This window comes from Vicia villosa, linkage group LG1, assembly GCF_029867415.1.
Source record: "Vicia villosa cultivar HV-30 ecotype Madison, WI linkage group LG1, Vvil1.0, whole genome shotgun sequence".
NCBI classification, from domain to species: Eukaryota; Viridiplantae; Streptophyta; class Magnoliopsida; order Fabales; family Fabaceae; genus Vicia; species Vicia villosa.
This window is the reverse complement of record NC_081180.1, coordinates 159,913,391-159,985,479: the sequence shown is the minus strand read 5'-3', so window position 1 is coordinate 159,985,479 and position 72,089 is coordinate 159,913,391. Positions and strand designations below refer to the sequence as shown.

Below are 72,089 nucleotides of genomic sequence, written 5' to 3'. Positions count from 1 at the left end.
GTTGTAACTAGAGTGATCGTGTGGATCAGTAGACTCTAGAAAAGTCTTAGAGGGTATCTAAGCAGTTGTTCCTGGAGTGATCAGTGTGTGATCAGTAGACTCTGGAAGACTTAGTTGCTGACTAAGTGGAAAACCATTGTAATCCGTGCGATTAGTGGATTAAATCCTCAGTTAAGGTAAATCATCTCTGCGGGGGTGGACTGGAGTAGTTTAGTTAACAACGAACCAGGATAAAAATAACTGTGCAATTTATTTTTATCTGTCAAGTTTTTAAAGCTACACTTATTCAAACCCCCCCTTTCTAAGTGTTTTTCTATCCTTCAATTGGTATCAGAGCGCCGGTTCTAAGGTGCAAGCACTTAACCGTGTTTAGAAAAGATTCAGGAAGAGAAAAACGCTTCAGTAAAAGATGGTTGATGAAAGTGAAAAGTCTACACCTACACCTGCATCTACATCTGGCTCTGCTGAGCAATACAACGGTAACAATGGTTATACTAGACCGCCGGTATTTGATGGTGAAAACTTTGAATACTGGAAAGATAAACTGGAAAGTTACTTTCTTGGTCTAGATGGTGATCTATGGGATCTTCTGATGGATGGTTACAAACATCCAGTAAATGCCAGTGGCGTAAAGCTGACAAGGCAAGAAATGAATGATGATCAGAAGAAGCTTTTCAGGAATCATCATAAATGCAGAACTGTTTTGCTGAATGCTATCTCTCATGCTGAGTATGAGAAGATATCTAACAGGGAAACGGCCTATGACATATATGAGTCCTTGAAAATGACTCATGAAGGAAATGCTCAAGTCAAGGAGACTAAAGCTCTAGCTTTAATCCAGAAGTATGAAGCCTTCAAGATGGAGGATGATGAAGACATTGAAAAGATGTTTTCAAGATTTCAAACTCTTACTGCTGGATTGAGAGTTCTTGACAAGGGATACACCAAGGCTGATCACGTAAAGAAGATCATCAGAAGCTTACCCAGAAGATGGGGTCCTATGGTGACTGCATTCAAGATTGCAAAGAATCTGAATGAAGTTTCTCTGGAAGAGCTTATCAGTGCCTTGAGAAGTCATGAAATAGAGCTGGACGCAAATGAGCCTCAAAAGAAAGGTAAGTCTATTGCATTAAAATCAAATATCAAGAAATGCACTAACGCTTTTCAGGCTAGAGAAGAAGATCCTGAAGAATCAGAATCTGAAGAAGAAGATGAACTGTCTTTGATCTCCAGAAGGCTAAATCAACTCTGGAAGACCAAGCAAAGGAAGTTCAGAGGCTTCAGAAGTTCAAAGAAATTTGAACGTGGAGAATCTTCTGATGACAGAAGATTTGACAAGAAGAAGGTCATGTGCTATGAATGCAATGAGCCTGGACACTACAAGAATGAATGTCCAAATCTTCAGAAGGAAAATCCCAAGAAGAAGTTTCATAAGAAGAAAGGTCTTATGGCATCCTGGGATGAGTCAGAAGATGATTCAGACTCTGAAGATGAGCAGGCCAACTGTGCGCTGATGGCGACAGAAGATGATGGATCAGAATCTACATCAGAATCAAATTCTGAAGAGGTATTTTCTGAACTTACTAGAGATGAGTTAGTTTCCGGTCTAACTGAACTTCTGGAACTCAAGTCTCAGATTAGTCTCAAATACAAAAAGCTGAAAAAGCTATTTGAATTTGAAACAAAGAAGCTTGAGTTGGAGAATTCTGAATTAAAAGAAAAACTTTTAAAATTATCCAATAATGTTGGATCTCCTTCTGATTCAGAAAAATCCACTCCTAGTCTAAACCATATTCTGAAAGAATATGATTTAAGTTTCAGGAAGTTCTTATCTAGAAGTATTGGCAGAAGTCAGCTAGCTTCTATGATATATGCTGTGTCTGGAAACAAAAGAGTTGGCATTGGTTTTGAGGGTGAAACCCCATACAAACTTGAACCTGTTGATGAAATGAAAATCACATACAAGCCTTTGTATGATCAGTTCAAGTATGGCCACTCCCATGATATTAGGCACACTTCACATGCTCAAAGTTTTCACATAACACACACCAAAAAGCATGTGACACAACCTAGGAAATATCATGAAACTCTCATTAAAAATTATCATGCTGTTCCTCCTATTGCTTACAATGTTAAACCCAAGTTCAATCAGAACTTGAGGAGAACTAACAAGAAAGGACCCAAGAAAATGTGGGTACCTAAGGATAAGATTATTCCTATTGCAGATATCCTTGACTGCAAAAAGGACAAAGCACAACATGTCATGGTACCTGGACTCTGGATGCTCACGACACATGACAGGAAGAAGGTCTATGTTCCAAGACCTGGTGCTTAAGTCTGGAGGAGTAGTCAAGTTTGGAGGAGACCAGAAGGGCAAGATAATTGGCTCTGGAACTATAAAGTCTGGTAACTCTCCTTTCATCTCTAATGTACTTCTTGTAGAAGGATTAACACATAACCTCTTATCTATCAGTCAATTAAGTGACAATGGTTATGATATAATCTTTAATCAAGAGTCTTGCAAGGCTGTAAATCAGAAGGATGGCTCAATTAGGGGTGGCAAACGGGCATGCCCGCGCCCGTTTAGCCCGCCCCGCAAAAGCCCGCAAATAAACGGGGCGGGGCGGGGCGGGCATAGTTGAAGATGCGGGCCTAAAACCTAACCCCGCCCCGCAAAAAAGTGAGGGCGGGGCGGGCAAAGCCCGCGGGCATTGCACCTTTTAAGCCTAAAAACATAAAAATTTATGAAAATGCACATGCCCGCAAAAGCCCGCGTTGAAAACGGGGCGGGGCGGGGCGGTCACATTAGAGGGTGAGGGCCTAAAACCTTGGCCCGCCCCGCACTAAAGTGCGGGTAAAACGGGCATGCCCAACGGGCCGGGCCCGTTTTGCCACCCCTAGGCTCAATCCTATTTACAGGCAAGAGGAAGAACAACATTTATAAGACAGATCTGCAAGATCTTATGAGTCAGAAGGTGACTTGTCTTATGTCTGTTTCTGAAGAGCAGTGGGTCTGGCACAGAAGATTAGGTCATGCTAGTTTGAGAAAAATTTCTCAGATTAACAAACTGAATCTGGTCAGGGGACTCCCTAATCTGAAATTCAAATCAGATGCTCTTTGTGAAGCATGTCAGAAGGGCAAGTTCTCCAAACCTGCATTCAAGTCCAAGAATGTTGTTTCTACCTCAAGGCCATTAGAACTCTTGCACATTGATCTGTTTGGCCCAGTCAAAACAGCATCTGTCAGAGGGAAGAAATATGGATTAGTCATCGTAGATGATTATAGCCGCTGGACATGGGTAAAATTCTTGAAACACAAGGATGAGACTCATTCAGTGTTCTTTGATTTCTGCATTCAGATTCAATCTGAAAAAGAGTGTAAAATCATAAAGGTCAGAAGTGATCATGGTGGTGAATTTGAGAACAAATCCTTTGAAGAATTCTTCAAAGAAAATGGTATTGCCCATGATTTCTCTTGTCCTAGAACTCCACAGCAAAATGGGGTTGTAGAGCGAAAGAATAGGACTCTGCAAGAAATGGCCAGAACCATGATCAATGAAACCAATATGGCTAAGCATTTCTGGGCAGAAGCAATAAACACTGCATGCTATATTCAGAATAGAATCTCTATCAGACCTATTCTAAATAAGACTCCCTATGAATTGTGGAAGAATAGAAAGCCCAACATTTCATATTTCCATCCTTTTGGATGTGTATGCTTTATTCTGAACACTAAAGATCATCTTGGTAAGTTTGATTCCAAAGCACAAAAATGTTTCCTTCTTGGATATTCTGAACGCTCAAAAGGCTACAGAGTATACAATACTGAAACATTGATTGTAGAAGAATCAATCAATATCAGGTTTGATGATAAGCTTGGTTCTGAAAAACCAAAGCAGTTTGATAATTTTGCAGATTGTGATATTGATATATCAGAAGTTGTTGAGCCAAGAAGCAACGCATCAGAAGCAGAGCTTCTCAGAAGCAAAGAATCGGAAGATCAAGTATCAGCTTCTCTGGAGAATCTAAGCATACCTGAAGAACCATCTGTCAGAAGATCATCCAGACTCATCTCTGGTCATTCAGAAGATGTCATTCTTGGAAAGAAGGATGATCCAATCCGAACAAGAGCATTCCTTAAGAACAATGCAGATTGTCAATTAGGTCTTGTATCCTTGATCGAGCCAACTTCTGTTGATCATGCTCTAGAAGATCCAGACTGGATAATTGCTATGCAAGAAGAACTGAATCAGTTTACAAGGAATGATGTTTGGGATCTTGTTCCTAGACCAGATGGATTCAATATAATCGGCACAAAATGGGTCTTCAGAAACAAGCTCAGTGAAAAAGGTGAAGTGGTAAGAAACAAAGCCAGACTGGTGGCTCAGGGTTATAGTCAGCAAGAAGGGATTGACTATACAGAAACCTTTGCACCAGTGGCCAGGTTAGAATCTATTCGTCTATTAATTTCATTTGCTACTCAACATAACATCACTCTCTATCAAATGGATGTTAAGAGTGCCTTCTTAAATGGTTATATAGATGAAGAAGTTTATGTCCATCAACCTCCTGGTTTTGAAGACTCTATGTCTCCTAATCATGTTTTTAAACTAAAGAAATCATTGTATGGATTGAAACAGGCTCCCAGAGCTTGGTATGAACGCTTAAGTTCTTTCCTTCTGGATAATGGTTTCACTAGAGGAAAAGTGGACACTACTCTCTTTTGTAAAACCTTTAAAAGGGATATTTTAATTTGTCAAATATATGTAGATGATATTATTTTTGGAACATCTAATGCTACACTTGGAAAGGAGTTTGCTGAGTCTATGCAGGCTGAGTTTGAAATGAGCATGATGGGAGAACTCAAGTATTTCCTTGGAATACAAATAAATCAAACATCAGAAGGAACGTATGTTCACCAAACCAAGTATGTGAAGGAACTTCTGAAGAAGTTTAATCTTCTAGACTGCAAAGAAGCAAAACTCCTATGCATCCAACATGCATCCTAGGTAAGGATGAGGTAAGTAAGAAGGTAGATCAGAAGTTATACAGAGGTATGATCGGATCTCTTCTATATCTGACTGCTTCTAGACCTGACATTCTGTTCAGTGTTTGTTTGTGTGCTAGATTCCAATCAGATCCTAGAGAATCTCATTTAACTGCTGTTAAGAGAATTCTAAGGTATCTGAAAGGTACTACTAATGTTGGCTTAGTTTACAGAAAATCTAAAGAATACAACTTAGTAGGATTCTGCGATGCTGACTATGCTGGAGACAGAATTGAAAGAAAAAGTACTTCAGGAAGTTGCCAATTTCTTGGAAGTCATTTGATCTCTTGGTATAGCAAGAAGCAAGCAACTATTGCTTTATCAACAACAGAAGCAGAATATGTCGCTGCTGCTGGTTGTAGTACACAGATGCTCTGGATGAAGAGTCAGCTAGAAGATTATCAGATATTTGAGAGTAACATTCCTATATTATGTGATAATACTTCTGCTATATGTTTATCTAAGAATCCTATTCTTCATTCAAAAGCTAAACATATTGAGATTAAACATCATTTCATAAGGGACTATGTTCAGAAGGGTGTTATATCTTTAAACTTTGTTGATACAGACCATCAATGGGCTGATATCTTTACAAAACCCCTGGCTGAAGATAGGTTTAAGTTCATTCTGAAAAACATCAGTATGGATTTATGCCCAGAATGAGAAGATGAGAAGTTCTTATGTATGAGTATCTTCTGAAATGAAAATGATTTTTTAATCAGAAGTTCTGATTGAAATCTTTTAGAAATTATGATTCGGTTATTACTAACGTTTCATTGTCTAAGTTGATTCAGAACCTCTTTTAAAGCAAAACAGCTGTAACGTTTTATCTCGGGATGGTAAACCTGTCGTTACTGTTCATGGATAAGCGCGCGTGCAGTTGAAGGGACGCCGACCATAGGTAACTGTGCTAGTCACGTCTTTTGTCATTATTATCTCTCCTCAGGTCACGTAACATTAAATGCTTTTCATCATTTACTCTCTTTCAGTTTTTCTTTATATTCTTCAAACATTTTTCCTTCCCTCTCATATCTTCTCTATTCACTCTATCTTTTTGCATTCATATCAAACCCTACCCGTTCATTATCTGCAAATCCATCATGAACTCCTCATCGAGCCCAGGAAACCATGGTAAAGATCAAAACAACAAGAGGAAAGCTGTTGAAACATCTCCCTCCAAACCCAAAAAGATAAAGATCACCTATGACCCTCTCAAGGTGAATCCATTCGAGGCTATGCTTTCTGGAAACTATTCTAGACGTGTGTTTCATCCCCCTGGTGAAAGCCCTCCATCATCTCCATCTTCTTCCTCATCCTGTTTCCTTCTAGACTCAACTTCTTCTTCATCTAACCTTTCCTCTCCCTTAACCCATTCTGAAGAAATCTCTTCATCTTCACCTGCTGAGAATGTTGTCTCTGATAAAGATCGTGGAAGATCTGCGTCAGAACCAAGTCTCCCTGACCCCTCGCCTGGAAGTCCAAGAAGCAGTCAATGAGGCGTTTCAATCCTTCATGGCATGCTGGCACAGACTTTGTCTTAGCTAGGGTCTTAGGATTTAGTCTTAGCAGTTTTCGTTTCCTTGTTGCATCTGCTTGTTAAACATCTTCTTGTAATATCTTTTGATTATCAATAAAAAGTTTTCTTTGTTTTACATTCCAATGATTTTATTTGTCGTTTTATTCATCTGAATCTTTTAAAATATTCTTTTTGATGTTATGACAAAAAGGGGGAGAAGATAAATGATAAATGATTTGATTAATCTATCAGTTGCTGGGTAAAGCTCCCACACATTCACTAACAAGAACTGCAAGTTCTATATGGTTTAAGTGTTTTGCAGGTATAAAGAAGTGAAGGAAATCTTCAAAGCAAACACAAGAAGCAAAACCATGGAAACTGAAGCAAGCCGAGTGCTGTCAAGCTTCAGAAATCAGAAGCAAGAAAGAAGAATGAATCAGAAGCACTGATAATAGAATTTGATCCATATTTGTCCATTTGCTTTGACAAAATTCTATTTGCTCTAATACATTATTTGCTCTGATACATTATTTTAGCCTATATGGCTCTGATACATATAATGTGTTCGAATATACATTTTATGTTCTGACTCGTTCATGCTGACTTTTGTCGTTTAGTTTTTTGTTCTGTAACATTTCAGGATGTAGAGATGCTCAGATGATGCTCTGGTACATTCAACAATGTTCTGATACAAATCTAGCATGAAGTGATGTTGGTAGAAATTCAAAGCTCTGAAGCTATCCGAGGGAAGCAGAAATCAGAAGCTGCGAATGTTCTAAAGATCCAGAAAACTCAAGTTCTGAAGCTGTCCTAAATGGAAGCAGAAATCAGAAGCTGTGAATGTTCAGAAGATCAAAGAAATTCAAGTTCTGAAGCTGTCCTAGATGGAAGCAGAAGTCAGAAGCTGTGAATGTTCAGAAGATCAAAGAAATTCAAGTTCTGAAGCTGTCCTAGATGGAAGCAGGAATCAGAAGCTATGAGTGTTCTGTGGATCTAAGGAAATTCTAGTTCTGAAGCTGTCCAATGGAAGCAGAAGTCAGAAGCTATGAATTCTCTAAAGACAAGAAGCTTATATGATCGTCTCTACCGAAATAATCAGGGAAGTCTTTTATTAAAGTTCTTCGAGTATTTATTTCAGGGGGAGATTATTTATCTCAGGGGGAGATTGTTAATCTCAGGGGGAGACATATTCATATGCTTATGCTATAGCTGTGTAATTTGTCTTTTGCCATCTATTCTTTCTGATCGCAAATTCATATCATTTATATATGTTTTTGTCATCATCAAAAAGGGGGAGATTGTTAGAACAAGATTTGTTCTGATCAATTATCTTAGTTTTGATGATAACAATAATATGAATTTTGCTTAAGATAATATGGTACTCTAATCCAATGCAATTTCCTTTTCAGGAAATATATAAAGAGTACGCATAATTCAGCGCTCAGAAGCTTTGTCTCAAAGGGTTCAGCATGCAACATCAGAACATGGTCTGGCAAGACATCAAAAGATGGTCGAAGCAGAATCAGAACATGGGTCTATGGAAGCATCAGAAGAACAAGAGAACAAAAGCACTGAAGTTCTGATGGTATCACGCTCAGAAGCACTTCAAGGTCAGAAGATCAGAAGATGCTTTGCACCAAGCTGTTTGACTCTGATGATATTCGAACGTTGTATTCACAAACATCAGATCAGAAGGAAGTACAAGTGGCAGGCTACGCTGACTGACAAAAGGAACGTTAAAAGCTACTAAAGGCTACGTCAGTAGACACAGCGTGAACAAGGCTCGAGGTAGTTGACAAAAGCGTATAACATTAAATGCGATGCTGTACGGAACACGCAAAGCATTAAATGCATTCAACGGTCATCTTCTCCAACGCCTATAAATATGAAGTTCTGATGAGAAGCAAGGTTAACGATCCTGAACAAAACAACTTGCTAAAACGCTGTTCAAATTCAAAGCTCAGAATCTTCATCTTCATCAAAGCTCACTACATTGCTGTTGTAATATATTAGTGAGATTAAGCTTAAACGATTAAGAGAAATATCACAGTTTGTGATTATCGCTTTTAAGAAGCATTTGTAATACTCTTAGAATTGATTACATTAAGTTGTAAGGAACTAGAGTGATCGTGTGGATCAGAATACTCTAGAAAGTCTTAGGAGTGAACTAAGCAGTTGTAACTAGAGTGATCGTGTGGATCAGTAGACTCTAGAAAAGTCTTAGAGGGTATCTAAGCAGTTGTTCCTGGAGTGATCAGTGTGTGATCAGTAGACTCTGGAAGACTTAGTTGCTGACTAAGTGGAAAACCATTGTAATCCGTGCGATTAGTGGATTAAATCCTCAGTTGAGGTAAATCATCTCTGCGGGGGTGGACTGGAGTAGTTTAGTTAACAACGAACCAGGATAAAAATAACTGTGCAATTTATTTTTATCTGTCAAGTTTTTAAAGCTACACTTATTCAAACCCCCCCTTTCTAAGTGTTTTTCTATCCTTCACATATTCCTTTCTAAGAACCTGTTCTAGGTAGTCTTCTGTAAGACACCTCTTAACTTTTTCAGTTAGTCTTTCTTAAAACAAGTTCGAATTTCTCTTATGCTTCCAAGAACCTTGTCAAAATTTGTTCAAAGTACAGAGCCTTCTCTAAGACGGTCTCCTATCCTTTCTAGGTTAATCTTCTTCAAGATGTCTTTTCCTAAGTTTTGTTTAAAACGCCACATTCCATAAAACAGTCTTTATCCTTTATAGGAATCTTTTGATCCTCTTCACAAACATGTCGCCTTGAGTTTTGTTTAAAACACAGTCTTGTTTAAGACAATTTCCCATTCTTTCCAAGGACCTCTTCAGGCAATCTTATAGAAAACATCATCTCATTCTGAGTACTCAGCAAATCACTGTCCGTCGGATGCGACCGAAACGCATGACTCACTCTGAAAAAATCTGCTTCACATTCAAATCAATACTTAGCATCAAGGATCCTATTTACTAGGGGCATATCTTTCAAGAATTCAAATACCGGGGCAGTACATATCAGGTTCGTGGTATGACATGGTAAAATTCGAGTTCCCTCTAAAGATCTCTCCTTCAGATTAAGGGGCACGTCTCTCAAAATTTCTGATATTGGGGAAATCACGCTAGAAGCATTGTTGCACAATTGGTCTTCCCACGCCTGTATTATCTACGACCTGCAATGTGGGATCGTCATTCGTACCTAATTCTCATTTATTTTGAGAATCTCATTACATGACACATGCATCATGACATTGCATAAAACTAACGCTGCCTTTTCAGGTCACTTCATAATCAAGAGGATGTTATCATCCAATTACAGTGCAAATACGATCGTATCAACGGTTCAATCTTAACAAATACAATTCTAATACCTCATTCCAAGTCTTTCTTCAAAGACAATCCAGAAGCAATCAAAGAATTTCTTACCTTTCCAGGTAGTCTTGTCCAAAACGATTATCAACCTTCTCAAGCAGTCTTTTCTAAGACCCTCCTTGACCTTCCTAGGTAGTCCTGTTTAAGACATATCCTATCCTTTCTAGGTAGTCTTGTTTAAAACTTTCCATATCCTTTATAGGAACCTTTCTAGGTAGTTTTGTTTAAAACGTATCGTGCCCTTTATAGGAACCTTTCTAGGTAGTTTTGTTTAAAACATATCGTGACCTTTATAGGAACCTTTCTAGGTAGTTTTGTTTAAAACGTATCGTGTCCTGTCTAGGAGCCTTTCTAGGTAAGTCTTGTTTACGGTATCCCGTATCCTGTCTAAGAGCCTTTCCAGGTGAGTCTTGTGTAAGACGTATCACATCCTTTCCAAAAACTTTTCTAGGTTAGTCTTGTTTAGGACATATCATACCTTTCTGGGTAATCTTCTTCAAACATATATCCAATCCCTCCTTATCCTCTCCAGGAACCTGTCTAGGTAGTCCTGTTTAAGACATTTCATATCCTTGGTAGGAACCTGTCTAGGTAGTCCTGTTTAAGAAGTTTTGTATCCTTTATAGGAACCTGTCTAGGTAGTCCTGTTTAAGACATTTCATATCCTTTGTAGGAACCTGTGTAGGTAGTCCTGTTTAAGACGTTTCATGTCCTTTCTAGGAACCTTTCTAGGCAATCTCGTTAAGACATATCATGCCCTTTTAGGAGCCTTTATAGATAGTCTTCTCTAAATATGCACCATAGCCTTTCTAGGTAATCTTTTTAAGACATTCCATATCCTTCCTAAAAACCTCTCCAGGTTTCATATCTTTTTAGAAGCCTTTCTAGGTGAGTCTTATTTAAGACATATCATGCCTTTCTAGGTAGCCTTCTTAAAATGTTTATCCAATCTTTTCTAAGACATGCCTAGTTCTTTTAAAGAACTCCTTAGTTAGTCTTCTCCAAGACATTCTTCCTAAGCATTGTTCAAAGCCTATTCAGGAACCTCTTCAGGTAGTCTTATGTAAGACGTTACCTCACATCTCCTCAGATACAATCAAATGATCCATGTCTGAAAAGCATATGCTTTAGACAAGTATCTTGTCAAGCAAATGGATGGCATCTTTAAGCCCATCTCAAAAACTATTCCCTACACCGGCAATCGCAAGTTTCTGGGTATTCTAGTGTTCAATCCTCTTCCACCATCAGATCGCGATAGGCGAACAAGCCAATCTACCTCTTCAGGTTTAAGAAGATTGAACAGAGGCAGCTGTCATACCCCAAAATTTGCCTTCCATATTCCATTCACAATAATTCAAAGTTCAAGAGACTCATCCAGTCATTCTCCTGAGCAAGAGTCTCCTAAAGCTAGGGTTTGGTATTCTCCTGAAGGAATTAGCAAAAAAAGGTCTCTAATGAAGTTCTCCATGACCCATTATGATCTAAGATATCTCTATGCCAAAAGTCAAGGCCCAAATCCAAAGTTTACTTGTTCAACAACTCAGATGATCCACAGCCAACCGGTTTGACCTAAAAGTCAACCATAATCAAAGCATGTTCCAAACCTCTGATCATTGATCAAACATCAAGTATATAAGTGTATATCCATCATTTTATCAAAATTTGATCATGATTTATCAGTAGAAACTCAGAGATGAACAAATACAAAAAGGTTCAAATTAGGGTTTCTCTAGGAGAAAGTCAACTCAACTTTGATTGACCATAACTTTCACATGGAACATCAAAAATTCCCCACTCAAAGCCTAATTGGAAGGAAATTGGAATCTCTACAACTCTGTCTCTCACAAGCCAAGGCTAGAAATGCTTCATTTGAGAGGTATAATGCAAAAGATTACAGGTCCTTTTCAAGCATCCTTCAAAAGCAGTTTTTTGTCAAAGAGGATATGATCAAGATAAAAGCTCCAAATGAAAATTATGTTCCGAAGTGGCTTATAGAGGACCTCTTGAGGTTTCTAAAAAGTCCTAGAACTCCCTCATAGCTTAAAAATTGAGTGAGATATACTTGGTCAAAGTTGGGTAATTTTAGAGGACAAAATGTGAAATAAAGGAGGTTCAAATTGGATTATTTTGCAAATGGGCCTATATTTTATGACTTAAACTTGGTCCACAAGTCATTTGGGTTATCCAAAGTGATTTGCCACGAATTTTATATTTTATTTGATTTTTATATGATTTTATTCATTTAAATAATGATTTAAAATTGTATAAATCAAAGGAAATCAAATATTTGGAAAAAGGTCACATAATAGCCAATTCCAATCAGCATTTATATCAGATTATCATATAATTTTCGTGATAATTTGATTGAGAAAGATTAGCACAAAATAAGGACAAAAATAGCAAGTTCATATTCAAAAATAAAATCAAATTTCCAAATTTTAGCAAGATCTGATTCAAGTAACATTTGAGCTATTACTTTGACCTAATACACTCCCCTATAAGTACTAAACACGAGGCATAGGATTCGGGGAGGAATTTCTGGGCAGAGCAAGGGCATTCAAGAAGACAAAATTCTTCAAGAAAGTCAAGTTCAATTTCAAGGATTGGAAGCGTCTCAGAAAGCTTTGAGCATTGCTATACGTTCCTTGGAGCATCTGGAATCTATTGGGATCATCACACGACTTTAATACCCCCAGATTAATCTCCGATTGGCCAAGGTATGTAACTTTAAAAACCGGATCGATTGGACTGTTGCACGCATCCTCATATAGTTTTGATGATATATTATGATTGTGTTTGATGCTGCGAACGTGTGGGCATAATTAATTGGATTTCTGGGCGTGTTAAGGGTGATCCACCATTGTTGGCCGTTAGGGTTTTAAGAACTTGCAATTAGGGCTTTTTGTTAGAGTGAAAATTAGATCAAATTGAAGGCGTGGTTGGATTCGTATGGTCTAGACGAAGCTTTTAGATGTGTCGCGAAATATTTATGTGGAGGCATGTGCTAATCGTTATTTTCCAAGGGTATTTGCCATGGAGAAAGTCGTAGCAAATCTGTAGCTAAAAGTTGCAGGATTTTGTGTTTTCTTGGGGAAGACAATGAGGTGTCCCCTCACCATTGGGCCGTTTAAATGCGCGCGCCTTTTTTCTGGATTAGCTGGCAATGTTCATGTATGATATTCTTTCCCCATTTCATGAACGACTAACTGAGTTAGTTGAAGTGGTAAAGCGTGCGTGGTGTTCACTCAAGGGTCCAGGGTTCGATCCCTGGCCCTTTGTATATGTTTTTTTCCTGAAATTCCTTAAATGATCCCATGCGCCGCCAGTCATGTGATCTACTATACACCCCTCAGATCTGAACCAAAGAACCATCAGCCATATAGATCTAACGCACCCAAACCTAATTTGCATAAGATAGATCCTCAAGTATGCCACATTGAATCACAACCCTAATAAACTAAATTAATTTTAATTAATTTATATGATTTATTTAAATCCTTTTTAAATAGTTATTTATATAATAATAATTATTTTTCATAAATAAATTAGTATATGATATAAATATTAAAAATCACAATTTGTTGTTCGTTCCGATTAAATCGATTAATCGCTATGGTCAACAATAATTTTAATTAAAATGATACTTAATTAAAATGCAATTAATTTCTATTTATTTAAATGGTTTCAACTATCCTATTAGTTGCGATGATTAACTTATTCATTTTCCATACCTCAATTCGTTATTCTTTTTAATCGAATCAATCGATTATGAGGGGTAATGGTACAAATTAATTCATAAAAATTATTAAAAAAATACTATAATTCATTATTAGTGATAATTGAATCAATCAATTAGAATTGGTAATGATACAACTATTAATCTGTTGACTATGGTAATTGAATCAATCGATTATCGCGGTTAATAATACAAATTAAAATCAGGGTTGTACGCCTAAATCCTAAAACACTTCCCAAATCTAAAACATTCAAAACATTTCAAATCAAATTCAAAACTACGATAGGCCACTCAAAAAGCCTTAAAACCATCTCACATCAAATTCTAAGGCGTACAACCCTGTGCCCGAACTACGTTGACTCTGATTCTCCCTAAGGAGATACGTAGGCACTTGGATAACCAAGGCGAGTCCCCTTCCCTAAAACCTCCATTCAGTTCAAATCTCAATTTTTCCCCTATTCACTTCCTTAGCTATTAACCTTAACTTTTAGCCATAAAACTTGACCCTTAGATTCAAAGCCAATAGGAAAGGGTTGAGGGTGCCTAACACCTTCCCTCGACCTGATTATAATAACTTACCCCGAATCTCTTAACTGCGTAGAGTTTCCTATTCGCCCTTCAGAATAGGTGGCGACTCTAAATCATCATTTTTAGGGCAGGTTGCTACAACAGGCGGCAGAGGAGGGCCCAAGGTGAGAGGGTTAGGCATACCCAGTAGTGGTCGGGTTTATTTTTTTTTGTTTACGGATTGTATCTTTCGTACACTATTATTATTTGGATTTGGATCGGATCGGTTTGTATATATCACTATTCTTATCATATTAGTATATTAGTATTTTCTGTTTATATATCGCTTATTTTATTTGCCGTCTTTCTTTAATTAAAAATACGAGGCTGTTTCCAAAATCATAAAAAAAAACACAGTTTCTGCATAATTCGGAAGTTCATTTCCGAAACCCCCCAAAATCTGAAAAAAGGTGTTTTCGGAAGTTCATCTCCGAAAACACCCCCCATTTGGTGTTTTCGGAGATGAACTTCCGAAGTCTAAGAAATTTTTTTAAAAAAAAATACTTCGGAAGTTCATTTCCGAAGCAGGGGTAAACTAGGGTTTTCGCTGGGGATGACCCCCATAGGGAGGTGGGTAAAGAAAAATTCGAAGTAAAGAGAAAAAAATGTAAAAAAATAGAAGCATCTATAATTATGAAAGAGGATTTACAATAATAATAATTATTAAAAGAAATAATAAAGATTGAATCTACTGATGATAAAAAATTAGTGAATTACACAAATGTTATAAATAACATAGGGTTTAATATGATCAAAAAAAAAACATAGGGTTTAATATACTTCAACCCCCTGCCAATATAGCGAGTTTTGGTTTACGCCCTCTGAATTTTTTTTTATTAAATGCCCCTTATAAAATCCAAAACTTGGATTTACCAAACCCTTTTACCACATTGGCTGACTGGGCTTTGACTTGCTGGATGATGTGGCAAAAGAGTTGAATAGTTGTCCAAAACAAACTTGGATCATGACCAACCCTTTCACTTTCCTCTTCAAACCCAACTCCAAACCTGCCATTGAAGCTCTCCTAGAACTCGAATCAAAAGCCACCATCATCTTCTCATCTCACCCAAATCTCCATGTAAATGTTCGTCGGCTTCATATTCTTTGTCATCAATCTCTATTGCAGGTTCTCCACAATTTATATACAATGAGTGATCTGCAGAGAAATATTAACAAAAAAAAAATTCTTATGCGATTGATCACATGTTAGAAAAGAAGCTATCACAATTTCATCACATGTTAGAAAAGAAGCTATCACAATTTCATTTATGAATCATTGTAGTTAATGAAAATGCGATTGATCTAACATATCTTAACACTCACACTGAGATTTTCCTGAACAAGGTAGGTTCGCCTTCAAACAAGACAGTCTAAAAAATAAGAAGTTAAATTCAGAAGATTATTCCAAAGATGATACATAATTGAAACTAGAACATAAGTATGATAGCACAAACTTACGAAGTGTTTGCTGAAGAAGAGACGCTCGAGGCTAAGTTTCTGTTCATCAACAGTACTATGCTGCTTAGTATAGACATACACGAAATAATTGTAAAATTCTTGAGAAAAAATATGAAACTTACACGTCCAAGGGATGGCAAGTAGTCGCAGAAGACTCGGAAAAATTGTTGAAAGATAAATCGCTGAAACATAAAGCATGTATGTTTTAATTACTTTATAACTCAACGAGTGCTCTCGAAACTAATTGTGCTTTGTAAAAGATATCAAGAAAATGTGCTGACAAGTTCTGTTTGTTGGTCAATATCCATCCGGGAGTTGTGCTGACAAGTTCTGTTTAAGTCACCGTCTCACCGAAAGCAAATAACAATTGAGAAAAGAAAAGAAAAACATTTTTCTTCACTTACATGAAATTGATAGCTTCGAAGTTCTCAAATGAATCTGGAATTGGACCGGTCAATCTATTGGAGCTCAAATCTCTGAAAGAAAAAGATGAGGTTTATTATGATAAAGAAATTATAGAATATAGTCTTGAAAGTACACCATTGATCCAACTTACAGAGTTTTTAGATTTTCCATTTCACCAATAGAGTCTAAAATAGGACCAGTGATTAAGCAATTTCTCAATTCCCTGAGTTACAGAAGAAAAAAAAAACGGTTACTAAAATCCTAAAAGAGTTATGAAGTTCTTCATATAAAACATGGAAGGAATGGTTTCCACTCACAGTCTCATCATGCGTGTCAAATTTTTCAGATCAGGAAATGTCATGGTTGTGTTCCCCTTCAAATCAGATATTCTCTTGTTATATAAACACATGGATGTATAAAAAATGCTTGGCTTCATGCTTGTTCTGGTTTGTTAATGGTTGAACAATGGGGAAAGAAGAAGAAAATGTTTTTCAACCAGAAAAATATAAATATAAAGAGTTTCATGTTTTTTTAATTAATTAAATAGTTATTTTATTGCCACCTAAGTCAATGGGTTTATATGACATTGCCCAGTCAGCAAGTGTGGTAAGAAGGAGTGATAAATCCATGTTTTGAGTTTTATAAGGGGCGTTTGGTAAAAAAAATCTTCAAGGGGGCCAAACCGAATCTCGCTATATTGGCGGGGGGTGAAGTATATTAAACCCAATAACATATAATAAACATAATAAGAACCAAAGATCTTTGTTAGTTGTGTTGAAAATATTAATTGAATATTAAAAGAAAAAAATAAAAAAAGGGAATAATGATGAATGAGTCTACACAAAGAAAATCACACATATGTTGACAATAATAGATGGTAAACTGATAATAGATTGTAAATGTTAGCAGTGTTGAAAATGTGAATCAAAGTTATATATATATATATATATATATATATATATATATATATATATATATATATATATATATATATATATATATATATATATATATATATATATATATATATATATATATATATATATATATATATATATATATATATATATATATATATATATTTGGGGTGATCGCATCCAAACCAATCCAAAAGGAAAATCGCAAACCGAACCAATCCAAATCAAAAACCGCGTTTGGTTTGGATAGTTTTGGATGATTTTTTGCCTGAACAGCACGGTTCGGTTCGGTTTGCGGTTTTCATTTCACAAAACCGAACCAAACCAAACCGAACCGCATATTTAACTAAATTTTTGAATTTTTATAATTTTATTATATTTCCAATCCAATTACAATATTGTACACTCACGTCACTTGACTCACTATTCCTTCATTCTTCCTTCCTATTCAACATTTCAATTTCATCCTCTGATTTCTCTCTCACTCATTCTAGAAAAACATTTAGTGTATATGTAGTACTCATAATATTTAGTCCTAAAGTTGTAATATTGTATTAATATTTAAAACTGAAGTTATCTGATACTTGTATATGTAGTATGTAGTTTATTAGTATGAAAAATTGTATATAGTATGTAGTATGAAAAATTGAAGTTATATTAGTAATTTAGTATGTAGTATATGTAAAATACATGGTATGACACTGTAAAATACATGATACTGATACTTATATGGTAGTAATTTTGGTGTAAAATACATGTATGGAAGAATGGATTATTTTGGTGTAATTAGTATGAAAAACTTCTTTTTTATGGTACTGTAATATATGTATGGAAGAATGATTTTTTTTATTTCAATACATTTTTATTTTATGGTGTAAACCGCAGTCCACCGAACCGATCCTAACCGCATTAGTTTGGTTTGGTTTGAATAATTTTTTAAAAATAACCGAACCAAACCGAACCGCATGCATTTTTATCTTGCGGTTAGGATGACTTTTATGCTCAAAACCGAACCAAACCGCAGCGAGCACCCCTAATATATATTGTTTAGAAGGATAAAGATATTGGTTGAACGTGTTGCTAACTTTTACTGCTTGGTGGTGAGTGGTATGAATTAGTTTATTTCAATTTTGTGTGGTTAACTCCAACTTCTAGGTGGTTATTGCTTGGTGGTGAATGGTATGAATAAGTTTATTTCAATGTTTATGAATATTATGTGAAACTAAATTGGTATTTTTTTTTTGAAAAAATTGATAATTGTAGTGAGGGATGTGGTTTGGTGGTCTAATTTTTTAAAATTAATTATTTAAAAATAATAGAGAAAATATTAGGTGGAGTTAGTGGGTTGATTTATTACATATTAATAACTATTATTAATCAATAATAAATCAAATAATTTAGAAAGAAGGGAATTGTAGTTTTTATTATTAATTAAAAATAAGTCAAATATTAATGTATAATTATTATTTTAATTAATTATTTAATTATTAATGTTAGTGGGATATTGGGATAATTTATTATTATTATTATTATTATTATTATTATTATTATTATATTAATTTTTATTTAGTGTTAATTTATAATTATTATTTTAATTAATTATTTAATTATTAATGTTAGTGGGATATTGGGATAATTTATTACTATTATTATTATGATATTAATTTTCATTTAGTGTTAATTTATAATTATTATTTTAATTAATTATTTAATTATTAAAGAATAATAGGAAGAAATGGAAATTTTAGAGGGAAATTTTGTAGAAGTACTTGTAGGATTATAATTTAGTATGATATGATTTGAAGCATTAAAAATTCGAACAGATTTTTCCAAAAATGGATTGTGTTGGTGAAAGCCTAAATGATCCTGATTTTAAGTTTGAACTTAGAATTGGTACCATGTTTTTAAGTTTAATAAAATACATTACTTTATTATCCTTGTTTCAAATTTATAAAGCCCGTTTTATTAAGTTTAATAAAATACATTACTTTATTATCCTTGTTTCAAATTTATAAAGCCCATGTTATTAAGTTTAATAAAATACATTACTTTTCTAAAACAAAAAAAATATATTACTTTATCATCCTTGTTTCAATTAAGTTAAATTTAATGAAATATTAAATGTAACTTAATTGTAAGACTCTTAAACATATAAACATTATTTTTAAAGTATATGTAGTCACATTTAATTGTCAAGTGACACAAAAATAATGCATAAAACTATTATATGAGTAGACTCATGATCACACCTTATAGGTCATCTCATGGATATGAGATATCAAGTTTTCATGTAGATATGAATATTTAAAATAATATTCATGTGTTATAGAAATATTACATAATGTGTTATATAAATGTCATAAGTTTTTCTCATGATAATATTGATGTATGTCATCCGTCGACATAAAACCTCTATAGTTCTTACATAAGGAGTAAACTATTTTAGTATTGATAAATATGTTGTAAATTATTAATAATTAATCACCATGGGTGTATTTCAAAATGACAAAAAAATGCATGTGAAGTTTGTATTTTGAATTTGAAAATAGGCAAACACTTCGTGAAGTGTTGCACTAGGCAGTTTGTGTTTTTGAATGCAGAAATAGACAACACTTCGTGAAGTGTTGCAGAATGCGAAACAACACAACTTTTGAAAACTGCTGTTGTAGGCGAAACAGTGCAATGTTTGAAAAGTGCTGCTGTAGGCGAAACAATGCAATATTTAGCACAAGTATTGCTGAAAGTGTGTGTTTCATCAAGGGTCACAACCTTATGAAACAACAGCAGATTGACCTATAAATTGAGCATTCCGGATTCAGAAAAACACATTAGAAAATCATATACTCTTCACCATGTATTTCAAACACTCTTTGCTACATCCGAATTTTCGTCGGTCTTGCGCAAACTCGATAAAATGCTGAATTATCTTAGGTGTTCTTGCATTCCAACTCTAAGACATTTGAGAGTGCTTGAAATACTTATAAGAAAAGTGATTTTGTTCACGATTCTAGCTTCGATCGATTTGTTTTAAAATAATTTTCTAACAATCTTATAAGTATTACATATAATGACAACCGAGACTTTAATTTCAAGAATCAAAGAGAGAAATTCAAGATAAAACACAAGAAGAACCGATAATATGAATTTAGGTACGTTTTATTGTTTCTCATAAAAATTAGAACACTATAGAAATCATAATATTAAAACTCTAAATAGTATTTTCCAACCGTTGATGTTTACCGATATGATTTTTCGATAATGATTAATCAATAGAATAATATTTTAATATTTTAAGTTAGCGATAATAAACTATATATATTCCATGAATAAAAAAATCAATTTGAGCTTTTTTAGTTATGCACATGATATGTATAAATTCGTTACGAATACGAGCTTTTTTAGTTACAAAATAATACATCTACTAGTGTAAAAAGAATAATATAATTTTAAAATTTACACCCGATATACTAAAAACGGGTGTAAATAAGAAACACGATGGCAAATTTGTAAATAAAATGTCAGTTTAAGATTGATCATGTGGCAATATACACCTTATTTTTTAGAAACGGTGTAAATTAAAAATGTTATTATATTCAAATCTCTATTACTCCCGTTAAATTAAAAAACGGGTGTAAATTTAAATAGACTTAAAAAGAATATTTATTTTTATAACCCAAAATACTAGGGGTGTTCATGGGTTGGGTAAACCCAATAAACCCAGTAAAACCCACCCAAACCGATCCAAAAAAGTGGGTTGGGTCTGGTTATTGGGTGAATACGGTTTTCAAAAATGAAAACCCATTCAAAATAATTGGGTTATGGGTAAAACCACACCCAACCCACAAAACCCATGGGTTATTGAGTGACTATATTTTTTCTCTTTTTTTGTAATTTGACAAGTGATGACTTTGATGTTTTTAATTTTGCTTGCTTCAATTTCAACTTTTTGAAGATCTTTTATTTAGTAAGTAATGATTTTAACTTATTTAGGATGCCACATTTTGATTATTTTGATGCTAATTCTAATAAATTGCAAATATTTTATGCAATTCTAGGTTTTACTAATGTAACTTTGGTTTTTACAAACATATGTTTATGATAAATTTCATTATACATTTTGACATTTGATGTTAAAAAAAACAATAATATGTTAAGCTATTTATTAAGAAAAAATGTAACATATCATTAATAATTATATAAGAAAAAATAATATTGAGTAACCCATTACCCAACCCAATCCAACCCATAAATTTGTGGTTTTACCCAAACCAACCCAATGATATTGTGGGTGGTTATTTTTCCTCACCCAAACCAGTGTACCATGTACGGGTTGGGTTATGGTTTTGGCTAAATTCACCCCAAACCGACCCATGAACACCCCTACAAAATACTATTCTTAATAACTAGTTAAGTGAATATTATGATAAACGACAAAATTTTGTATTCTCTTCCATTAAAACAATCTTTCTCTCCCAAACTCAGAAATATAAATTCTCTAACACGAGATTGTTCTTTTCGTTTCGTCATCTTCTCTGTCTTGTTTTACGTAACCCTAGTTCCGAACAGAATCGCCTCTATCTCATTCTCTATCATTTCTTCTCCAAACCCTAATATCAATTTTCCCTAATTTTACATTTTCATCTTCCCTCCAAATCCTAGATCTCAACCACATATGAAACCACGTTTGAATTTCAATATACAAAGAACTGGTTCACGATTTTACTCGATTCTGTCACTATTTTGATTTGAACCGGCAATACAAATTGGAGTTATTACTACTATAATTAACGCTTAAAGCAGCTTTTATTTTGTTGGTGAATTGTTGTGATTGACAATGGTTGGTGATGGAAGCAAAAGGGACGATAGTTTATTGTTAATTAACAATACCAATGTGTTTTCGGCGCTTGATACTTTGAAGAAGAAGAAATCGGATTCAAAGGTGTTTTGGGCTATGGAACCATTGAATGCAACTTCGTGGGGTGATGTGGATGATGATGATTATTATTATGCCACCACTGCATCGCCTCAATTTGTTTGGCCTGTTTCCGAGCCTCAGGGCAGTGAGGACAAACAAGATAATTTTGAGGTTTGTTTGCCCATTTTTTGAATTCTGTTTTAATTCTTAGTGGTGATGATTGTTTATTTATACATTGATTTTTGGGATTATGTCATTTTTCTGTTCATATACAATTGCTTTTTATATCATTTTTTGGGTGCATTGGTTGTACTTTTGATGGCTATTGATATGTAGGGTAGTTTGATTAGTTGTCATCATTATGTTTTAATCAATATTTTCACCAAACATGTGTTTGCACGATACATGTTCTTTACAAACTTATTTGGCTTTGGTTATAACTATTCTTATTAGGATACCTGTATCATGATTATACTTGTGTGATATGTCCTTTACTCACCTACTTGGCTTTGGCTATAAGTTATGACTATTCTTATTAGGATACCTGAATCTTGATGGTTTCTTCATGGTAGTAATTTTGTCTTTGGGATGATAATTTGGTTTTGTTTAGTTTGTTCTAGTGCTATATATTGGCAATTAGAGTTAATTTGAGTGATAATGATAAACTTTGTACTGTCTATTATATGTTTTTTTATGTGCTAAATGCCAGTGATATAAGTATGCAGTGATTTGCCTATGTGTTTTCTTGGTGTGCTTTAGTTTGTTCTAGTGCTGTATATTGGCAATTAGAGTTCGTTTGAATGATAATGATAAACTTTAGACTGTTTATCGCATGTTTTTCAACTTCTTTCTGGTTTCTTTCTAGTTCTAGAAAATAGAGTTTTAGCATAGCAGCATTAAAAAAACCAGTAAACTTCGCTTTAGTTCGAAATACACAAGTTCAAATTTGGGTGTGGGAGAGGTTCAAAAATTTACAATTTTGGGTGTGGGAGAGGTTCAAAAATTTATCCAAATGGTGAATTTTGGGTACCATTTAAGAAAGATCTGGATAAAGAAATGATGTCATTTGTTACATGTATGAGAGTTTCTGAGTTAGTTGGATTTGACTCTATAGAGCAATATCTCCCACATAAGAGTTTCTATGCAATTTGGAATGGATCAAGATGTTCCTGGTTATGTGCCTAAATTTAATGAGACTAAAGAAATTGCTTGGAAAAACTACTGCATGCCCATATCTGATAGCAATTTATATTTTCCATCAAGATTTTTTTAGGCAGATGTTACTATGCGTTACACAAAGTGGTGGAGGCAATCGGCATTGGGTCGTGAGGACTTTGTTAAGAACATTGTGAAGCGGAAGAGAAGTGCTACTTCAAGGAAACATAGATCTCATGCAGGAACATTTAGCAAAAGTGGTGTTCATCTTGGATTTCCTTCCGTATCTGTGGAGGAATGTGAGCCTGTCTCGAAAGAGTACAACTGTGGTGGCATAATCTATGAACATAAGCATTTCGAGAAAGATTTGAAAGATGAAAATGGGATCAAAGAAGCAAATGTGTCTAGTGACATAATCGTTTTATCTGATAGTGAATATGAAAGCAAAAGCTATGCTATCAGAAACAAAGTCTCTTTGTCTAGTCTTGAATTTGATGTTTTAATATCATCAAATGTGGGTGGTGAATTATCTGAATGTGGGGTTGAAGATGAAATCAAGAGTCCATTTAGTGAAATAAATGTCAATGAAATCAACAAGAAAAGTGTTAGGTCCTTTACGATGGACATGGAATTTGATCTTGAAAATATGATTCAGAAGCTTAAAAGAGTGATTTCTAAGCTTAAAGAAGCAAGATTTGGCCACAAAGTAGAAATTGTTTGAACCAAAGCCAAGGCATGATACTCTTTGGTTTGTGACAGCATAATATTACTTTTCTTTGGTATAGAACCAATTTAATATTCCTAATTTTCTTTATTAGTTTACAGGAATTTAATTGCTGTTAGTACTTTTTTTGTGCAGCTTGTAAAAGTTGCTTTCAATTGTAGTGATTAGTACTGGTTGGTTGTTATATATGAAGGTATTGATTTGAGTTATTTTGTAGAACATGGAAATATCAAAATGAATGAAGCTACTAATTTGTTATGTTCATCACTTGATTTGATAACTATAACCTCCATTTTTTATTATAAATTGTTTTGAATTTTTTACACATAATAAAAATATAATAATTGTTGTATCAAATTAAAAAATTACGAAAGTTTTTATAAAATTATTTTTTATTAATGATACGTGGAAGATAAATTTACTTAATTGAAACAAGAAAATAATAAATATTTAAGGATATAATAGAAAAAATATAATTAATTACTCATTATAATTATATAACTATTTATATTTAATGATAGGACTATAGAGTATTGTTTTTTGTTTTGTTTTAGTATATTTTACCTGATTGTGTAACAGAGCAGAAAAAACCTAAATCTAGTGCTACTACCGCTGCGAGATCTGCAAAGAGGAAAACACCAGGTAAACCGAGGAGAACAATGGTTGTTACTAATCCAAATTTGGAAGAGCATTTGGTGGCTGAAGTTGATGAAGCAGCATAGAAAGTGGTAGAAGCTGGTAATGTTAGCGACATTGGTGCAAATGGGACGGAACAAGAGGCAATGGAAATGGATGAACCTTTTGTTGGAAAAGTCTGTGAGTTGGTGAAAAAGGGAAAAGTGTGGAAGTCAATGATAATTTTCCTAATTTTCCCGATGCTCGTACATTCTGATAAACTACAAGCATAATAAATACTATTAGCCAAATAATGCAAATTACTAACATCAGTATCCAAAATATACCACTGCTTTTCCAAGTACTTCACTCCTTCAACTGCTACTAAACCTTTATCATTCTGCAACCCTTTTAAATCCAACTGATATTTCGGTTTTCCATCAAACTCCAAAATCCGAGAAATTGAGGATCATAGTACAATTTATAGAAAGTTAGCTATTATATTTGTTTGGGACAGAGGGAAATTCTTAATATCTGGGGGAAATGATAAATTGGTGAAGGTATGGAACTGGTTCAGTTATACTGATTCTGGGTCAAGTGACAACAACAATGTTATCCTACATTTGAATATTGGTGTACCTCAGAAGGTGAGTTTCACAGCATATTTCATTGAAACTTTCAGGGTGCCGGTTACTTTTCTTGTTTCTGCGAAATTTGTCTATTATGTGATCACTTATATATTTTGTTTCACTGGTCAATTGGCTATGTACCACTTCAACTGACACAGACAACCTTGTTGTGTGCGACACATCTAAAACCGTAAAGGTCTATTCTATAACATAGTTTCAAGCTGAGTATTCTTGGAGAGCAATCATGCACCCTGACAGGAAAATCTTAAAAGCTTAACTTAACTAAGCAGGTTGATTTACATATAATTTATCTGATGATGTTTCAAGTTTTATTGACTGGAGTCTAACTAATTATGAATCGGTTTTGTAGTTTCTTGTAGCCTATTTTTTTGTTACTAATCCCCTCTTTGTTTTTGTTTATGAGTTCAGATATTTGGCAGATACTTCTTGAGACTTCCTTCCCTTGTTCAAACAGTTCTGATTTCACGACCTTTCTGGCGCCAATATTGAAATATGCACAAATATGTTGATCCTATTGCAAAGCTTGTTTGCTCAGTGATACCAATTGATTTAATTTAGATGGCTCTTTCCAACTGCAAATGACTTTGGATCAGAAGTCATTCCTTCCTTAGCTAAAAAAATTTACATGAAGGTATGACTGAAAAAATATAATAGAATGTAACTTTGCACCCAGCAGAAAGTTCACTTTCACTTGTTATGAATATTTGAGGCAAAAATTTAAATGTAGGCTTATCTCTTCAATGATTACTGGGAAGACATATGGACCATCCGATAATTCTTTGAGGTAAATCTAGCTCTCATTGAGCATGTGAGTGTCAGATTTATATATACAACAATATTTAATTGAGTTTCAATACGATGAATATAACAAGTTCAGTTGTAGAAGCTTAACTATAAACATAATTTGAATTAACTAGTTTTCGTTGAGATTTGAAAGAACTATTTTCTCGATATAAAATGTTAGCCACTTATAAAAGGTTACTTTCAAAATTTTCAGCCGTCCAAGTTTAGCTATTACGATACAGCAAAACCAATGAACACATCAAGGAGAAACTTACCACCTTCGACGATAGATGATAGCAAGGTCATTCTAAATTTTCTTTTACTTAATTTCCCCCCTGCATACTAGGTGATTGCCACTTTTCTGCCATTAAATCTTAAATTTCACTAGTATGTGTCCTTTCTTATGCAGATTGTTGACTTGACTCAATCATATCACACGGAAGCTTCGTGAATAAGGCCTTCATAGAGCATAGTGTAGTTGGAATAAGATCAATAATAAACTCAATAGTTCATTTAAAGGTTTGGTGTAACCATTCTACTAAGTACAAAATATGACGGGTGATAATAATAACTTTAATCTTACAAAGTTTAAATGTTTTAGAATGAACAACTTAAGATTGAATTTCTAAGACCTGAATTGTACCCAACAGGTTCATTATTTGAGATTGTGAAAAGCTGTTAATTTGGTACTAACTAGACTATTTACACTTATCTTGTTATATGTTTGCTTTGTGATTTTTGTAACAAGTATAGTGAAAAATTGTTATTGCCATAGTAATTGATTTGGCATACCTTTTTTTGTTTTGTTTTTACTATTTAGGATGACCCAGACCTGTTTCAACAAGTGTGTTGATAATAAGTAAGAAAAAGCTCCCCTTTTTTTTCCAGTTTCAGCAAGTGTTTAAGAAATTGTTATGTTTGATATGTTTTGAAGGTCTTCCGGTGAATTTGGAGACTAGTTTCTTGTTCACTCGAAGGTTTAGCTGTTGTGAATTATATAATAATATGTTTGTCATGTTATGTTCTCAGGTACAAGGAGTCTGAGCTAAATATGGGTGAAAATAGTTGCATTGATCGTTGTGTTTCCAAATACTGGCATGTAAGATATTCCTTATGTTTTTGTTTGGATTGAATGTGTCACTAGCAAGTTTGTCTCCGTGTGTGTCTATTTCAGCTATTTAGTAGTATTTTTTTTCAAGTCCAGTAATTGATTGTTCGTTTCTAATGCTAAGTCAGTTTTTCAGATGTTTAAGAATGCTCTCTTAGTTGGGTTACTATCTGTTAAAAATGTGTGCTCTTTTTGAAATTTCTATTATTTATTGCCTTAATTGTGTAATACCATGCAAAGCAATGGATCATAGAAGTTGTGAATCTGAATATGGCTTTGAAGATGCAAAATCTTAGTTGGGTTTATCATCTGTTAAATAGTGTACTCTTTATTTCTACTATTTACTGCTTTGATAGTGTGCTGCAATGCAAAGAAACAAATCATAGAAGTTCTGATAATTTGAGTATGGTTTTTACATATGAATTCATGGAAACTGCGCATGTTGACAACCATAATGATTGTCTTGTTGTCTAAAGCAAAGTTTATTTTTTTGGTTTTGCCAGGTGACTAATCTTATTGGTCGGCTACTTGGTACTGGGAAGCCTCAATGATCCAAGTGTATTATATCAATGTTCTATTGTGCGGTTTGATTTGCCTGAGATAGGACTGCAATATTAGTAGTTGCAGCCCGAGGAGATTTAATATTTTGCAAGATCTTTATTTTTTCCATGACTATATTAAGGTCAAGCTATTTTGTTAAGAAAGAGTTTGAATACTTATGAGCTTGATGTAGCTGCAAGTAGTTATAAGTATTACTATTTTATGATTTCATTTCAAACCTACTGTTGTAAGTTTAATTTTGGAAGTTTTTAATTTTATATGACTTCTTAGTACATGAAATACGAAGATATGAAGAAATGTGATAACTGAAATAAGGTGTAATGTAACATATGAAATAGGGTATAAATGAAATTAAATATAATATAATTTTTTATTTATAAAGGGTGTAAATTATATTTAAAAAGGGTGTAGCTAAGAACATATTTACACCCGATTTTTAATAAAATAGGGTGTAATTAAGAATATATTTACACCAGATTTTTAATAAAATAGGGTGTAATTAAGAATGTATTTACACCCAATTTTTAATAAAATATGGTGTAATTAAGAATGTATTTACACCCAGTTTTAGTAAAATAGGGTGTAGCTAAGAACATATTTACACCCAATTTTTAATAAAATAGGGTGTAATTAAGAATGTATTTACACTCGACTTTTAATAAAATAGGGTGTAATTAAGAATGTATATACACCCGATTTTTAATAAAATAGGGTGTAATTAAGAACGTATATCACCCGATTTTTAGTAAAACTTGGTGTAATTAATAATATATTTACACCCGATTTTTAATAAAAAAGGGTGTAATTAAGAACGTATTTACACCCGATTTTTAATAAAAAAAGGTGTAACATAGCATGTATTTACATCCGTTTTTAAAAGGGTGTAAATTCGTTAGACATTTCTCACCCGATAAATATATACCCGTTTTTTTATTTTAAAAAACAGGTTTAAATTTAATAAAAAACGGATGTAAATTAACTTTTTTGTACTAGTGATCAACTATTAACATATTAAATTGATATGGGCTATGGATACAAGTAATTGATATAGAGACACAATATATTGTGGACAGGATCATTCTATTCTCATACTATATTTTTCCATCTATGTTAAATAGGTTTATTAGCATATTATATTGTTCTTCATATAGAGCGTAAACAGAAACAATATATGTATATATGTTGAAAGTTTTAAAATAGTTATAGAGGCAGTGGAAACAGAATTAAGTCAAAATATATTTTGAGGAATGATATGCTTACATAAAATGTGGCAACTACACCGAATGAACATATTATATACTTTAGTAATTATTTTTTTACCATTACATATGAAAACATGGCCATGCTATATTTGATTTGGTGTAAGTAGTGTAAAATTTTTAGCGTATGAATAACGGTCCTCATATATTTATATGGTAACCCGAGAAGGTTGGTCTAGGACTAATTTTTGGAGGCTACGGGAGCAATAATCCTCTCGGATGGATTAGTCGGTACGGAAGGAAGGAGACCCCTCTATTAAAAAACATATATTTATATTGTAAAGATTGTCATATCGTCGTGACGAAACTATGTCATAATATACTCGTATATATTATTATGATACATATGCATATGCATGATTTATATGAAATCAAAATGGATATTATACATCAATTGTGTATCCTATTTAAAAGGTCAATTAATTTTTGTACAATTTTATTTATTTATTTATTTATTATAATTTAAATAAATAAATTTTAATTAAGAATTATTTATTTAAGTAAAAATTTATTAATCACTCAAGTAATCAAATTTATTAAAGTTCATGATTTCAAAATTATGTGATTGAACTATGATTAAGATGCTATGTGAATAACATGTTTGTGTTCAATGTGTTTTTTTATAAGGCATATATAGACCTCTGAGTTTGGAGTCTAATATAATTATTGAATATTGAGATGTGTAATTTTGATAACCTTATTACGGAGGATAAGGAATTTGAGATTCTAACAAATGAAGAATCTTGCGAGGAAGGTTTTCCACAGATTTTGAAAAACAAAACAACTCGAACTTAGAATAAACAAGAGAGTCCGAAAGGCTAAGGATCTAGGACCGAACAAAACCGATAATCAAGTTATTTATTTTATCTATTAGATAATATAAGAAAATAATGAGCATTTTGTCCGTAAGACTCCTATTATTCTTCGACTGGAAGATGATCCCAAGATTTATAGAGAAGCAATAACTTCAATGGACTCCTCTTTTTAGAATAATGTTATCTAAGACAAAATAGATAATGTCAACCCACACTTTGAAACTTGTCAAACTATCTAAAGGATGAAAACTCATTGGATGCAATAGGGTGTTTAGAAGGAAGTATCATAGTGATAATACACTAAATACCTACAATGATAGATTAATAGCCAAGGGTTTTTGACAAAAGGAATATGTTGATTATTTCAACACATATGCACCACTAGCAAAGACAACGAAAATTAAAAGTGTTGTTTGCATTAATTTATTTGCATGACCTAATTGTTCATCAAATGGATGTCAAAACGACATTCCTAAATTGAGATATCGATGAAGAAATTTACATGGAGAAACCAGAAGGTTATATGCTTCCTGAAAATGAACAAAAGGGGAGACACACAACTTAGGGAGAAACTTTTCAATCTTATCAAGACATGAATTCAAAGAGTTTGTCATCATCAAAAGGGGGAGATTGTGAAGATTGCATCATATATCTAGCTCAATTTTGATGAAGACAAAGATTATCAAAGAAGAAAAGGATCAAAATTTTCATGCACATCAATGATGAAGTTGATCAAGAAGGTTTAGCATAAAAATTCAAGTTAGTGATGAGTGTCAAATATGTCTATTTTTCTACAATAAAACTTGGCACTTTTCAACTCCATTTTTGTGTTTTCGATTATGATTTACCTTAAGTTTTGATATAGTTTATAGTATTTAGTATTTAGTGTTGGAATCTTTGATTTGTGTGTTTTTATGTAGAAAAGTGATGGATCAAGCTTAAACGATGAAGGCACAAAAGTTGGAGAAGAATGCACAAAGCAAAGAGGAAGAGTTGTTGTCTTGTATGTTTCGTTGGACGAGCCAGGGGCGAGCGTGGAGTGATTTCCTCGCTCTGAGGTCGTTGGGCAAGGGCAAATGTTTTGGCGTCGGGCGAATTTGTTTGAAAAGAATTTGTATATATATTGTGTAAGACCAGATTTTTAGGGCATCCACCCATTTTTAGAGAGGTGTGATCAGGAGTCCACCACTTTTTAGGGTTAGGCCCCAATTTTGAAGAGAGTGAAGCTGAGAAATCAACAAGGGAGGTTGAAAATTGAAGATTGGAAGTTGGTTTATCTTCACGTTTTGTAACATCAAGGTTGTGATTTGCTTATCTTCTCTTTTCTCTTTGTATGACACCCTTTCTTGTTAGGTTTTTGGGTGATTTCACCATTGTTGTACGTATTTCTTTTGAGCTTTGTATTGTGAACTTTGGTTTGATTCAATATAGATGTTAATCTTTTGTCATAATATGTCTGATTTGTGTTGAGAAATGTATTTCAAATTATTGATTTAAGATTTGTCATCTATCGGTAACTAAACTTTAGACATAGATTTGGGTGTTGATATTCACTTTGTATCAAATGCATGTTGCCTGTTATTTGATATGTGGAGACATCTGTTATTAATCAACCGGTATATACCCGCAACGCCGCTCAAAACATAGATGGTGTTGAGGAGTGATACGTGATTATAGAGAGGGTTAACTTTGTTCTTGTGCTTAGATTAGGATAGTGCATACTGTTATAGGTTTTTATCGATCACGGGGTTATTTTGTAATGTTGGCCTGATTTAGTATCGAGGACATCTTTGCCTCTGTTAGATTCTAAGAGATAGAAATAGCTTTAGGTTTAATATTCATAAAAGTATTGATTCTTACACTACAAAAAACGCGCCTAGAATACGGGGTTTTTTAAGCCTATTTGCGGAGGTATTTGACCTCCATAGATAGTTTAGAGGAGTTATGAAAACTCCCGCTTATACGATTGCCTTAATATATCTACGAGGGTTTTGGGCGACCGCTGGTATCCTTGCCAACTAGCGGAAACCTTTTTGCGGAGGCTTTAAACCCCCACTAATTAATAAAAAGTTATTATAAAAAAAACTACATTCTTTAGTCATAAATATGCATTCCCAAATTAAATATTATCTAACTCCAGTAGATGCTCATTTATCCATGCTTTAGAACTATCTGACAAATGCTGAAAAGTCTTAAAAAACAATAATTTTATATTTGAATTTATAAAGCATTTAAATAAGTAATTTTTATATATTCAATTGCTCATTTAACCAGAAATTCTTATACCTTCTTTGGCTTCCTATTCTATTCCAACATTCAACACCATTTGAATCGTTACAATTGCTCAATCAACAATTATTAAGCTGAAGTAACGATTGTGTAGATCATAAACATGTCAAGATTATCTTATCTTAACAAGTATCTGCAAAAGATATTGAGTTCCCATACTTATTAGTCATTTTGAAGAACAAAAATTCATATGCATATGGCCATTAGAAAGTTTTTAAATTGGATGACAACTAGTGCAACTGTGCAAGTATAGGACCAATATTGGTTCAATTCAAGCAACAAACACAAAAACCATATATGGTTAAGGACTACTTTTTGTTAAAATTTATCTTGAAAGCTTTTAAGCCTTGGAAAATTTTAACATTCAAATCACCCAAAAACATTCATTGTGCTTGATCCTACTATATTAATATTACGTACCTCAAATGGAAATTGTGTCATCGACGACGAAGAAGTGGAGTGCTTACTACCGGAGATCTGTGAAACGTGCACTGTGCTAAGCTGATTCTCAACACGATTAAAGTGAGCCTGGTCGATGTGATGATGTTGAGCGTACTCAGTGTGACGACGGTCATCTTCTTCTAAAAAAAGTTGAAGCGTTTTGTTCATTTTAGCTATGGAACTTTCCATACTCTTCATGCATATGTTTTCAGCCATGAGGGAGGTCAATGAAAGCGCCAAATGTTATAAACTCAGATGGAACTTCACAATAGGATACAACAGTATAATGAAGTAGAGATAGAGTTTATTATATGATAATTGCTCGACCAATTGAACAAGTAATTACATAAGTTCTAGAAGAAAGCTTGACATCTCAGGGGGAGAGAGATCCACTTTTCTCGCACAATATTCCTTCCCAATCATTTCCACTCATTCTCTTACTTAAACAAATCCATCAGTGTATTTTATGTTATGCTTCCTCACTCTCTTTCCCCGCCTAGGTTCCTGAATATTCGGATCATTTGCCAAGTGTCTTGCCTCATCAAGGGAATCAGTCACTGTGGTAATTCCTTTGGCATCCGTTATAACAATCACTTAACAAGAGCTCAATTATACCTACGAATTTCAAGGAAACTCTAGTAATATAGCAAAGAGAAGGCAAAGAGTGAAATTGTGAAAGAGAGAAGTCAAAGTTATAAATAGTAAAGGGATAGAGATTGTGAGTAAATGCAAGACTAGTTAAGGAAAATTATGAGTTGTTGATATGAGATTCAATGGTTGCTGAAGTGGATGAAGAAGTTTACATGGGCTATGATTTTGTAGGAGTTGAAAGTTTTTCTCTTAAATTTAGCATGAAACAAATAAAAGAGAAAATCAAATGAGAGAGAAAATAAAAAAAATAAAAACTTGAAAAATAAAAAGTATTAAATGTCAGTGTGGTCAAAATACAAATAAGATAAAGTATGTGTTCAAAAAATCAAATTAAATTTTTTTAAGTTCTTTATTGTTGGAGTACATTTGCCATAACTTTATTGGATACACATGTCACATGGTTAAATTACCCATATTTTTCATAGGGCAACCTAGGGTTCACCTTTTTTTAATGAAACATTAAATGTAATTTAATTGTAAGACTCCATTAAACATACAAACATTATTTTATGTAGTCAAATTTAATTGTCAAGTGAGACAAAAATAATGCACAAAACTATTATGTGAGTAGACTCATGACCACACCTTATAGGTCATCTCATGGATATGAAATATCAAGTTTTTACGTAGATATGAATATTTAAAATAATATTCGTGTGTTATAGGAATACTACATAATGTGTTACGTAAATGCCACAAGTTTTTCTCATAACTAGTTGGCAACCCGTGCGTCCGCACGGGTTCTGGTGTCGGTTGGTGTATCGTTTTGACTAAGAATAGAAAATGTAAATAATATTAGAATCCATTAAAAAAATATAATAGGTTAATATATATATTTTAAATAAATAGAGTAAATGAAAAAAAGTTAAAAAAGTGAGTTATTAGTAAATAAAAGAATGCAAAGAAGATAGGTTGATAGTTAAAATGTGTAGAAATAAATATAATAGGATGATTGTTTAAATATTGGGTTATAAATAGTTAAAGTGAGAAATAAAATATTTATAATTTGTATATTGTGAAAATAAGTAAAACAAATTAGTCAAAACGTGCAAAAAAACGAAATAGAAAAAGGACAAAAAAAAACAACTAATAGAGTTAATAATAAATATAGTTGACATCACAAAGTACGAAAGACAATGTTTCCAAGTTACTAATGTTTTTGATATAATAGTTGCAACAGAATTTGTTTTTGTTAAAAAGGACAAAAAAAGTACTAAAGTTAATGGGCCCAAGATAAAGACATTAGGATAAATATAGTAGTAATGGGCCCAAGTCATATACATGCAAAAGAAGGAGATATAAAGGTTGGGACCATAACTTGACAGAGATTTATTCCAAAAACGTTAAGGTTTCTTTCCGGTGAGCAGCAGTTTGTCGACGGAGCAAGGAAAACTTTCGCGGTGCAATGACGTACTCCGGCCCATTTAACATTCCCGAACGATTAGTTGCATGTAGTTAGAATCTTCTGATATTCTATTAGTTATGCAGATGTTGCTAAAATGTGAACAGATGTCAAAGGAACTCTTTCGTATGAGTTGAATGTTCATCTTTGTCGTTTTTATTGTTATCATTTGTTGTTGAAATATCAGGACGAAAGACCAACTTGGATTGGAGAACAGTTGGGAAAGGCTTAAGAGGGAGGCTGAGATTCAGCGAGTCTTGGAGCTGATTAGTGTTGCAGGTCAATGGAGGAGAGCTTGGGAGATGGCTAACCGCAGAAAGTGGAAGGGATGCCTCTGGAAACGCGAAACTCATTTTAGGGTTGTAATGGGAGCTCTTGAAAAACGACTTACTTCAATACAATGGAAGGCAGGATGGCAATCCGCCCATTCTGGTGTGTGCGTAAAGGGTTCTGGAAAAGCTGAAGGCATGGCTGTAGATGAGGTTGTGACTGGTTCTGGGGATAGGAAAAGGAAGTCCAGAAGAGAGGCAGAACGTAATGTCATTGTATTATCTTCTGATTCTGAAAGGTAAAACCTATACACGATATATGTTACTTAGATACTATGATGCAAGGTGATATTTATTACAGTTCTGTGATTGAAATATGAAGTAATGTAACTGTTGGACGTATCTAAGAAAAAATATGACCTTAAGTAGGTAATAAATAAGGATAAAAGTGGTGTGATAATTGTATAAATGTTTTGATACAATAGGTTTTTGTTGTTCTTCTGGATGTAGGGAAGAAAAGCATGGTAAAGAATTTGATAAGTGTAAGAAGAGGCAAATGACTAAGAAAGGACCAAGTATAATTGTTGAAGAAAGGTAAAACATTGAGTAACTATTTGGTAGTTACAAATTTATTGTATAATAATATTCGGCTTAATGTTAAATAATTAGGAAGAATGGTTTATTGTGTTTGTTCTTGTTGTAGGGAAGAGAGGGACGACACAGGATGTAATAAGCTGAATAAGAGTAGAAAGAAGCAATATGGACCAAGTGGCATTGTGAAAGAAAGGAGCTCGGACTGGAAAGGAAAAGAAGTAATGGGAGAGGATGAAGATGATCACATTTCTATTTCATCCGATAAGGAAAGGTAAATATATTAGTTTCTGTTATATATTTAGAAGGTAATTCCTAAAAAATGTGAGAACCTAAATGTTTTAATTGATTTTATAAATCATAGAAGGTAATTCCTAAAAAATGTGAGAACCTAAATGTTTTAATTGACAACCTGTTTTGATATAGTAATATAATATAGTTAGTTATAGAATAGTTTTAAAAGTATATTTGAAATACAGGCATGCTGATGAGTTTGTTGTAATCGAAAATGAAAAAAGTTGGATCAAGGTGGTCACCAAGCCCGCAACAATGGGCACACAAGTTCTTGTAAGTTATTTAGTAAAACTCTATATTTGCATGACATTAATTGAAGTGACCGAAAGTTATTATTGTTGCTAACTTGAGTAATGTATAATTAATTGTAGCAAATTCCTGCTGAGGTAATCACTGGGTGTGAAATGTAAGGCAAGACCAGCATCATGCTCTATGACACGGACAAACAGAAGGGCCATAAATGTATCCTCAAGAAGAGAGATGGTAAGACTGAAATGTTTCTCTGCAGGGGGTGGTATGAGTTTGGCAAAAGCCGAAACTTCAAGAAAGGTGATATTCTGCAATTCACCATTAGGTAGCCTCCTGTGGAAGAAATTCTGGTGTCTGTTTGCCGTGGGAATTAGTGAAGAACGCGATGTCGATAAGTTGTTTTTGTTTTGGAAATCTGTGTATTAAGTTGGGTGATTAAGTAAGTTTTAATTAATGTTGTTGTAAAATATTTCTAGACAACCAAACATGATATGTGTATTCTGGTATTTGGTATTTAAGTAACTTTAGTTGTAATTTGTGTTGGTTATATTTACTTGCTTCGGTGATATTTATATATATATATATATATATATATATATATATATATATATATATATATATATATATATATATGACATGTGACTGGATTAATAATTTGGAAGGAATTTAAATGTTGTTATTAAGAGGGTGGTTTAATTTTGGTAAAAGTAAACATGACAGAATATTTTATTGGTATATAGATGGTGCGTTGTTGTCATTAATCACCACAATGTGCCTTTATTAATTTGCAGGTTGTTTATATAAAGTAACAATGTGCCTGTTTGTGTAAGCGCAATTTATATAGGTGGTGCGCTATTGTTATTAAGCAGCACAATGTGGTTGTTTGTGTAAGCCCAATTTAGAATTTTGAACAGGCCAAAAAAAAAACTAAATATTGTAGCATAGAATTAAGACAAATATGATTAATCAATGGATTTTATATACATGACATTTTTTATTTGGATCCCTGATATCAAATCTAAACCTAATAGTGTCACCAACTTTGAACATATTGGTTTGACAAAATTCTTCCCAGTCGGGTCCTAACTTTGTCGGGTATGTAGTATTTATGTATGCCAAATCCAGTACTGTCCTTGTACCATTATCACAACACAAGTTGAGACAGTTGTAGTTTTAATCTTTTAAAAGTCCAGCAAAGTCCTCTTCCAATCTCTGTAGCAATAAAAAAATCAAAGCATAAGTAGTAACAAAAGTTTAAAGAAACTACAAAATAACATTTTTTTTCTTACCAACTTGGTTTGACATAATTCAACATTTGTTAGACCGAGGTCGAAAACCATAATGTTGTCTGCGCCCCAAAACCTGCTATGGTAAAAGGGCAATTGCTCGATATCCACCATATTTTTTATGTTGAGGATGCTAAAATTGTCATCCATATAGTAACCCACCTCAAGAACAACATTAGAGGGGCAATTATAAAATTCTTCAACGTCCTTCCATCCACTAATTATAAGTGGATGAACTTCATCTTTGTTATTGATGAGGACGTGATGCACACCTTGGTTGTTTAGGATGGTCCATGTTTTTTTTTATGCTGTTGCTAAAACGACATATAAATGTGGGATCACCGGAAATTTCTGCCAAATCATATAGAAGTTATTTAAATAGGTGTGTTAGGAAGTTATAAAAGAATGAAAAAAAAAACAATAAACAAAACTTGTAACCTGTTCTGATAACTTTGCTATTGTGAAGGAGTATTCCAATTCACTGTGACAAAGTTTTCCTATCAAAGCCATATGGAATTGGTGGCAGTTATAGTTGGGGTAGAAAACTCAACTTAAATATTTGTGATTTATCTTCCTAACTTGAGGAATCATATTTAAAGGCAAATGCATAGGATACCATAGTTGAACAGTCCCCCCAAATATTGTTAAATATTGTGCATAGGATTCCATTTTTAATAGGAGGGATACATATTGCATGGGACCCTAATAACGAAAAATATAGTACAACTCATTGCATAGGAAAACTGGTTGGACATGGCATGCGGTGATGGTAAGAGAAAATAATATATTCCATTAGCATGTGATATGTTGTGGGCCTATTTTGCATAGAAGTTGTTGTGAATATAATAAAAAACTTGCTGGCAGAATATATTCCAACAGGATGTGACCATGTGCTGCCAAAGTCCGAGTCCCACGTGAAAGTAAGATTGGAAAGAAACAAAGGATGCATTATTGAAACCTTATGATAAAGAAAAAAATGGAATGTACACCCAAGCGGAAGAAAACAGTAGATGAAGTTTCAAGCCTTGCTCTAGCGAGAAGCATTGAATTTGAAAGTGTAGTCTCAGGTAAAACAGTTAGATTGTTTTGATTATAATGGCTTGGTTAGTGATGATAATTGGAAATTGATTGTAGTTATAGAGTTAAAAATAATACTTTATGTTGCGGTTGAAAGTTTTGGTAGGTGTTTGTAGGTTTATATTTTTCTATGTAATTGACATATTTACTGCAAATGGTGTGCAAAAGAAACATAGATTCAAAATATAAATTAAAGTTGGCAATCAAGTTGCTACATGTAGAGTATAACAGTTAAGATTTTTTGAACAAAAATGTTGGGATCCTCCGTCATTTGGATGATCTGCACAGGAAGGTAGGGTTGATTAGAATGCATAATATGGTAATTTATAGTATATATAAACGACAGTATGTATAGTATAGAAAATGTTATCAACAATTAGTGATAAATATAAACTGGAAAAAATATATATACGTACCGTCTAAATTTTGTTAAAAACTTCCTTATATACAACATTACATGTTGAAAGCTTTGGGATGTTTTTATCATCATGTATCAATATCTTGATACCTTTTTTGGTTGGAACTCCTGAAACGGCAACATAAATCTGTCCATGCGTGAAAACATACCGAGGTATATAGAGTCCAACCCAATCCAACGATTGGCCTTGTGATTTGTTAATGGTCATGGCGTAGGCTACAATAACTGGAAATTGACGTCTCGATAACTTGAGTGGCCAAGGAGATTGAGACGGGGGCATATCCATTCGCGGGATATATAACCTTCCCATTATTGTTATCACCCATCAATTTGGCCTCAAGCACATGAGCAGCCATATTAGTTACTATAAGCCTTGTCCCATTACATAGACCTTGGGATTGATCAATGTTTCGCATAAGCATGATTGGTGTTCCAACCTTTAACTTTAAGTGATGGTTGGGTAGGCCAGAAGTTCTTAAAGAGCTGAGGAATTCTGGGCTAAGCACCTGAAGAATGTTGTTGTCATGGATTTCTGATCGATCAACTGAGTTAGAGCTGTAGTAATCTCTTATTTCCACTAAAAAATTATCCATTAGAAAAGATATAATAATCTTAAGTGGATGCAAGAATAGGCCTATAATAAATGCAAAATTTTACCTGGCATCATCGCAAGGATATGGTCATTGATATTGTCAACAATGTCCAAAGTTGAAGCAAGAATGGCCCTATTTTTTAGATAATCACACGATTGGTAACAATTTAAGAAATCAGGATATGTACTCTCCACGATGGCTAGAATAGGGTCATCAAAGTCTGTAATTAACAGCTCTGGCGGTATGTCAATGTTAGCATAACCGTCGTTAGGTTCTGAAATTCTTCCCTCTCCTATCTTTAAAAGCCAATCTAAAAAATCCGCAATTTCCTTTTTATCTTCTTCAGTTGGTCCGGAGGATAGACGCATATTTTTTGTCAAATTCAAGACTTTAACATAATGCCAAATGTAAGAAGCGTTAATTGTTGAATGGACAATGTCCAAACGGCTTCCTCCGAGTACAACGGGTAATATCTGACGAAAATCCCCACCAAAAATCACAACCTTCCCTCCGAAAATAGTTTCGGAGTTACTGTAATTACTCATGACATCCTTCAAAGTCCTGTCCAGCGTTTCAAAACAATATTTGTGTGCCATTGGTGCCTCGTCCCATATAATTAGCTTTTCCTCCCTTAGAAGACCAACGCTAGGGTCATTGAAATTAATCTTGCAAGTTGAGTTTTCAAGACATGGAACTGGCAACTTGAACTTTGAATGAGCTGTACGACCCCCTGGCAACAAAAGAGATGCTATCCCACTTGTTGCAACAGTAAGACAAATCTCATGCTTAGATCTCAATGCACTTGCAAGTGTTCTCCACATATATGTCTTACCGGTTCCGCCATAACCATGCAGGAAGAAGACACCACCTTGTTGTTTGTTAACGGCATCCATGTGTGGTGTCGTTTTTTTTTACCTCCCCGTTTCGCTTGGGAGGACGGCACGCTAGACCCTTCACGCGAAATTTGGAAGGAGAATGCGCCCGTGGTGGGATGAATTTTATTTCAGTTCTTCCTACGATATCACACGAACTTTCTTATTTTGTCCTACGAGTAGGAAAGGGGAAAAAAGATCTCAACTAAACCCTAGGAGTTTGCTAAGTGTGGGGATTTCACCTAGACTAGAAATTCTGGAGTCCGGGAGGTCGGTTATACATAGGGAAGTGTTTAAACACCCTACATATCTGTAGTACTCTACAGGAACCTTCTCTGTGTCATTTGTGTTTGTGTTTACTGCTAATGATTGGGAAAGTTTCTCCTTTGTGTTAGGAGAAGGAATTGAATTGAATAAAAGAAAGACAGACAGACTGACTGACTATTTTTGGTATTTTATTAGCTCGCTGAGATTCCTTGTGAACCTCATGCCTACATATCCCTAATGGAAGTCAGAGCTTAATGTAGTTCGGGGAACTAATTGATTATTAATTATTTTTGGGTGCCTTGCTTGAAGCTCAAGGTTGAAGCTTTGAATTAAATCTCTGTTTACAGTAAAGAGACATGAAGTCATCTTTATAGAGAGGTATTTCTACTATTCCACCACAAACATTAAAAGAGTGACAGAATAACTGGATTCATTTCATTAAGAGAGTGACCTTACTTGTGTGTTTGCAAGTATGCTAGTATCTCTTGAATGAAAGAAAGATGCTCGTCCAAATTAGGGAAAGTTAATCACATGTCTGGGTTTTACTGCCAGCTCATGCCTTTCAAAATCCTAAATGGGAGACTTGATTGAAATTGAAATTGAAATTGAAATGTTGAAATGTTTGTTTGTTTGAATGTGGTGAGATAGAGGAAAGATCTCTCTATAGAGATAAGCTATGTCTATCTACTGTATAAAAGATTTGATTTTTTAGCTAGCTTGTATGAGGCCCAAGCTTGAGGCTTTTTGATTGATTGATTGATTGTTGACTCTGGGAGAAAACTCCACTGGGGATTAATTACAAGGAATTTTGGTGTTCTGTACGAAGCCCAGAATTGAGGCTGACTCTGCTTGGGGAGAAACTATTTTGATGGGTTTTATTTGGTGTTCTGTACAAAGCCCAGAATTGAGGCTGATTCTAGCTAGGGAAAACATTATTTTCTGCGTTGTACAAAGCCCAAGGTTGTGGCGGACTCTTAAGTAAACTGAGTATGGATGACTCTATGGGAAAAGATCCTGGATGTTAGGAATCTTTGACACATGAAATATGGTTTATCTGCCTTGTACAAAGCCCAAGGTTGTGGCTACTGAAAAATGAAGGACTCACTGGGGGAGACTCTATTATCTGCCTTGTACAATGCCCAAGGTTGAGGCTGACTATTAACAAGGGGGTTTTATTGTTTTGGTGCCTTGTATGAAGCCCAAGGTTGAGGCTGACTGTTTTTGTTGGATTTTTAACTCTACTGGAGAATTTATCTATTAAAAGACTGATTTTTGGAAGCTAACCCTTTCCAGGGATTTTGACTCAGCTGGAGACATTATCTTGTTAAAAGACGGATTTTTGGAAGCTAACCCTTTCCAGGGATTTTGACTCTTTTGGGGAAATTATCTCCTAAGAGAAATGAATCTTTGGTTTTTGAAGTGATTTTTGGAGGCTAACCCTTTCCAGGGGTTTTTGTTAAAATGAAAGAATGATGTGGAGGCTAACCCTTTCCAGGGGTTTTTGTTAAAATGAAAGAATGATGTGGAGGCTAACCCTTTCCAGGGGTTTTTGTTAAGATGATTGGCAGAAAGATTATCTAGTGGAGACTTCTTGTTTAAAGCCCAAGATGAAGGCTGACTCTTGCTGAGGATAAGCAAACATGGATCCTAGACTCTGCTAAGGAAAATTGATGAAGATAAGGGTGACAGAGACTGTCCATGTCTCTCATTCCAAAAGTGTACTCAATGTGAGATTGAAACAATCTTAGCTTGTTTAAAGTCTGGTTTAAATTGGAAGAAACTCACCAGGGTATGTTAAAAGGTGACTAAAGACCTGTTCCTATGTTTATAAGAAACCTGATGGGTCCTTGTATACAAGCTCAAGAGGAAGCTGGAAATGCTTTTAAGAAGCCTGTGGGTCCTTGTACAAAGCCCAAGAGGAGGCTAATCGAGGGTCATCGAGGGTCCTTGTTATAGCACAAGAGAAAGCTATGTAGTTTTGAACTTATTTTGGCTCTAAGCAAATGGGTAAGAGGTTTCACCGGGAATAATTCCTCTTTGGGTGGATGTGTCCTATTTCTTTGGATTCTAAGGTTTTTGCCAAGATGTTTCACCGGGAATAATTCATCTTGGGGGTTTGAACTACAGATCTCTAATTAGGAAAGAGCCTTCACCGGGAAGACATTCTCAATCCTAGGTCATATTCCTATAATATATATATATATAGTTTAACTGTCCTAGGGTTTACACTCAAACGTAGTTCTAAACTAATATATATATATATATATATATATATATATATATATATATATATATATATATATATATATATATATATATATATATATATATATATGCACAGTTTTATATTTGACAGTAATTTAAATAAAGACTGTAAATGGAAAGCTTGTAAAGCCTAACCTGGATGGAGTGGAGGCCTTTGAAGAAGTATGTACAGAGCCTCAACAGTAGTTGGTGGATAACAGTTGAATATATATATGATAAACAGTTAATGGTTTTGAAAACAGAAGAAGTGAAGATGGACAAAGGTCACATAGGTATCTGAAGAGTTTCACCGGGAATAATGCCCTTCAAATACCAGAAGAATGTTTTGAAAACAGAAAGGAGATTTTGAAAATACAGTTTTGAAAACAAGCTAAGAAGAGAAGAAGGTGTTGGGACTTATACTCTATTAGAGGCCCATTTGAAAATGATTTACTGTTTATGAGAAACAGTTGAAAATGATTTGTAATGATATAAGGTTTTGTTGTGTGAAAACCTTAATCATCTGTTTGATCGGAGATTGAAAACAGTTTTGCAAATTGACAAAAGTCAACTTAATTAAGGCAAAGATGAAATATATACCTAATTAAGACCTAAATAATTAGGGTTTTATCATAAAATTATTCACAAAGTAATTAGGTTAAAACAAAATGAAAATATATATTTTAAAGTATTTAAGAAAACACTTAAAACATACTATTTTAAACCTAATAAAAATATATGAAATAAATAATATTTTTATGATTTTTTTGATTATTCACAAAATAGATATATTAAATAGCAAGTGTGTGAAAAATGAGGTGAAAATGATTTAATTTGATAGGTGAATTAATTGTGTGAAGTTGTGAGAAAAATGAAGGAAATTAGTGGTAAAAATAATGTTTTGGTCTCACCATGGTTTGAACCCACGCCCTTTATGTTACCAGTCCCAAAACAACACCACTGAGCCAACACGCGCTTGGTGATTATAACACACACCCAGTTCATTATATTTTCAAACAAGTGGTAAATCATGGAAAAATAAAAGAAACAAAAATTCTGGGGCGAGGGGGATTCGAACCCCAGACCTTGGGCATGAGGAGACTAAGAGCGCATGTGAGGCCACTAGGGCAAACGATGAATTCGTTTGTAAAACACAAACCATTCAAAATAAAATAAACTTGGCCCTCAGATTTGAAATTTGCGCGCCACCACCATTGTCATCTTCTTCCTCAAGCTCCAACAATTTGAATTTCTGAACTCTCTCAATTCTCATCCATTTGCAACGATATAAAGACCAAACTTGCTCTAAATTTACTCACGATTCTAGATATGTAACTAACATAAATTTATATTAACTATATCTAACTAATTTACCAGAAAACGTGAAGAACCCTAAAATTTAAAAATCAAATTAAATGGCTATACTTAAAGATAAATGAATGATGATAGAGGGTTTTCAATCCTCTGATGATGCTGAACAAGATAGAATCGAGCTTTATCACAAAGAGTGCTTAAATTAAAGAGGTGGAGTTCAGAAACTTACCTCTGAAAATGGAGGTCGTGAGGATGTTAGAGAGCACCTGGGCTTGTATGAATGATCCCAAAAGCTTCCTTGGGACTCAGTGATGCTAACTGAATGCCTATTGTAACTTCAATTCTTCTGAATTGCTCTATGGACCTCCCTCGATTTGAGCTTCAAGTGAACATGGGGGATGATGAATCTGCAGTTACAGATGAGCTGCGACCATCTGGATAGCTTCACTACCTCCTATGGAACGTGCCTGGATGCTTAACCTTGCTTGGAGCCTTCTGAATTGCTCTGTGGACCTCCAACTGCAATAGCTCCAAAGTGAGAGCAACAATGGCGTTCCCTCACTTACAGAAGTGATCCAGGTGCTTGGATCACCTCAAATGATCCCCCTTGAGATGTTAGAATGCTTACTTTCCAAAGATAAGCTCTGGTTTGAAGAAAACGATTCTTCTTGCCAAAGAACTTTGAAAAACAATAAGCATGAGGAGAGAAAGAGAAAGAAAGGAATATGGTTGCTTTGGTGTGTTTTTCTACTGAGGTATGCTCTCCTATTTATAGGCAAATGATTCAGCACTGATTGAGAGAGTGAGCTTGCTTAGTGAAGTGAATTTGGTTTCTTAGCCATGAAGAAATTTCAAAGAATATCCAAGTGTGATCATTGCATTTTCGAGCCAGCTCCCTATCCTTTGATTCTATCTGATCTTAGGGAACATTTCAGATACAAAGTGAGCTCTAATTGGTTGGTGAGAAGATTCCTTGGGTGATTCATCAATTTGCCATAAATTCTCAAATGTAATCATTACATAATCACATGTTCTTGTTTTAGGAATCTTCCTCAATGATCATGGCATGGTGAAAATGGATGCATGGCATGTTTTCAGATGTGTTATGGGTCGTGTAGCATCCATAATTGAGGTCATGTGCACAAAATTGCAAAGTTCAAAAATGATGCATGACCTATAATTTCACTTCATGAGGCCAACTTTGAACAAGCATAACTCCTAGCTCAAAATGAATTTGGAGAAGGTTGAACACAATTTGGAAAGCCCTAAACATCTACTTCAAATCATTAGTTTGGAGTTTCTTCAGAATCCTTTGGCAAATTTGTGAAAAATGAGGCCAAAGTTGGAAGAAAACTAGGTTAAAACACTTAGAAAATTTTCTAAGTGTTTATGACCTAAAACTTCAAAATTTCCAAAACTCTTAAATGATTGATCTTTTGAAAAAAGTTCCATTGTAAGATGTTGTTTTATTTTGCAAGATCTACAACTTTCATGTTGGAAGTTTTTTTGAGTTGTGTAGGTGAAATTTTGAGTTCCCACAATGCCCTCAAAAACCCTAATTCCCGACTTTTTGCTCCTTGAAGATTCTTCTTGAATTTCTTTGGTCAAATGACTTTATTATCCATATATTGATGATATTTATCCTTGAAAGTCATGTTTTGACCAAAAATCTTAAAAGTCAAAGGTGATCCCATACAGTTGACTTTTTCCAGATAAAGTGAGATTTGGACTTTTGTGTAGAATCAAGGTCTTCTCCTCAAATGAGTGATGTAAATGGGTTATATTGAGGTAGTAGAGGTTCTTGAATCATGTCTTGAGTTTTGGATCCATGCCCTGATTAAAAGTCAACTATCCTGGGGAATTAGGTCAAAAACCCTAATTGTCGACCATATGAAAATAATGACTGTAGACTTTGAATTGAGGTGTGATGTCTAGTGGATCTTGTTATATGAGCTATTTGAAGATGATTGATGTCTTTGAATGATCCCCTGGGGCTTTTTAGGGTTTCCCAAAGGTGATCCCTGATTTTAGTCCTTGATAGGCTTAAAAACCCTAGCCTGGTGACCTGAGTAAATCTGTATTCAGAGGACTGGGTGTCTAATCAATCATAGGTGAGAAAATGAAGCTCTTGAGTCCTATGATTATGTTAGAGACTAATCCTTCTACTGATTGATCCTTTGCCTGAGTTTTCTTGTCTTTGAACATCCTCGATTAAATGCCAGATGAAGAAGTGACTGTTCTGGGTACTTGCTTTGACCTGATGAAAACCCTGAAGATATGTCATCTCAGGGGGGTCAAAAATTAGGGTATGACACCATGATTTGGGCGTAAATCTTCCTCTGTTCATCTTGTTAATACCATAATAACAAAAAGTATAAAAAGACATACATGTGTAAATGATACTTGTTGACATTTGTTTATATAACCATGTAAATTAGGAATAAGAAATATGTTAATCTTAGATTTCATTATTCGTGAGAGATTTGAATAGGTTATCAAACTCCGCCTTCATGTCCTGGATATTGTACTGTCTTTCATCGTATATAAGCTGGTTTCCCAGCTGTTGAATAACATAGTCATTCGGATAAGGAATGGGCTTGAAGTCATGTAGGGTACGATGGTTCAGTTGCATCATTTTTTCGATCTCTATCAATGTCAGCTGCTGGATTGCGTCATCCGGTAATGTCAAATCTGTGGTCCGTATGAAAAAGGCGTCGTTGTAGTAAGATCACAAAAATATGTTACATTATGCGTAAAACTGTTATTGTATTACATGGTAGTTAAGAATATAAATAGCATGGGATGTTAAAGTTAGTGTACCTGGATTGTTGGCAATTAGTTTTTGCTCGTGCAAGAGACCATCGGACAATATAATCCATGATTCTTTCCATACATGGGCAGGACGGTTTACAGCACCTGATAGGAGCATAACAACAAACAACTTTCTAAGATAATGACCTGTCCCCCAAGCACTTGCCTCCTTTAACGCACATATGTATTCTCGGTCGTCATCTAAGAATCCCATTGTAAAGCATGCTTCTCGAAAGGTGTCATATTGTTTTTCACCGACCCTCCTTATATCTTCATAGTAAGTTGGTCCCTTAGCCACCGTCAGCATCATCCGCAAATAGAAAAGTTCCCCGGTTGTCGGTGGAACCCACACCAAACGTCCGATAGTGAACCCTATTTTTCGTGGCTTCCACAATTTTTTTCTCTTAACATAAACAAACTTTGTAACAAATTCACCGTATGTTAATGACAGGGCTTCCTCATATCTTGCATTTGCTACCAGCCAAGACGTGAACATAGATTCTGTTACGCTTGCACTCTCTAAGACATGCTCCATTTGTTCACAATCTTTATAATAGACAGCCTTTTCACCAATGAGATGGAAAAACATTCGCTCAACAGCAGGTTTCCTCCCATGAACCTTGTATGAAAATATTCGCCAACACGCCTCACTCGGAGAAACATACCTACAATCGAGATATTGTTTGATCTCATCTACACATTCATGCTGTAGTCCGGTGTTTGACTTAGAAGCTACCACACTTGCACCGATTCTGTCATATCCTTTGTGAATGTATTTGAATAGATACTTGATAGAAGTGCATTGGTTACACCATTCCATATTAATATGTGCTTGATATTTCAACAATAACCGAGTGTTATAGGGGACCACATTTCTATTATCCAACTTGATATTATTTTTTGTAATTACATGGGTGTTGGATCTTCTTCTATATAATGGATAACCTTCAGCATTGACAACTGTATCTTCGATGAAATTTTTTGGATAATATTGAGAACATTGCTGATTTCTCATACATCGTGAATTAGGCCGCGAAAGACCGCACGGTCCATGTATCATATGTGATTTTACCGGTGCGTATAAAGCAGGATGAAGCGTAGGATCAGGAATCTCGGCATAAATGATGTTATCAATGTCGGACGGCGTTGGATACTTGCTTTGGGGGTGCAAGAAGATCAAAATGTGGGCATGGGGTAAGCCTCGCTTTTGAAACTCAATTGTATACATAACTGCATAAAAAAATTTTAAAGAATTGGTAAATGTGAATATTAAAGAATAGTGAAGAAGTAGAATTGTAGTGGGGTTAAAAACTTACATGCCAAAACTTTCCCAAGAATATGTTTTTTTGTTAAATCAACCATAAGCTCTTTAAACTTGATGTTGAAAACTTTGGCAACAATGTCAGGCCTATCATGAGGTTTTAAATTTTTCGGGGACAGCAACCGTGTAATCTCAGGCCAATTTGGGTTGCATGTGAAGGTGATAAACAAATCTGGGAACCCCAATCTGCTTGAAATTGCCATACCGTCGAAGTAAAGTTGATCCATGTATCGTTTGCTACCCACAAAAGAAGATGGTAGAACAACATGTTTACCTTGTTTGTTACCTGGATTTTGGTCTCCTTGCTCACATCTTTGTTGCAAATTATTGTATTTTCCGACCCTTAACTTGGATTGATTTTTTCGCAACCAATTGAGACGTTCTGATTCCATCATAGCGTTACCATCAACCAAAAATTGTTGGAAAAGTTTCCTTGAGTACAATAGTGTTTTAGGTTCATCTGTGTGTTCTTGGAGACGAAAAAACAGCCAATCCTTGATAGATTGCCTATTCTTCCTTGTAACAGTTGTCTCATCTTGATACTTGTGAAGGATATTATTCCGGTATCCATCTTCACCGTAGCAAAATATCAATGGGTATTGATATGAAAGATAACTTGGATTGAACTCATCTATTCTTTGTAATTTACCACTCCGGTATTGAACCACAATGTCTCTCATTTCACCTGTGTCAACATCTCCAACAATAAGGGCAGCAACTTCCGCAACGGTTGGCATATTATACACACGACCATCGTCATGTCTGTCACTGATAAGTCTCAGCCGCAATTCGACGTATGGATTGGCCTTAAACATATCACGTGCCATTCAAAATGCTTTGGCAAGAACATTAACTTCATCTAACATACTCTTTAACTTTGCTACAATAGATGTTTCAATAGATGTATTGTCCCTGAAATACATAATAGCAAACACAGTGTTATTTGTTTAAGTAATCATATAAACACTTAGGTATTTTTAGGAGAGGAAACATCATTACTTGAAACAACACATTCTGTTTGTAATTTCATGGTCAGTGTCGTAAATGTACAATTGGGCATATTGTGGTAGTGCACCATTTGGTGGTATAAGACTGCCTATCCGGTGACATGTTTGACCGTGTAGGCGCATTGTCGGAGGACCTCCTCCCTTGGGAATCTCGGTGTCAAATTTCATTCCCGGAGATGTAAACGAAAACATTGCATTGTATGTTCGTATATTGGCTTGAAAGTTTTTGCTCTCAGGATCAGTTTTGTGATGAAGTAGCTTTTCTAACAGTAACGGTGGTTGTTTCATGTAGGGTAAAACAATTTTACCGCTCCTGCAACACAATTTGAATTTTGGAACAATAGTATGTTTTCTCATATTCTTGCGTTCTGCATACCACATGCAAGCTTGGAAAATTATACATTCCCACACAGGGTCACCAATGTCAGAATAAGCTGCAGAAAACAAATATATGTATAGATTTCAAACGGGTAGCAATTTTGGCGGATATCTATATCAATAGAAGTTAAATAGCAACTTACACTGGTTGTGATGATCATGAATATCGTCAGGTTCTACGGAGTCATCTGAATCAGAGTTGTGTCCAAATGAGTCGCAATTTTCAGAATCTCCATCGGTATCATCGGAGGAATAATCTGTTCTACTTACATTAGGATTAGGAGGAGATAAATATTGTGGGTTTGATATTTTAGGAGAAGTGTGGGAATTGTTAAGAGCAGCAGGGGTTGTAATTAGTAGTTGATTTTGGGTGAATCTTTGCCGCTTGCCGATGTTTGATGATTCACCTAAATGGAACGTTGGAGGTGTCTCCACATTGTTAAAACGGCTGAACAGATTCACCCCATTGCCGGCAAGAATTCTTGATCTTTTTTTGTTTTGTAAACAGGAAACATGGTGTTGAGATAGTAGTGTGTGGGAATCGTTAGAGATAGTAGGCTGGAGAGGAGATCTTGTTGCAGCATCCCTGGAAGAGGCATGGAATGTTTCAGCAGTAGGTGTTGATGTTGGATGGTTTTCTTTGTTATGGCCATGGTTAGAGAGTTTATTTTTTGACAACAAAATCCTCCTCCTTTTTCTTGCAAGAGTTGTAGTGGAATCATTTGCATCAAAGGGGTTGCCATCCATTGAAAGTCACTTACTTGAAATGAAGAAGTTGATTGTAAGAAGTGTAGTTCAAACCAACAAATGGATGGACCTTGATTATATTTGAAAACAGAACAAATGTTACATACCAATGATTTGAACAAAGGAGGGAACTAATTGTTCCTTGATAAAAAAAAAAGAGAGGGAAACAGGATGTAAATTTGAAAAAAGCTGGGAAAATTTGAAATTTGAAATAAGGGCACATATGAATAATAATATAAAACAATTCAGAATATCCTCTACATAAGAGTACAAAATAAGTAAAAAAAAAAATAAAAATAAGTAGCCCAAGATCATAGGCAGTAGGAGGCAGTACTTTTTCTTATTTTAGGGAATCATTGTGCAGGTTCCAAGCAAAACTCGATGGAAGTGAGACATGAAAGGGGGGCTACCTTTACACAAAAGCCAAAAGCAAACCAATTGACTCAAGTAAGTGTCTAATCAATGATGATTTAAATAAGTATGTTGTACTACTTGATAAAAAAGTAAAAGTCTTTGTAACAGAAAATTAAAATATGTATCCTCATTAAATAATCCTTATTAAGTTAGTATGTATTTTTTTTGACGTAGTTTCCAGTTTGTTGTTAGGCAGAAGAAAAGTATCAAAATGTGAGGCTGTTGTAGTAGTTTATCATATTACTCATATACTATATATAAACGTGGTAAAAAGTGTGGTGATGATATAAAGAGAAATGTTGTTGTCTCATGTAATAAAAAACCAAATAATGCCGTCGAGTAACGATGTTAAAAAGACGGGACAGTAGTATAATACCGAAAGCATACGTTATATTGATTTCACAGTAGTATGATACCGTAACATTCGTTAGATTGATCGAACAGTAGTTGAATAATTCTGTGATATTACAACAAAAAAAGGTAGTTTCCAAATAAAATCCCTACATAAAATGACCCCAAAATAATAGCAGTCATGAAAATATTATCAACTATTTTTCAATCTTCACTAATTTCCTAGTGATCCTGGTTGGTTTCTTAAGTTTAGTCGAAGACAAATCTCCTTCGCTGTGTGTTGCATGACTTGTAGATTCAATGGATGGATCCGGGTTCTGTCTTTTTCCCGTAGGTGTGACCGGTTCACCGTGCAATTTGGAAGTAATTTCAGGATCCTGCATTTAAAAAGAAGTGAGAAAGAAGTAATTTGATGGCGGTAAATAAGTGGCATTTGTATAGGTCTCAAAACCACACCGTAACAATGTCGGAATCATCAACAGGAACAGCCTCATAAACACTCTCCTTGACCTATAAACAAAAATGAATAAAAGAAAATCAGAAATAAAACTCGACATGTATTCAACTAAGTTAGAAGAAAATGTTAGACACAGCGCAAGACAAATGTTACATGGTTGACATGGGCGTTAAGCTGTTGTGAACTAACTGCAGTTGCATCCACCCATTCAGCTTTTAGTTGATCCACTATAGGTTTATCTTTCACCAACATGATGACAGAGCAATTAGACCAATCTGGTTGCCACTTGACTTTGAAGGCAAGTTCCTGATCCAGGAGCTTGTCAAGTGCCAGCGGGAAATCAAGGGGATCAAATATTCCAGCCTACATAAAAATGAATATATACACCATGAGTTATTATATCAGTGTTGAACCAGTATGTTTTAAAAATCATTAGTGATACATTTGTTGGTACCTGAAACATTGTTTCGTGCATATGAGCAGCCGACACCTCCAATAGTTCCTCACTTTCCTTGTCCCACAAAACAAACTTGCATTTTGTACCAGCATGAAGAACACCCACCTTTATTTTATACCTAAGTTTGTACCATTAAAAATGTAAGCTCACATTTCACAGATAAAGTTGGTGTTTTATTTAGTTGATCAAATAAAGAACTGGCGTTTATACCTGAATATGGCAGTTTCAGTGTCATGTCCCTTTACACACTTGTAGGGAGGTTTATCACCGGTGACTTTATTTGGGCATTCATGGCATGCCTGGTAGTACCAGCCATATTTTGAGGCAAAGATTTTTGTAATTGTAGCAACCGTAGCACAAAAAGTAGTCTGAGTTTACAAAAGGGTACAGAAAATCAAATATAATAAGAGTTAGACTATATTTGCCTAAAAAAAATGAAAGATTACTACGTCTTTGAGTTTAACTATTTGCTCAAGAGGAAGAAGAACAACATTAGATAACAATTTTTGGGTAGGTGATTGGCGAGAAGTGTATGAGTTTTGCGACCTGCCCTGAGACTGCTGAGTGCAAAGGCCCGAGACAGCCATTATAGTATCCTGTGTAAGCCTGAAAATCAAAATAACATAGTCAGAGTTAATTATGAAGGATGATACCAGGTGCAGTATATTGTAATAAACCAAGTGAGTACATTTTGGCAAATTGTTTGATAGTCTCCATGTCTTCATTAATAGCCACTTTGGTGACATTGTAAGTATTGGTAACAGATAGTGGATATTTGCCTGAAATCACAAAATTAGCTAATAACAATATCTACTTGAAAACATAAAACACACTTTATAAAGATTAGGAACCAGTATGGGAGTAATATATACCAAAAGCTTCTTTGACTTTTGCATATTGAATCAGAATCACAACCGGAATGGCAGTATCGACCTGCCGTTCAACGTAGTTGATAAACTGCACCGCGTACGCCTCCCATAACGTAACCGTTATAGTGTTGTTGCTACAGAAATGCACATTTAAACTACGCTATCAGACAAAATATAAGATATAAAGGGCTACCATTAAGATGTATGCAAGGTAACAAACAAACTTTCAACCTCAAGTCGCGAATGACAAAGTTGACCTGTTGCTTTTTACTTCCAACCTGTGCCTGTGTGTACCCAATTTCATCAACCACTCCGATAACATCTGTATAAGTTATTGGGAAAACGTGGATCAGGTTAAACGAAATATCAGATGCAGAGTGGTACACAAAAGATGATATTGTCCCAAAACGTAAATAGAGTTTGACCTAAAAGTTGATCTTTATTCCATTTCCCAGTTAAAATATCAAGAAAAGGAGTGAGTCTCCAAGCCTTTTCCTGAATCTGATGCACGTTTCTGTCCCCAACTTTGGTCCCACCGGTAAATTTAAGGAGGTACTTGTGAGCAGAAGGTTTGAATAGCAGATCATTCAGCTGAACTTAGAAGTTTGCAATAGTGTAAGTATCATTAACAACAAAGAGCGAATCAAAACTCTGCCTATACACGGGAGGTACGATAACATGGATATCACTTCCCTATCAAAACCAAAACAAACAAAATCCATCAATATCAAATAAAACATAAAATATAGACTGCAGGCAACGATAAATAAGAAAAAAATATACTCTTTAACACCTCCCTACAACCAAATATAAACCTATTTGAAGGAAGAAACAGTATTTGAAAAAAGAAAATATCAATACAAAATCTTCGTCATTAACACCTCCCAACTACCCAATCTTAACCTTCCAAAACAAAATATACTGTATGAAAATATAGAGAATCACGAACAGATTCAACGAAAACAACCAAAAAATGGCAAATCTTAAAAATGTTGAAACTAACCTCAGAATCATAAACAACCATCTCAAAATGTTCCTTGTTGTTAGAGATGACACTCCATTTGTGATGTATTTTAACAGCAACTTTCCAAAGTTCCTTTTCATCATTAACATCAGCGATTTTTTCCAACGGTCGTGCCATTTTCTTGCCTCAAGTTAGGGTTTAAACTATGGCTACAGCTTCAGCTTCGGTCGCGGAGGAAGTTGTATCTTCAAATAAGTGTTGAATGGTTTGCAAGGGCTTGAAAGGTAAAGGTTGAGAGAATGGTGAGTGACGGTAGAGGAAGAGGGAGAGAAACGAAAGATTGCATATGGGATTGTGTTTGGAAAGCAACATTGGGAGTAAGGAAAATCTGTAAATGGGGACAGATTCTACTTGGAGGAGGACATTGCCTCACCCGGTTCAGTTAGATCAGAAATAAAAGGACAAATAATACATAACTTGACCAATAGAGAGAGCAAGAGAAGAAACTAATAGTTAGATTCAAGCCAAAGTCAGAATTTAGTCACCAAAAGTATTATTTGGACACATTTTTTAACCCTAAAATTAATAGGTGGAATTTTCTAACCAAAGGGCATAATAGTATTAACCAGGTACTTGTGTTTTCTTATTTTATAGATAATATTGATGTATGTCATCCTTCAACATAAAACCACTATAGTTCTTACATAAGAAGTTAACTATTTTAATACTGACAAATATGTTGTAAATGATTAATCCATGGGTGTTGATCAGAAAAATAGCAAGTGTACTACTTTTTACCGATGTAGTTATTAAAGTGGAATTTATCCAAGTATCGATCTCGAGGACTGCTGAGACAATATAAGCGGGAATTCAAATTCAATTGAACAAAAGATCATCGGGAAGTTTTAATTTGTTTGATTAATGTAAAATGACAATGAGTAAATAAAGAGCAATAAGTAAATATTGACTTGATGCAAATATGAGGAAATATACTAAGGTGGACGTATGAATTGTTTTGCAACTCATGAAAATACCGTTTTACCGAAAAGATGTTCATATGATTAAGGACCAATTCTTGGTATTGGTTTTCCCTAATTCCTTAGTGAAAAACTTCTTGGTACTAAAATTCGATCTTAATTCCTTGATAATCAAATTTTGTATCAAGATCAATTGATGCATAACTGATAGGAAAATAGCAAGTGTACTATTTTTGCCTATGTAGTAGTAATGGGAAAATCCCAAGTATCGAATCTCAAGGACTGCTTGACGATATAGAGTTTTATCAGTGTTTCAATTAAACAAAAAGTAATAAGGGTTTTTGTTGGTTTTGCAAATAATGTAAATACGTAGAATGTTAAAACGATGAACAGAGATGAGTAGGTTGCTAGGGATCGGTGAATGATTCTTCCTGTAACAACTATTCTTCTCAATGCAATAACATAGTTTCACAATTGATTACCGGTTCTCAAGAATATCTAATCCTAAGGCCTTAGTGAAAAGATCTTTGACGTCACAACCTAATTACTATGTCCATAGATAATTATAACTATGATCAAGCATTCCAATACCAAGAATTTCCGGTTAAGATAAAATATCCCTAGTCCTAGGTGATAATTATTATCCTATGTTCTTACTCAAGTCAATGAACAATTGATGTCCGGCTAAATTTATTCATACAAATTCATTATCCGTTTTTTCCGACGGTTAAGGCATAAAGAACAGATGTAAAACAAACCAATAGTATGAAAACCAAATTGTTATTGCATCAAAGAAATAAAGTTGTCACATTCAGAATCAAGATCACCCCCTAGCAATGGGGGGTTTAGCTACTCATAAAAATAACAAAAACCATAGTGTAATTTGTAGACATTACAGATAAATGAAGGCAATCCAATCTTCAATGGCAAAAGCACATAGAATTCTTCAATCCTTGCATAAAATCTTAGTTCTCCAGCCTTCTACAGTGTATTTTCTCTCCCAAATTCGTCGAACCCTTGTCCAAACGCAATCTCCTTCTTTTATTACTGTCGTTCTGGGCTTTTCAGCACAACATGCCCAAAAATCACGTGCACACGCGTCCAGACACGCGTCCAGACAGATGACACGCGTCTGGGGACGCGTCCCAACAGCATGCATGATTTCTTTTGATTTCTCTCTTTCAGAGACGCGTGTGGACACGCGTGTGGACTCAGGAAACGCGTCCTGGGACGCGTGTGGGCAGGAAGTGCACTTTTCTCTTGCTGGACGCGTGTGGGCACGCGTGTGGACTCAGGAAACGCGTGTTGGGACGCGTGTAGCCAGCAGATGTGCTTTTCTTCAGTTTTTCGCCTTTTCGTACTGATTTCTCTCATTTCCTTCATCTGAGCCTACAAACACTTAAACACCAAACCAAAGCATAAAATGGCGAATAAAGAAATAAAACCTAAAATAAAATACTTCAAAAGCAACTAAAACTACTGGTAAAAACATGTGTAAAAACCACTGATCAATAACCTAGAATAGATTATCACTATCGTCAAATCCTTATTCATAAGCGGTTTATCAATAGTGTTATAGTTCAAAAATCATTAAGGAGGTTTATCACAACTAGCCCTAATCGTAGATCGATGTTAGAATCCTAATTGTACATATTTTGTTCATAGATTTTGTGGTATTTCTTAACTCTTTCACTAAGTTTTGATTCCTTTTAGTGTAATAGTATGTAAATAAATAACATTTTGTTTAGATTGTACATAAGTTAAGTTTTATGACTTTTCTTTTATCTTTATATAGGTATAGATGATTTTGGCAAGCTTGTATTGAAAGGATTTGATGGAAGGAGCTTGGAAAGAGGTCTTTTGGCTGAAAGAAGAAGATTTGTATCAGTAGGTCTGCTCAGCGGACCATAAGCGCGCTTATGCATCAAAAATTCAATAACCCCGCTTGAAGCGAGGCTTGGCAGAAGCAAATCATGTTGTTGAGTCCGCTTAGCGGAGCCATCCCGCTAAGCGGAGGTTGAAGATAAAACATATTTTTGGATGTCCGCTTAGCGGACCTACTTTTAAGCCACATGTGGTTAGGCACTTAAGATGATATTTTTGAGGGTTTCCACCAACTTTTTTATAACACTTTTTCTACCATAAGCTAAGGCAAAATAAAAGAGAGGAGAAAAACCATTTCAAGTATATTTTCAAGATTTCAAAGCATCTTTCTTTGAGTTTGATGCTACCAAATCTTGTTTTGTTACTTGTTGGTGAAGCTTCCATGGCTATGGAGAGCTAAACATCTTCTTGTGTCAAGATTAGAGGTAGTTAGTTTGTAAACATGTATTTTGCTTAATATTTTGTGTATGAAACTTGTTGATGTTAATATATGGTGAATATCTTTGTTATTCGTGTTTATTTGTTGTTTTTGTTAGAACATAGTTTAGCTCTAATCACATTTTAGTGTTTTGATGATAACAAACAAATAAATTTTGTATAAGCAAACATGGTACTCTAATTATATACTATTGATTTCAGAAGATGTACCAGCGCAATCAGAACTTGGCACTTATGAAAAGCTGGAGAAACACAACTCAAGCCATACGGCAACTTCTGATATTGCACCAGAATGCTACAAACATATCTACAACAGAAGTTGAAGAACAAGGCTGAACAGAAGATCATAAGGAATGATTCAAATTAATACCTTTGAAAGCGACTTCTGATACTGCACCAAAACACCGTGAACACATCCACAACAGAAGTTGAAGAACAAAGGCTGAACAAAAGATCACGAAGATTGATTTAAATTAAAACCGTTAAAGACACACCTTAATTCAGAGACTATATTCAGAAAGGGATATTAAGCTTAAACTTTACTGACACAGATCATCAATGGGCTGATATTTTCACAAAACCGCTTTCTGAAGATAGATTTAAGTTCATTCTAAAGAATATTAGTATGGATTTGTGTTTTGAATGAAATCTTGGTTAAATTCTAAAATGCAAGTTGAACTACCTACAAGATTATCATCTAGAAATATCTGACCTTCTTGGATCAAAAGTTTGTTTTCTAAGATGAGTCAGAAGTTCAGCATATAAAACTGCCAATCCACGTAAACCTGAGATCGTTAAGCACATTTTCAAAATTAGAAAGGTCGCGCGTGTAAAGCAAAATGAATAATAATTCTTGGTAACTGTTGCATTAATTTCTCTACGTTATCCCTAACATGTCTTTAATCATAACACTACTATTTCCTTAGTCATTGCAATATTTCTCTCCTTCTCTTCATTCCATAATGCATGTGAGTCCATACATTGATTACCTAGTCCAAACGTTTTCTCTTCTCATTAATCCTCTATAAAAAGCCTTCCTTTTCTAACATCCATCTATTCAATTAGTGTCAGTTTGTTTTCTCATCAATACTTCCCTCCATCATGTCATCCCAAACAGCCCTCTATTAGAACAAGATTTGTTCTGATCAATATTCTTAGTTTTGATGATAACACGGATATGAATTTTGTATGAGATAATGTGGTACTCTAATATTATGCAATTTCCGTTTTAGGAATTATACAAAGAGTATGCACAAAATCAGCGCAAGAAGCACTGACTCAGAAGGTTCAACATGCAACATCTGAACATGGTCTGGCAAGACATCAGAAGATGGTCAAGAAGAATCAGAACATGGGTCTATGGAAGCATCAGAAGAACTTGAGATCAGAAGCAGAAGCACTGAAGTTCTCATGGTATCACGCTCAGAAGCACTTCAAGGTCAGAAGACAAGAAGATGCTCTGCACCAAGTTGTTTGACTCTGATGATATTCAAACGTTGTTTACACAAACATCATATCAGAAGCAAGTACTAGATGGCAGGCTACGCTGACTGACAAAAGGAACATTAGAAGCTATTAAAGGCAACGTCAGTAGACACAACGGAAACAAGGCTCGAGGTAGTTGACAAAAGAGTGAAACATTAAATGCAATGCTGTACGGATTACGCAAAGCATTAAATGCTCCCAACGGTCATCTTCTCAAGTGCCTATAAATATGAAGTTCTGATGAGAATCAAGGTTACAAAGTTACGAACTCTGAACCAAACTTGCACAAACGCTGTTCAAATCAAAAGCTCTCAAACTTCATCATCAAGCTCACTACATTGCTGTTGTAATATATTAGTGAGATTAAGCTTAAACTTTAAGAGAAATATCACAGTTGTGAGTATAGCTTTTAAGAAGCATTGTAATACTCTTAGAATTTGTTTACATTAATTTGTAAAGGACTAGAGTGATCAGGTTGTTGATCAGTATACTCTAGCAAGTCTTAGCAGTTGTCTAAGCAGTTTGTTCCTAGAGTGATCAGGTTATGATCAGGATACTCTAGCAAGTCTTAGCAGTTGTCTAAGCAGTTTGTTCCTAGAGTGATCAGGTTGTGATCAGGATACTCTAGAAGACTTAGAGTGTTTCTAAGTGGAAAACCATTGTAATCAAGTGTGATTAGTGGATTAAATCCTCAGGTGAGGTAAATCACTCCAAGGGGGTGGACTGGAGTAGTTTAGTTAACAACGAACCTGGATAAAAATCTTTGTGCAAATAGTTTTTATCTTACAAGTTTTAAAGCTACACTTATTCAAACCCACCCTTTCTAAGTGTTTTTCTATCCTTCAATTGGCATCAGAGCGTCGGTTCTAAGGTGCAAGCACTTAACCGTGTTTAGAAAAGATTCAGGAAGAGAAAAACGCTTCAATAAAAGATGGCTGGTGAAATTCCAACAACTACATCTACATCTGGCTCTGCTGAGCAATATAATGGTAACAATGGTTACACTAGACCACCAGTATTTGATGGTGAAAACTTTGAATACTGGAAAGATAAACTGGAAAGTTATTTCCTTTGTCTAGATGGTGAACTATGGGATCTTCTGATGGATGGTTACAAACATCCAGTAAAAGCTACAGGCGTAAGGCTTACCAGACAAGAAATGGATGATGATCAAAAGAAGCTTTTCAAGAATCATCATAAATGTAGGACTGTTTTGCTGAATGCTATCTCTCATGCTGAGTATGAGAAGATATCTAACAGGGAAACTGCCTATGATATATATGAGTCATTGAAAATGACTCATGAGGGAAATTCTCAAGTCAAGGAGACTAAAGCTCTAGCTCTAATCCAGAAATATGAAGCCTTCAAGATGGAGGATGATGAAGATATTGAGAAGATGTTCTCAAGATTTCAAACGCTAACTGCTGGATTGAGAGTTCTGGATAAAGGCTACACCAAGGCTGATCATGTAAAAAAGATCATCAGAAGCATAGCCAGAAGATGGGGTCCAATGGTAACTACATTCAAGATTGCAAAGAATCTGAATAAGGTTTCTTTGGAAGAGTTAATCAGTGCCTTGAGAAGCCATGAGATAAAACTGGATGCAAACGAGCCTCAAAAGAAAGGTAAGTCTATTGCATTAAAATCTAATTTTAAAAAATGCACTAACGCTTTTCAGGCAGAAGAAGTAGATTCTGAGGAATCAGAATCAGAAGAAGAAGATGAACTGTCCATGATCTCCAGAAGGGTAAACCAACCCTGGAAGAGCAAGCAAAGGAAGTTCAATTGCTTCAGAGGTTCAAAGAAATTTGAACGAGGAGAATCTTCTGGTGGCAGAAGATCTGACAAGAAGAAAGTTGTCTGCTATGAGTGCAATGAGCCTGGACACTTCAAGAATGAATGTCCAAAACTTCAGAATGAGAATCCCAAGAAGAAGTTTCATAAGAAGAAATGTCTTATGGCAACATGGGATGATTCTGAATCTGAATCAGAATCAGACTCTGAAGGAGAGCAAGCCAACTTTGCACTGATGGCCACAGTGGATGATGGATCAGAATCTACATCAGAATCAGATTCTGAAGAGATATCCTTAGCTGCAAAGAGGACAAAGCACAAAATGTCATGGTACTTGGACTCTGGGTGCTCGCGACACATGACAGGAAGAAGGTCTACATTCCAAGACCTGGTGCTTAAACCAGGTGGAGAAGTCAAGTTTGGAGGAGATCAGAAGGGCAAGATTATTGGCTCTGGAACCATAAGTTTTGGTAACTCTCCTTCCATAACTAATGTACTTCTTGTAGAAGGATTAACGCATAACTTATTGTCCATAAGTCAATTAAGTGACAATGGTTATGATATAATCTTCAATCAAAAGTCTTGCAAGGCTGTAAGTCAGAAGGATGGCTCAATCCTATTTACAGGCAAGAGAAAGAACAACATTTATAAGATTAATCTTTCAGATCTTGAGAAGCAGAAGGTGACTTGCCTTATGTCTGTTTCTGAAGAGCAATGGGTCTGGAACAAAAGATTAGGACATGCTAGTTTGAGAAAGATTTCTCAGATTAACAAACTAAACCTGGTCAGAGGTCTCCCAAATCTGAAATATAAATCAGATGCTCTTTGTGAAGCATGTCAGAAGGGCAAGTACTCCAAACCTGCATTCAAATCTAAGAATGTTGTCTCTTCCTCAAGGCCGTTAGAACTTATGCATATTGATCTGTTTGGACCAGTCAAAATAGCATCTATCAGAGGGAAGAAATATGGATTAGTCATCGTAGATGATTATAGCCGTTGGACGTGGGTAAAGTTCTTAAAACACAAGGATGAGTCTCATTCAGTGTTCTTTGAATTCTGCACTCAGATCCAATCTGAGAAGGAGTGCAAAATCATAAAGGTCAGAAGTGATCATGGTGGCGAATTTGAGAACATATTCTTTGAGGAGTTCTTCAAAGAAAATGGTATTGCCGATGATTTCTCTTGCCCTAGAACTCCACAGCAAAATGGAGTTGTAGAGCGAAAGAATAGGACTCTGCAAGAAATGGCCAGAACCATGATCAATGAGACCAATATGGCTAAGCACTTCTGGGCAGAAGCAATAAACACTGCGTGTTATATTCAGAATAGAATATCTATAAGACCTATTCTAAATAAGACTCCTTATGAATTGTGGAAGAACATAAAGCCCAACATTTCATATTTTCATCCTTTTGGATGTGTGTGTTTTATTCTGAATACTAAAGATCATCTTGGTAAGTTTGATTCTAAGGCACAAAAATGTTTTCTTCTTGGATATTCTAAACGCTCTAAAGGCTACAGAATACTGAAACATTGGCTGTAGAAGAATCAATCAATATCAGGTTTGATGATAAGCTTGGTCTTGAAAAACCAAAGCAGTTTGAGAATTTTGCAGATATAGATATTGACATATCAGAAGCTGTAGAACCAAGAAGCAAAGCTCCAGAAGCTGAAAGTCTCAAAAGCAATGGATCAGAAGATCAAGTTGCTGCATCTTTAGAGAATCTCAGGATCTCTGAAGAGTCAACAGTCAGAAGATCATCTAGACTCTCATCAGCTCACTTAGAAGATGTGATCCTTGGAAAGAAAGATGATCCCATCAGAACAAGAGCACTCCTTAAGAACAATGCAGACCGTCAATTAGGTCTTGTTTCTTTGATCGAGCCAACTTCTGTTGATCAAGCTCTAGAGGATCCAGACTGGATAATTGCCATGCAAGAAGAACTGAATCAGTTTACAAGGAATGACGTATGGGATTTGGTTCCTAGACCAAAAGGATTCAACAACATTGGTACTAAGTGGGTGTTCAGAAACAAGCTTAGTGAAAAGGCAGAAGTGGTAAGAAACAAAGCCAGACTGGTGGCTCAGGGATATAGTCAGCAAGAAGGGATTGACTATACAGAAACCTTTGCACCAGTGGCCAGGTTAGAATCTATTCGCTTATTAATCTCTTTTACCACTCAACATAACATCACTCTGTATCAGATGGATGTTAAGAGTGCCTTCTTAAATGGTTATATAGATGAGGAAGTCTATGTCCACCAACCTCCGGGTTTTGAAGACTCTAAGTCTCCAGAACATGTTTTCAAACTTAAGAAATCATTGTATGGATTGAAGCAAGTTCCCAGAGCTTGGTATGAAAGATTAAGTTCTTTCCTTCTAGACAATGGTTTCACTAGAGGACAAGTGGACACAACTCTCTTCTGTAAAACATCTAAGAAGGACATTTTAATTTGTCAAATTTATGTTGATGATATTATCTTTGGAACATCTAATGCTTCACTTGGAAAGGAGTTTGCTAAGTCTATGCAGGTTGAATTTTAAATGAGTATGATGGGAGAACTCAAGTATTTCCTTGGGATTCAAATCAACCAAACTTCTGATGGAACCTATGTTCATCAAACAAAGTATGTGAAAGAACTTCTAAAGAAGTTTAATCTTTCTGAAAGCAAAGAAGCCAAAACTCCTATGCATCCAACATGCGTCCTAGGTAAGGATGAGGTAAGTAAGAAGGTAGATAAGAAGTTGTACAGAGGTATGATTGGATCTCTTCTATACTTAACTGCTTCTAGACCTGACATTCTATTCAGGGTTTGTTTGTGTGCTAGATTCCAATCAGATCCTAGAGAATCTCACTTAACTGCTGTTAAGAGAATTCTAAAATATCTGAAAGGTACTACTAATGTTGGCTTAGTCTACAGAAGATCTAAAGAATACAACTTAGTAGGATTCTGTGATGCTGACTATGCTGGAGACAGAATTGAAAGGAAAAGTACTTCTGGAAGTTGTCAATTTCTTGGAAGTCATCTGATCTCCTGGTACAGCAAGAAGCAAGCTACCATAGCTCTTTCAACAACAGAAGCAGAATATGTTGCTGCTGCTGGATGTAGCACACAAATGCTCTGGATGAAGAGTCAGCTAGAAGATTATCAGATCTATGAGAGTAACATTCCTATTTTCTGTGATAATACTTCTGTTATATGTTTATCTAAGAATCCTATCTTACATTCCAAAGCTAAACATATTGAGATTAAACATCATTTTATAAGGGACTATGTTCAGAAGGGTGTTGTATCTTTGAACTTTGTAGATACAGACCATCAATGGGCTGATATCTTTACAAAACCTCTTGCTGAAGATAGGTTTAAGTTCATTTTGAAGAATATCAGTATGGACTTATGCCCAGAATAAGAAGATGAGAAGATCTCTGTATGAATATCTTCTGAAATGTGTTAGGACTAGGCAGCCATAAGAAGTTCTGATACTAATCAATTAGAAATTATGATTCTGTTATTACTAACGTTTCATTATCTAAGTTGATTCAGAAGCTCTTTTAAAGCAAAACAACTGTCACCAGTCTTTCCAGAAAATGAACACGTGTTCACTATTTTTGGACAAGCATGCGTGCAGTTGAGGAGACGCCGCCCTAGGTAACTGTGCAAATCATTTCACTTTGTCACATTATCTCTCCTAACGTCTTTTCTCATTAAATGCATATTGATGTATTTTTTCTTGTAATCATTTCTTTTAAAACAGTTTTCTTTTTTCTTTAATTTTAATTTCTTTTTCAAACCGTTTAAATAACCCGCTTCATCTTCATTTCATCTTTTTCACTCTCTCTCTATTTGTGTATCTCTCTCTCTGCATTTGTTTCCTTCAAACCCTAGTTTCTGATCTGAACTCAAAGCATAATCATCATGTATTCATCTTCAAGTTCATCAAGCCCAGTAGAAAGACTCACCTCTACTCAGATTCTTCTACGCAAGTATGGGTACGCTCCTCTGAAAACATGCATGATTCCCACTGACGAACTGGAAGTTCTTTGTGAATCTGTTGTGGACTTCAACAATCTAAGAGCAAACGGTTTTCTGTGCGACGCCAGAATATTAGCGTAAGGATGGTCAAACTATTTCGATAGATTGGTTGGACCAATTTATCCTAAACTTGTGAAGGACTTCTGGGTACATGCAACGGTTACCCCAACTGGTATCATTTCCTTCGTGCTAGGGCATGAAGTGGTTATTACTGAAAAGCTCATCAGGAAGCTATACAACCTGGATGATGAAGAAGGTTGCACCAGTCCTCAACCTGGAACGGTTAACTAGTATCAGGTTGAACATCAAATCTCTCTTGCTTTCGGAACTGAATCTCATAAAACGGGTACTTTAAGGCCGTTTTATCAAGTATGGGATGAGATCATTCTGGGTTCTCTTCACCACAGAAAGAAGCTATTCTCCTCCTCCGCCTACATCAGTCCAGATCACAAGTATACTCTCTTCTGCATTGGCAGAAAGATAGAACTCAACATCTCTCACATTCTATTTGAGAATTTGAAAACTTCTATTTTTGAGTCAAGAGAAGAAGTGGTTCAAGGTCTCGTCTTCAACGGTGTGGATTTGTTCAGACTTGATCTCATCCAGACGGTATCTTCTGTTGGTACAAGCTTTCTTGACATTCTATCAAGAAGAGTTCCTGTTGAAGGATTTGCCATCTTGTTTCATCTAGAACTTCACAAGGCTGTCAAGCATCACTTGGAAGATTCTGTTAGGAAACAATCAGAAGTTGATCCTGCTTGGATCTGTGGCAGAGTACTTCTGTCCAAAGCTGATCTTCAGAAGAAGGATCAGAAGAAACAACAGGCTAGACTAAAAAGAAAGGCTCAAGAAGATGAGGCCAAGCAAGCCAAGAAGTAGAGGGTCGCCTATGATCCTGACAAGGTGAACACTCCAGAATATAGGCAGCAGGAGATCAGAGATTCTTTTCGTACTCCCAGATCTGCAAATGCTCCTTCTGCAATAGTTACCAGGCATGTTTTTACACCTTTTCCTCCTATTCCTCAATATTCTACCCAACCATCTCCTTCTGACCCACAAAATACCTTCACTATACCAAATCCTCTTCCACCTTCTCTTTTCTCTCCTGTCTTAAACCCTACACCTCTAAGTATCCATCCCCCAACTCCTTATGATAAGACATCCTCATCAACCCCCATCATAATAAATCCTTCTTCTCCTACCCAAATCACAGATATCCCTTCATTCTTTCTCATCCCCACAGATATCCCTTCCTCCTCAAACACTGCACCTCCACCTTCTCTATCCCATCCTCTACCTATCAGAAAATCCAACCCCTACTGCCTTCTCTACCCTGACTACAAATTCACCTTCAACCCACCTGAACCTGAACCCCATACCTACCTGGAGCTGTTCAGACATGAAGTGATTAGCAGGCTGGACCTCTTGAGGGATGCTTTCCTCAATGGTCTTGATGATGTTTCTACAAGAAACCTTTGGAGAAGCTTTCGCCAGGATTTTCAAGTAGGAGCAATGGGAGTACAGAAGAGACTAGTGGCTGCTGCCCCTGGTTATGCTGGTTATCTTCTGGAGGGTGATAATGGTATCTACTATCATCCCCTAAGAAACAGTGTTGCTGCTGAGGAGAAGCGGTTTGTGGATGAGTTGGAAGAAGCAAGGATTGCTGCTGCAATGGAAGCTAACCCATGTAGGGAAATTGTGGCCTGGAAACCTTAATATCCTGTCTTGCTTGGAGACTTCAGAACGCTCTTTGACTATCTGAGGGAAAATCCTTCTGTGGAAGACCCAAGCTTGGTCATTCCAGAAGTTGTTGACCCACCAAAAGTTAAGGACCTTCTGCTCCTAGGAATCTTGTTGCCATTCTTCAAGCACTTAAGAGTGGAGATTATGAGGTTCCTGCTGCAGAGTATGAAGATGCTTCTATACAAGAAGCAGATGCTGATGATCATGTTGCTGAAACAATTCTTGTTGAGGAAAATCCTGCAAATGATCTAACTATGGAAGCTGCGGATCACAATGCCATTCCTGTGGACAGAAGTTGTGAAGCTTCTTCTGATGAACCTTCCCGTCTTGCAAGGACTTTGGAAGTTATTCAGAAGAACCAGGATGAGCAGAGATCAATCAACGCTGAGTTTCGTGCTTACATGGAAAGGCAGAATGAGAGTAACAGTGAGATTCATGATATGCTGGCCAAGATCATGTCGAAGCTAGGGTCATCTTAGATTGAGTCTTAGTTGTTTTTCTCTTTTGCTTTGCTGCATCTGTTTTTGCATCTTTTTTTATCTTTCTTCTTGTACTACTGAACTTTTGTTTCTTTGAGCTTAATGATAATTATCCTTTTCTTCTATGTGTTTGTCTTGTTTCTCATCTGAATCTTTTATGTTTTTGATGTTATGAAAAAAAGGGGGAGAAAAATGTGATAAATGATATGATTTATTTTATCAGTTGCTGGGAAAGAGGCTCCACATTTCTAACAGAACTTGCAAAGTTCTATGCTTTTGAGTGTTGTCTTGCAGGAATTGAAGATCCTCTTTAAAGCTCAACATGAGAAGCAAAGAGATGAGGAAAAGCAATTCTATAAAGAATCAAGCTCTTGGAAATTGAAGCAAGCTGAGTGCTATAAACCTTCAAGACCTGAAGCAAGAAGGAAGAATGTTCTGATATTCTGATGATTTTTTTAGTTACAAAATATGCTCTGAAACATTTTTTGTGTGTTCTGATACATAGTATAAATTTCTGAAACACATTATATGATCTGATTCATTCATGCTGACTGTTGTCGCTTAGTTTGTTCTGTAACATTTCAGGATGTAGAGATGCTCTGATGATGCTCTGGTACATTCAACAATGTTCTGATACAATCTAGCATGCAATGATTCAAGAAGAAATTCAAGCTCTGAAGCTGTCCAATGGAAGCAAGGATCATAAGCTATGAATATTCTGAAGATCTAGGAAATTCAAGTTCTGAAGCTGTCCTATGGAAGCAAGAATCAGAAGCTGTGAATGTTCTGAAGATCTAAGCATATGTGAACGTCTCAACTGAAATACTCAGGGAAGTATTTTATTTATAAAATTCTTCTAGTATTTATTTCAGGGGGAGATTATTTATCTCAGGGGGAGTTTGTTAATCTCAGGGGGAGACATATTCACACATTGTCTATATGCTTATGCTATAGCTGTGTAATTGTCCTTAGCCGTCTGTCCTTTCTGATTGCAAATTCATATCATTTATGTATGTTTTTGTCATTATCAAAAAAGGGGAGATTGTTAGAACAAGATTTGTTCTGATCAATATTCTTAGTTTTGATGATAACAAGGATATGAATTTTGTATGAGATAATGTGGTACTCTAATATTATGCAATTTCCGTTTCAGGAATTATACAAAGAGTATGCACAAAATCAGTGCAAGAAGCACTGACTCAGAAGGTTCAGCATGCAACATCAGAACGTGGTCTGGCAAGACATCAGAAGATGGTCAAGCAGAATCAGAACATGGGTCTATGGAAGCATCAGAAGAACTTGAGATCAGAAGCAGAAGCACTGAAGTTCTCATGGTATCACGCTCAGAAGCACTTCAAGGTCAGAAGACAAGAAGATGCTCTGCACCAAGTTGTTTGACTCTGATGATATTCAAACGTTGTTTACACAAACATCAGATCAGAAGCAAGTACTAGATGGCAGGCTACGCTGACTGATAAAAGGAACGTTAGAAGCTATTAAAGGCAACGTCAGTAGACACAGCGGAAACAAGGCTCGAGGTAGTTGACAAAAGAGTGAAACATTAAATGGAATGCTGTACGGATTACGCAAAGCATTAAATGCTCCCAACGGTCATCTTCTCAAGTGCCAATAAATATGAAGTTCTATGAGAAGCAAGGTTACAAAGTTACGAACTCTGAACCAAACTTGCACAAACGCTGTTCAAATCAAAAGCTCTCAAACTTCATCATCAAGATCACTACATTGCTGTTGTAATATATTAGTGAGATTAAGCTTAAACTTTAAGAGAAATATCACAGTTGTGATTATAGCTTTTAAGAAGCATTGTAATACTCTTAGAATTTGTTTACATTAATTTGTAAAGGACTAGAGTGATCAGGTTGTTGATCAGTATACTCTAGCAAGTCTTAGCAGTTGTCTAAGCAGTTTGTTCCTAGAGTGATCAGGTTGTGATCAGGATACTCTAGCAAGTCTTAGCAGTTGTCTAAGCAGTTTGTTCCTAGAGTGATCAGGTTGTGATCAGGATACTCTAGAAGACTTAGAGTGTTTATAAGTGGAAAACCATTGTAATCAAGTGTGATTAGTGGATTAAATCCTCAGGTGAGGTAAATCACTCCAAGGGGGTGGACTGGAGTAGTTTAGTTAACGAACCAGGATAAAAATCTTTGTGCAAATAGTTTTTATCTTACAAGTTTTAAAGCTACACTTACTCAAACCCCCCCTTTCTAAGTGTTTTTCTATCCTTCACCCTCACCGTTTTAAAAGAACAAAATCTATGGCTAGCCAAAAGAGACAACTATTACATAAACCTTTGCCATAAGAAAGCATGGGAATCCTACATTTCTCTTATAAATGGTTCAGTCCTTGCAAACCTTGTCAAAAATTTATGGGTCAATGCTTTAGTCAGTGAAGACAACCTAAGTATCACTTCCTCCATTTATGGAATTCAATTTGCAATTTCTGAAGCATCCACTGCTGAAGTTATTGGGTGTCCAGTCAGGCATGATGCTGCATGTCTCTCTGTCTTCGACTATGCCAATGCATTTGTCATTCCAAATGATTTGAGTAGACTCTCTCGTCGTCTCAAAAACAACCCCTACTACCTCTCTTCATCAAAACAAGTCTGGTTCAGGATGATCCTTTCAAATCTCATTCCTAGAGGAAAATTCTATAAAATCCTGAGTGTTAGAGATAGGTTCTTGGTCAATCACATGGAATCAGGTAAACCAATAAACCTTGCTGCGATTATCTTTGGACACATTAGAGAGTCTATAACAGCCTTCAAGTGTGGTTAAGAATTCTTCATTCCCTATGGAAGAGTCCTGTCAGCATGTTTTGAATCTGCAGGAATAGTGAACACACTCCGCTCTTCAGAACTTCCGAACAAGAGGGAAGCATTATATGCAGAGCACTGTGATCGTTTCTTCTTTCATGGAGGATATTATGAACCCATCTACTAAGAGTCTGTATTTTTTATCTCGAGTCTATATTTTGTCATGTTTTTCTAATCAATGAATATTCTTCTCTTTATCAATTGACTACTTCGGGGATAACATGAAAATTTAATGCCTATAATAGCTCTACCTGACTAAACTCATACAACATCATTTCTTTTTGATTGTGACAAAAAGGGGGATAATTATATAGAAGCAAACAATATACATCTCCTAAAAAAATTTAGTAACTTGAACAGAACAAGTTCTACAAATCAAAGATAAATCTTCTTTAACTTGTGCTCCAGAAGTTTCTGTAGTTAAAAAGAATGCAGGAATGTATTCTTAGAACTTCTGTGAAGATACGCGTATACATAGCCATATCCATCAATCTTCTGAAGAATCAAGTCAAGAAGAAAATTATTCAGGGAAGTTATCCATCATATTTCTCTCTAAATATTTATCTCAGGGGGAGATTATACATCATAGGGGGAGATCAATTTTCTTATACAATTTTTTTTAACAGAACATAAATGTTTTGTCATCATCAAAAAGGGGGAGATTGTTAGAACATAGTTTAGCTCTACTCACATTTCAGTGTTTTGATGATAACAACCAAATAAATTTTGTATAAGTAAACATGGTACTCTAATTATATTGATTTCAGAAGAAGTACCAGCGTAATTAGAACTTGGCACTTATGAGAAGCTGAAGAAACGCAACTGAAGCCATACGAGAACTTCTGATACTACACCAGAATGCTACAAACATATTTACAACAGAAGTTGAAAGACAAGGCTGAACAGAAGATCATAAGGAATGATTCAAATTAATAACATTGAAAGCAACTTCTGGTACTGCACCAAAACACTGTGAACACATCCACAACAGAAGTTGAAGAACAAAAGTTGAACAGAAGATCACGAAGATTGATTCAAATTAAAACCGTTAAAGACACAATCATTAGCAAAACGGCTGCAACACTCCAAAAGCGAAATTCCCAAGGGTGATTGAAAAAGCTATCCACATGCAAATCCTTGGAGAAAACAAAATCAAAGACAACACGCAAACCATTTAATGCTGCATACAAGCCTTGAAGATAACGGTCAAAAATTCTGAAGCTATATATACTCATGATCGTTTGAAGAAAATAACAAGACAACGAGTGAAAAAGAAGAAAACAAGAAAGAACACACAAGAACACTGCAACTCTGAAATATCATCAAGTGTGAAGAAAAACTCTCTGAAGCAAAACTCTCATATCCATATTCTGAGTTCATTATTTTTACTTAATCTTAGTGAAATATCACAGTTGTGATTACAGCTTTCTATAAGAAACACGATACACTGTCATCAGAAGTTACATGGTAGCTGAGTCCTTGAGAGACCAGCTGGGTCAGAAGTCTCCAGAAGTCTAGGACTAGTTAAGTCTTAGAAGTTGGTCAGTCACAAACAGTTGGTTTGCGCAGGATTGTTAGTCACCAGCAGTTTGGCTCGTGCATTCTATTATGAGTTACGGCAGTTGGTCGTGCAAGTGTAATTAGGTTCTGATTATAGTGGATTAAGTCCTCGTTGAGAGAGGAAAATCACCTTGTTGAGGGTGGACTGGAGGTAGCCTTATTGAGAAGGTGAACCAGGATAAAAATAATTGTGTTCTATCTATCTTTCCTTTATCAATTTTTTAAAGAACCACTTATCCAACCCCCCCCCCCCCCTTCTAAGTGTTTTTCTCAACCTTCACTTGGCTTTTGCAAAATTGAAACAAGGTTGCTTACCAATCTGCATGGTTGATGATTGACTCCCACTTGGTTGTGTGCATGATATCTTTGTAGTCTGACTCCCCTGCGAAGCATCATCATATTCCCACTGACTTGGATCACGATGTACATCACTTTCTTCCTCTTTTCTATTCTTCTTAACTCCTCTCTTTGGCTTGTATTTCATTGGCGGTAGACACATTGAAGATGTGGATGGATAGGCAATATCATGAACTTTTATCTTCAACGCCCTTTGACCCATAATATCCATAATACTGAATAGTCGCTTCAACTCTTCACATTCCTCTTCTAAATCCCACTTCCCCTCGTTAGGACTCACCTCATATTTTGAAATTCACAATTTTGTCCAAAATACATGAATAGATTCCAAAGGTATATGTATGCCTAGAATCTAGTAGCCGGCGAGCTGACACGCACACGGTAACCCATGTGTTGTTCTAATGCAACAACCACACCTCTGCTTGCTCGCACCAACAAATTTGACTCTTTCTAGTTCCTTTCCAAAGATTTGTATTACACTTTCTTGAAACAAAACTGTGCAATTTAAAATAGAATGGAGTGTTATACCGATGCTCAATGTTGATGATACTTTTTTGAAATGACACTCTTATGGAACTAGATGCAACTACAACATTTTGTTCACAGCCTCCCAACTTGCACATAAATCACCGCGACTTGTCGTCAACATGTTCTTCAGTCTCCAATATGCAGACTCCACCCTAGAAATCATAGACACATTAAATAAACTACTCACAACTAGAAAACATAAACATATTTTCTTTTAGAATGTACCTTTTTATTGTTGTGTTCCCTAAATAAGTGACTCTGTTAGTCCATGCACCAACAAATCTTTCCTTATATGGTGTTAACCATATTTCTTTCACATACTTTACAAAT

General features: G+C 35.3%; 4 protein-coding genes across 4 annotated transcripts; 1 reads left to right on the top strand and 3 right to left on the bottom strand.

The window, feature by feature from the left end:
- The first annotated feature begins 21,479 nt into the window (after positions 1–21,479).
- LOC131644536 (uncharacterized) lies at positions 21,480–25,490 on the top strand. Its single transcript, XM_058915061.1, has 2 exons — positions 21,480–22,115; positions 23,218–25,490. The coding sequence occupies exons 1-2, from the start codon at positions 21,864–21,866 to the stop codon at positions 23,818–23,820; spliced, it is 855 nt and encodes a 284-aa protein (XP_058771044.1). The 5' UTR covers positions 21,480–21,863; the 3' UTR covers positions 23,821–25,490.
- An 11,483-nt stretch (positions 25,491–36,973) lies between these two features.
- LOC131658352 (uncharacterized) lies at positions 36,974–40,067 on the bottom strand. The gene is made up of 3 exons (XM_058927660.1): positions 39,239–40,067; positions 38,884–39,158; positions 36,974–37,012 (listed from the first exon to the last, which is right to left on the bottom strand). Exons 1-3 carry the CDS (start codon positions 40,065–40,067, stop codon positions 36,974–36,976), a joined length of 1,143 nt encoding a protein of 380 aa, XP_058783643.1.
- Positions 40,068–46,853: 6,786 nt separating this feature from the next.
- Positions 46,854–48,830, bottom strand: LOC131658345 (uncharacterized). The gene is made up of 3 exons (XM_058927652.1): positions 47,999–48,830; positions 46,942–47,912; positions 46,854–46,883 (listed from the first exon to the last, which is right to left on the bottom strand). Exons 1-3 carry the CDS (start codon positions 48,828–48,830, stop codon positions 46,854–46,856), a joined length of 1,833 nt encoding a protein of 610 aa, XP_058783635.1.
- A 2,267-nt stretch (positions 48,831–51,097) lies between these two features.
- LOC131658339 (uncharacterized) lies at positions 51,098–52,401 on the bottom strand. The gene is made up of 6 exons (XM_058927648.1): positions 52,264–52,401; positions 52,025–52,182; positions 51,812–51,932; positions 51,511–51,720; positions 51,357–51,410; positions 51,098–51,277 (listed from the first exon to the last, which is right to left on the bottom strand). Exons 1-6 carry the CDS (start codon positions 52,399–52,401, stop codon positions 51,098–51,100), a joined length of 861 nt encoding a protein of 286 aa, XP_058783631.1.
- Between the last annotated feature and the right edge of the window lie 19,688 nt (positions 52,402–72,089).

What these genes read in the sequence shown, in the direction of transcription:
- LOC131644536 (XM_058915061.1), top strand. Translation starts at nt 21,864, where the DNA reads ATGGTTGGTGATGGAAGCAAAAGGGACGATAGTTTATTGTTAATTAAC. An exon ending in ACAAACAAGATAATTTTGAG is followed by an intron (nt 22,116 to 23,217) that starts GTTTGTTTGCCC and finishes AGATTTTTTTAG; the next exon opens with GCAGATGTTACTATGCGTTA.
- LOC131658352 (XM_058927660.1), bottom strand. Translation starts at nt 40,067, where the DNA reads ATGGATGCCGTTAACAAACAACAAGGTGGTGTCTTCTTCCTGCATGGT. An exon ending in TATCCTTGCGATGATGCCAG is followed by an intron (nt 39,159 to 39,238) that starts GTAAAATTTTGC and finishes ATAATTTTTTAG; the next exon opens with TGGAAATAAGAGATTACTAC. An exon ending in GTGATAACAATAATGGGAAG is followed by an intron (nt 37,013 to 38,883) that starts GTTATATATCCC and finishes TTATTGCTACAG; the next exon opens with AGATTGGAAGAGGACTTTGC.
- LOC131658345 (XM_058927652.1), bottom strand. Translation starts at nt 48,830, where the DNA reads ATGGCACGTGATATGTTTAAGGCCAATCCATACGTCGAATTGCGGCTG. An exon ending in TCTTGGGAAAGTTTTGGCAT is followed by an intron (nt 47,913 to 47,998) that starts GTAAGTTTTTAA and finishes TTTTTTATGCAG; the next exon opens with TTATGTATACAATTGAGTTT. An exon ending in ACTATGAAGATATAAGGAGG is followed by an intron (nt 46,884 to 46,941) that starts GTCGGTGAAAAA and finishes TGGGATTCTTAG; the next exon opens with ATGACGACCGAGAATACATA.
- LOC131658339 (XM_058927648.1), bottom strand. Translation starts at nt 52,401, where the DNA reads ATGGCTGTCTCGGGCCTTTGCACTCAGCAGTCTCAGGGCAGGTCGCAA. An exon ending in ACTGAAACTGCCATATTCAG is followed by an intron (nt 51,933 to 52,024) that starts GTATAAACGCCA and finishes GTACAAACTTAG; the next exon opens with GTATAAAATAAAGGTGGGTG. An exon ending in ATGATTCCGACATTGTTACG is followed by an intron (nt 51,278 to 51,356) that starts GTGTGGTTTTGA and finishes TTTTAAATGCAG; the next exon opens with GATCCTGAAATTACTTCCAA.